The sequence below is a fragment of the Apium graveolens genome, chromosome 8 (assembly GCF_009905375.1).
Source record: "Apium graveolens cultivar Ventura chromosome 8, ASM990537v1, whole genome shotgun sequence".
Classification (NCBI taxonomy): Eukaryota; Viridiplantae; Streptophyta; class Magnoliopsida; order Apiales; family Apiaceae; genus Apium; species Apium graveolens.
In genome coordinates this window covers 123,430,802-123,502,890 of record NC_133654.1, presented here as the reverse complement: position 1 = coordinate 123,502,890, position 72,089 = coordinate 123,430,802, and the positions used below count along the sequence as shown (strand labels likewise).

The following is a 72,089-nucleotide window of genomic DNA, read 5'->3' as shown; positions in this document are numbered from 1 at the left end:
ATGCCATAACAGGAGTTCTTTGAACTCTTTATAAGACCACTGCCTTGCATGCATTGTATCACACATATGCACAAACATAAACTTCACTTCATTTATTCTCTGTGCATTCACTATCCTCTTTCATGGACTCTAGACACTCTCACTTTCACCTTAGGAGAACACCTATGCTTCTCCCTCTCATTGATACCATTGATCGGAGATCATTAATCAACTCTCCTTATCAGTCACATGAATCACTCTTCCCAAACTATAATCATCACTATCCTCACCATAAAAAGCAAAAACACAACAACATCACACACCAAGCACCTCTATACCACAGTACACATGAAAACTCACCAAGAGTTAGAAACCCTAACTCAAATCAAGTCATTAATGCCACTCCTTTAAACCTTGCGCCACCATCACTGCCATACACACACTTAACACCACCCATACCTACATGGTCAAACTGACCAATTCTAGTAAATTCAACAGAATGTTGAAGAACATTCAAACTGGAATGATGATTCAAGTTGAGAAAATGGGTGAACTCTTTAAGATAATCATAGCTGCTAAATGGGACAACTTTGTGTTCTATAGAGGTAGGAACTATCATGTGCATCTCATAAGTGAATTTTATGTGAACATGAAAGTCTGTCAAAGGGAAGATGGTGTTTATTTATATTGAGTCTTATGTGCAATGGATTAATTTGAAAGTTGATAGTAACTCTATCCATAAGGCCATGAGGTTAGAAAGTCATACTTTGCAAAAACCATGCATCAATATCTTTGATAAATTTGTCTTTGATCAAAAGGAGTTTAAGTTGTATGTTGGTCTCTTCTGTGATGATGATGTGCCCTTGGGTCTTTGTGAGTTTAACTGGGGTATACACTTTAAACACTTCACACACACATATCAAAAACTAGTTGTCATACTTAGGGAAAACATTCTCCCTAAACCAAAACAAGATAGAGTTTTTGATTTTGTTGATCTTAAGGTAATGTTTCAACTAGTAACTAATAAGGTTGAGTTTAACTTAAGCTATGTCATAATTTTGAACATGATAAATGGGTTTTATGAAGAATACATGCCATATGCTTTGCTTATGACCTCTCTGTTTGAAATTAATCAAGTTAAACTAATCAAAACCTTTGCTAAGCAAATTGAATACTTTAATGTTGAAACCCTTTACCAAGATAAGGTCCCCTTGAGTGTGTGTAAACCCCAGCCTGTGAATCTGATTAAAATGCCTAAAATAGTTAATCTTGAGAAAACCAACAATGAGATTAAAGTGCTAAAAGTTGAAATTAACAGTCTTAAAGTAATCAATCTTAAGTTGGTCAATAGGATTAATTACCTAGAAGAAAAGATTCTTAGGAAAGAGGCCTTACTTGAGGATTCTGAAGCACCCTCAAGAAGGCATGTGAGTGAGGTGGCAATTGAGCCTATGAGAGTTGGTGAGAAGGCTGATGAAATTGGTTGTGTTGGTAAGGGGAAGGATAAAGTTGCTGGTGTTGGTCAGAAGGATGATGAGTTTGTTGGTTTGGCAGATATTACTGTGCTGCCTAATTTGTGTGAGACTGATGGAAATCTGGGTTTTATTGATGTTAACAAATCTCCTGTCAAGGAGTAATCTGCACTGTGCTTACATAGATGCATCAAAATTTGTCATGTATCTGTGTTATTATATTTTTGCTATTTCAGTTGCTTTGTGTTTATTTTTATTTTTGGTGAAAGAACCCTAGTGATCTGGCCTGTTGATTTACTGCAGTTTGTGTTGTCTTAAAAATTTGGTACTATGCTGATAATGAATGAAAATGCATATGCTTGCCTTATATTGGTGTGTACTAAATAACATTGATCTATACATTGTCATTGGCATATTCACATTCCAGTATTATGTTATCAATATTTTTTTTTCTAACTTGTATCACTGTTTTCATAGACAAACTGAAAATTAAGTTCAACAATAAATTAGGTTGATTGAACAACTCATTATATTCTTTATAAAATCAATTCAGTAATAATTGAGTAAAAAGAATGACCTATAAGTTTCATTTTATGGCTCCATTAGGTAAATCACAAGCTTAGTTACTTGAGTAGTATCTACAGATATGATAAAACTAAGTGTGATACATGATCTTTGCATAAATGGTTAATAACATTGGTTTGACCAAAGATATAACAGCTTTTTAATTTCAAAATCTGAAAATATCTGCTTGCTACAATTATGATAAAACTGATTGCTGTTAAACTATTTTTCAATTAAATTCAGTAAACTCTCACAAGTCTGGCCTATATAACTCTGCTACTCTCCTGCTCTATGTAATTTTTTTTCTCTGTGATTTTTAACTTAAAAAAAATAGAAGAAGATTCTTGGTCTAATACAGAGCATGAGTTCGATTATTTATAGTTACTATATATTTGCAGAATTATGTGAACAGGTTTTGGCATATCATCAATCAGCATCAAGGTTATATTCTTATGGATCATATTTCTGATCTTAGCTAGATTTAGATAGATGATTCCAATATTTTAGGTTCAAATATATTTGTGAAAGTGAAAGTTATGTACACATTGTACAGTTTTATAAAAACTGTTATGAGACTTTGTATACTAACTTACTGACTATTCAAGACTAACCTACTAACTACCAACCCAGATGATGTTAAAATGAAAACATCCAGATTATTAAGATTTCAAATTTGACTAACAATTAGCAAACTTGATGATCAGAAAAGAAATAAGTTTTTTAAACAAAGCTTACTCAAATGACATTTACAACTTTGGTTTAAACCAAAAAGAAAATCAAGAAATCCTTTACAATAAAAAATTCTCGAGTTTGACTAAAATTAGCAAAATTTTACATCAAAATTTATTCATCTAATAAGTTGTTCAATTTTGCAGGAATTAAATTCAAGGGATATACAACAATACTTCCACCTTTAATATATTTATGTGAAAAATATTTTTCAAAAAACATGCACACATTTAGGGGAAGCACACACTTAGAAAATTTTAAATTTTATGTTTTATTTGGTAAATACCAAAAAGGGGAAGATTAAAAGGACATCTTCGATTAATTATTTATTTTGGTATTTGCATAATTTAACATAAAATTTAAAACACGTATATCCTCTCCAAATAGGCATAAATTTAATTGACATAATCAAAAGTAAAAAGCCATATCTAGCAAAATATTTTCAAAAATATTTTTCAAAATATATCTATATTTTAAATATAAATACAAGAGATATTCCAATTTGCTGAAATTCAAAATATTTATTTTTAAAGGAATATACTCCAAAGAAATGAGATCGTAAAAAACTATCGGAAATATGATCTTTCTTAGGCTCTCTTGCAATATTAAAAAGGCAACAAATTTGAAAAAGGAATATCAGAACTTGGATATTCTTTAGAAGGCTCGTGCTAAATTTATTTCAAAAACAGATATTTTTAAAAGGGATTAAATATATATCTTTCATTTCATAAACATTTATAAATCCAAAAATATATTTTTACACCCTTAGAAATTAATATTTGATAAAGGAATATTAATATCTCATTTTATCCCCTTCCTCATAGTTTTCCAAATCATTTTCTCTCGTATCTCAAATATATTATTTATCGGAGAAAATACTTTTAAATACTTAAAAATATTTCCCACACTCTTAAAATATTTTATATTTAAGGAAATATATTCTAAGTATTTATTTTAGCCCAAACTGAGCTAACAATGTCTATATGTTTTTATAAAAGATCGTTCATATTTTATTTGGAACCGAACCCCGATTTAATCATTCTAAATCCAAATAAAATACTTCCACTTACTAGAAAATCTAGAAACTTAAGATTTGTCACTTAAGTGATATTTTCTATTCATGGTTAAAGTTTCCTAATTTTTGAGAGATTTTGTCCGGGTGTGATTTTTCTAGGTGTTGACCAAGACTTTGACCGAGCGTTTGACCAAGCTACCTTTGACTAAAATTGACCAAAATTTGCAGATCATCATTTTATGATATTTAGGTAATTATCATATTTTTGGTTATATTTATTAAAGGGTTTTCATAGTCGTTATATTTAATGGTGCTAATTACTTAATTAGCTAAGTAATTAATGATTAATTGAAAAAGCTAAAAACCATTATTATATAATTAATAGTTTGCTGGGATTTTTCTTGTTTGTCCTATATGCAAGTTGCAAACTAACACACCTTATCCTCCTTGTCATAAATCCACACCACTCTCTTTATCCACCATTCAATTTAACTCAATCTCAACCACTCCCTTCACCTAATCCCTTCTATAAATAAACACCCACCCCCACCATTTTTTACACAAGCTAAGAGCTAATTAATTGCTGGGCATTTCCAAGAATTATTCTCTTTACACACTCTCTAATATCCAAACCCAAATACTTCATCTCAAAAACCTCTCTCTTACAAATATATATCATATATTCAAGGTTTGTGATCTTCAAGCTTAGTTCCACCAACCAAGCTCTATCATCCTAAGCAAAGCTCATCCATACCAATTTCTTGCCTCCCGAAGGGCTGCCCAAGTTCGACCAAAAAGCCAAAATCCGGCCGAACCTCCGGTGAATTTTTTCGGCGAACTTTTCCGTTAATCTCTTAAAAGTGGTAAAACCTCTTAGCTTTCATCCGAGTCTTAACCGACCGCTCTTAAAATTCATATAAGAAGCTTAGTAACACCTTCATCTCTACAAGCTCTTATATATAATATCTTAAAGAGAAATAAATCCGTACAAGGATTGTTTTCTACAAATAATACAATTCTAGCACGAAGTGATAATTTCATACAACGCTTGGTTTATATTCCTAACTAGCACCTTTAGTGTTTCGTGGGAATTAAATTACAAAGCTAGCATTTTATTCTTTAAACTTAAACGCACTTATTTTGGCCATATATTGATATATTCGTTATTATTGTTTAACAAGACTTAAGCGACTTCCCTTACTAACACCTTTAGTGTTCCCTGGGAAAAACTTAAGGCTTATATTATATACATCTATAAATACATATTTATTATATTTAGTTAAAAGATTTGAATGAATTCACTTACCAGCACCTCTAGTGTTTCATGGGAAGATCTCAAAGCTTTTAAGTAAATATAAGTATATATATAATCGTATAAGAATTAAGTGACTTCCCTTACTAGCATCTTCAGTGTTTCGTGGGAAAAACTTAAAGCTTATATTGTATTATATATATACACATATAAACTGTTCTAATATAATTATACTCTGATGTTATATTGTTTTGATATATTGTGTTTAAATTACGCACCTTTTATTCTCTTGGCTAAATATTTTATAAGTGCAAATAGTTAAAGAATAAGTGTAACATTCTCGATTAATAAAAGTCTACACACGACTATATTAAACGAGAAAGTATTTTATCAAAGATCCGAAATCTATAACGCTTCACCAAGGACTTGATATATTTATTACTTCGGAAATAAAATATATTATTCAAAACGAAGTAATACCAAGTGTACTCTAACCTTCACTTAATCTAAAGAAAAGTATACACTAATATTCTTTTAAGAATATTTGTAAGTCATCCGGTCTAGTTAAGTTATTACTAGTCCAAACTCTTTTTATCTATAATGGGTATTGTTTCGTAGATATTGTCTTCTTCATTTTGCAGTGAGGTGAAGTATAGTGAGGTGATTCTCGTTCTAAACCCAAGTCCTAGACGTACGAACGGGAAGTTAGTAATATTCGCACCGTGAGGAAGAGGAAAGACCCAAGTCCAACTATTGAGATCCAAGACTAACAAAAGCTTAGAAGGACAAAGACTACACCAAGGGTTCTACATCAACTTTGAAGAAATAATAGGGTGTTATTGTCTAAGATAGGTTATGTAGGTTGCACATTTATTTTGAGGTGGTAACCCGGAGTTACGCACCAAGACAAGTATTTGTGGGGTTGTAAAGGCTTCTCCGCCTACGTAAGGAGCAAGATTATTTTAAGGGAAAAACTCGGGTCCTGGAGAGGAGCTCGGGGACTGGACATAGGGTGAGCGAATCTATTAGAGGTTGCGCCATCGCGAACCAGGATAAATCTCGATTGTGGTATTTTCTTCCTTGTCTTTTATTTCCGCATATATAATCTGCATCGGTAAAATATTTAAAACATGATAAATATTTTTAAAATGCCATAATAATTTTTAAATTGGTAATTAAGCTATTCAACCCCCCTTCTAGCTTAAGTTATCATTCAGTTATCATTCCAAGAGCACTCTTAGCATATTTTTGCTCAAACTTTTTATCTTTGTAGTACAAAATAATCTCTTCACCTATTTCCTTGTGTCTATAGGGAAAGAATAACCCTTTAGCATCTACTAAGTTGAAGATTGTAACATCACCAGTCTCAGGAGCATCATCAGTAGTCTTGTGCTTAGCTTCATGAGCACCAGTAGACTTTCCTTGTCCTAAGAAACAGATCTTTTAGAATGTTGAGGTTGTTGAGTAGTAGGAACAATTGGAACATTGACAACTGGATTTTTATCACCATCACCATCATTATCTTTATCCTTCATCTGAATAGAATGTGGTGTACATTTTGTAGCAACTATTTTCTCCCCTTTTTGGGCATCAGTATTTGAAAGAAGAGAAAACATAACATCCAGTTTGTCAGCCAGAAGATACTTTATCTTCCAAAGAAGAAAATATAGAATCCATGCTTTGTTGAGATTGAACCACAACTTTAATGGCAGTTTTCACACTTGTGAGTTCAGCTGAAGTATGTGTATTAAGCATGAGTGCATCAATCTTGTCCTTTAAACTAGCATGAGATTTCTTCATATCAGCTAGTTCAGAATGAATCCCTTTCATAGAAATAGTAGAGGCCTTAAGATGCAATTTCAGATCAGGATTTTGAATTTCATCATAGGCCTTGTGAACATGTTACATACTAACAGAAGATGAGATAGAAGTATTTGCATTTCTCCACTAAAAATCCCATTCAGTCTTTCGAAAGTGTTCAACATCAACATTGTAATAAGAAGGATTTTCACTAAAATTTGAAGAAGATCCAACATTAGACTTCTTAGATGTGTCAATAGTAGCTTTAAGCCGAGCTGTTTCAGAATCATCATCATCACTATCATCATCAGAATCAGAACTAGACAGACCCTCAGAAGAGAGGTAGAATTGTTTTGCCTTTAGAGAAATCCTTAGCAATAGGTGTCTATTCCTGATGAGATCCTGAAACATAAACAAGGTAACACCTAAATCTCTCTTTTCTTTTCAAGTGATCTCATCACTTCTCACACATATATTACTATGAGAGTAATATTTTTCTCGCAGAAAAAATTTTACAAGTAAAGAAACACTTATAAAATTCTTTTCTCAAAGCTACCTCTCCTTTTGCCAGTACTGGAGACTGCCACTCAAAATTTTTATTTTCTCTCATAATATTTTCACACAGTCTCAAAGAAAAGCATATTCACACATTTGTCAAAGAAATAAGAGATGTATGAGAGGAGTAGTATGCTTATCATATAAATAGAGGTAACCTCAAACAAGAGACTATTTATAGTCATACAAACATGAGGAACAATGTGTACGAGAAGAAGCAATACCTGAAGGTGAGTCTTGAAGTGGAAGTGATGATATTGGAGGAACAAATAACATATCATGATACTTTAGCAAACTAGAAATCAACAAGGGATCATCAGTAGTAGCTGTTGCAGTTGGGGAATGAACAACATCAAGATTTGATGTAACATTAGGATTTGACTTGTCAGGAGGATGAGATAGGCCAGCATCAGTACTTTGAACTGATGGTTCTTATGGGGCCTGAGGAATATGAGCTGCTTCAATAGGTGTTGGTGAAGGTTCTTGTGTACTCTCCTAAAAAATAGGGTCATTGATAATTGCATCAACTTTTGACAGTTCACCCTGATGAGTCTTCTTTTCCTTCAATAATTGCTCAGAATCAACAAGAAGGTCACATTGAGCAAAATCAACAATGATTTGTGCAGCCTCTTGGTTTGCATCTTCCCTTTGAGAAGATGGTTCTTGTGTAACTGGATGTGTCTCAATTGCTAAATCCCTTTGAGACTTAGGTTCTTGTGGATTGACATCCATAGTAGAGGACTAAGCCTTGTTTTTCTTTTTGATGTACCCAACTACTGCTCCACCTTTTCTTTTCAAGCTGCTCTTTTCAGCTGTCTTGGTCACATCAGTTTCTTTGATCACTGGAATCTTTTTGAGCAGAGCACTAGCATCAGTATTTGGCTCCTTGGTACCAGTAATGTCAACAGATTCATCAGGATTTGCAACTGTTGGTTGCTTGATCTTTAATCTAGACCCAATGGGCATCTGATCATCAGAATTAGAATCATCATGCATGATCAGTCTTCTCATCCTGACAGGGAAACATCCTTCTTTCTTCTCACTCTCACTCCGTAAGGCCTTTAGAGCTTTCTATTCAGATTTAACAAATTTCTTAACTAGCCTTTTCTTTGTTACAACTGATGCCTTTTGGGAGACACCAGAGGAGGCTAATTTAGGGGCCGGATGAGAGTGTTGTTTAGGATAAAAAATGCTTGGGTTAGAAACAAGATGGGCAGTGTCTTGTCCCTCTGCATCAGGAAGTGGTACAGAGGTGCCAACATCAGGATTTGCACACACTTGTGTAGGAATAGGTCTATTTCTTAACAGAAATTTCCTGACCTCCCTAGGAAGGAAAGGAGGTCCTGAAAAGTCATTCTTTTCATCCCTTTTAATGTGATCAGTGATAGTTTTTTCAGAAATTTGAAACACATGGAGCAATTCATCATTATCAAATTTAGTATGACAGCCTCAACCCCGGGGTCAGGAGTTAACGTCATCCACAACACAACAACCAACATAATATAATCCATTTCAATGATAAAACACAACCGCGACCCCTCTTACCAAGATCTTTTCCAGGTTTAAGTATGACTTAGGTTATAATTACTACAACACTAACTCACTACAACCACCTTGACAATACTATCTTAATACAGCAACTCAACAGACCATTTTTGGTCTGCCCTGACTACTACGAAAGAATCTCCTAGGTATCTGCAATACATATATAAAATATTTTACAAGGATGAGCAATCAATTGCTCAACAGTACCACTATATGAATGATAATCAAAAACAGTTCATGATAAACATTTATAGGAACAGAAATCATAACTCGTTTATAGAAAACAAGTAAAACAAGTGAAAATAGATGAAAACTAGATGTCAATAACTAGCATGCTCTATAAAACATCTCATTAGCTGTGTTGTGTAAATATCAGAGTTCAATTTTAGCATGCTACTTTTATTTCCAAATCATTCATTAGGACAGCTCCATCTGCCATCCCATGAAACTTGTTCCGGAACTCAGAGACTAGCTAGGTCCCTGTCACGCTGGACTGGTGGTTAAAATAGGGTGCGCAACCACTTCGCCTCTTACGCTATCGTCCTGGCCGTTACGGGCCCTTGCGCACGCTCATCCAATTATCTAATCAACTTTATCTAGTTTTCCAAACCACTTACCTATCTCTTTTCAAAACAATTTTATCACATCACACTTTCCAAAAACATTTTCATTTTATTCAAAACATAGAGATAGGTATTTTCAGAAGTTACTCTTTCCCCACAACACAAGTTAACAAAACAATTTTACTACAGGGGATACGTAACTTAAAACATTCTGTTCCAGTACGTAATTAAATCAACAATTATTCATGTATTACCGGACCATAAAGATATGGTCAGGGGTACTTACCTTGCAGAGCTTTACAACTATTATTGATTGATTTTGAGCCGACTCGGACACTCAGGCGCCAACCACTAGATCACCCTGGACTCAACTTCAACACTCAGGTCCTTCGATTGGAACCTTACTGAGCTTGTCGACTGACCACCTGGCTATCTTTAGTCCAAAGCCAACTCTCGGGCCTTTCGACTAGAACCCACAGAGTCGAAATAAACTAATTTAGACATTCGATTATGCTTGACATATCCTCGCTAACAATCTACCCGTATGTTAACAAAACCCGACTCGTAACATACGCATTAGTAATACACGTATCAGTTAGGATTCAGTTCTCGAAAGTCGGTTCGGTGTTCATTTTCAAAAAAATACGTATACTCATCATTTTATGAAATTAGGGTTATTAGTTTTCGGCAAAATATTTCACCACAACATACAATCAAGTTTCATACAAAACATATGTATGTATCTATATAAACTCGCTCGACGTCCTGATAATTACTGGACACGCTCCCGTGTTTCCGTAATTTGATTTCCCGGAAATCGGGCATCACTTCCTTTATTTATCGGACTATCCCGTCGAACCAATTCGACGTCAAACCAATTAACAACAACCACAACAACAATCCAATCACAAGTCCCAACCATCGATTCAAACCAACCACAACAATCGCAATCCACAAATTCCCAAACGCTAATTCAAATACAGTTATTAATTATTATTCATATTTTTATATTTTTATTCGTAGGACTTAGATTACATCATCACCGTCCACCATCGGCTCATCGCCGACGGAAGTAAAACCTGGAGGTACCCGTATCGGGTTTCCAATCCCGGCTTCACTGATTAATAAATAATAATTTCCAACTAATTTCAATAATCAGAAATTTTCATATCATCACCATAATCACTCGAATTTCTTTTACAACTTCAACAAATAATTCGGACAAAAACTCAACTTAACCATTCGAGTTAATCTGTTCGAATAGAACGACAACAGGAGGTGAACACACACAAAATAAACACGCCACGCGCCACCGCTTCATCGGAAAAACCCGGAAGGGCAGCGACCGGGCAAGAACTGGCGACCCAGGAGTCACAGATGCATAAACATATTCCCGCAGTTGATACATACACATATAAACACATATTTATATATAAAAATATCAATTACACATGATGGAATCAAGACAAGAGACGGTGGCCGGAGAAATCCCACAAGCGGCCGAAAACTTACCCGCCACAAAGAAGAAAACGAAGAAGGAAAGAAAAGAAGTGGGGGATGAGGAGAAGTAAGAAGGGGAGAGAGAGATCAGAGATGCTAGAGAGAAAGAGACTGGAAAGTAAGCAGGAGAGAGGGAGAGAAGTGTGAGAGAGATGGGGTTGGAGAGATAAGGAGATAAGCCCACTTGCCCTTATCTGATTTATTTACTCCGAAAATTTTGAATTCGCACCGACACATAACAATTTAATGAATAACTTACGAGTAGAAATAACTCGAAAACTCTCGAAAATAATTTTAAAAATCTCTGAATAATTAAGGATTAATAAAATTTCCAGAATTTTTAAATTATTTTTGAAACACAAATCAGACCCGCATTTGACAATTAAACGAAACAATTCGCGGGTCAATTTAATCCCAAAAATTACCAAAATAATTTTAAAATTCTCGGAATATTCCAAACTTAATAAAATATGAATTTCATAATTTTTGAGATGTTTCTGAATTTAATACTGAATTTACACTTAAATGAAAACAGAAAATCATTCTGGGATTAAATAATCAAAAAAATATGGATTTCTAAATTTTATAATTTCCCAATAATAATTATTGTAATTATAAAATCATAAAAATAATTTTAGAGGCCATCCAAATATTTATGAAAATAAATTTACCATAAAACCACTTTTAAAAGTGAAACAAAATAATACGGCTCAATAATTAATTACGCGAACAACCCTGTACACCACAAATCACCCACATACAATAGTAAAACAGCACATAGCTGACGAAAGCTATACAGATGATTTATTTATTTAATAATTTCATAAACACACATTTAAATAATAGGAAAACATACGAGTCGTTATATCTTTCCCCCCTTTAAAAAAATTCTATCCTCGGAATCTGATTTAACTAAACAAGTGAGGATATTTGTCAAGCATTTCTGACTCTAACTCTCAAGTAGACCCTCTACTTAAGGATTCTCTCAAAGTATACTCACTATAAAAATAGACCTATTCTTAAGGTCTCGCTTTACGATCTAGAATCTCGATTGATTCATATACAGTGCCTTGGTTCAAATTAAGGATATATTCCTTTGGCATAAAGTCGTAAAGCACACTATAAGTATGCTGCAACTATGGCAATAGTGCTAACTCATAGGCGTCTCAACCCGTTTTCTCAACTCTAACCAATCATTTTTCAAGGTGACCCTTTCCACAATACCCGCGATCCCGCTTCTAACTCTATATCCTCTCGATGCAAGCCTGTGTTCTTTCTCTATTTATCCCGAGTTGCTTCAAATCTTCTCCGAGTTACTATTATTATATTTTTAGTTTGCTATTTTCCAACACATACACTCAACATATCTACCATCGCTAATTATACATTCATTTCGACCATCCATTTGAGGATGACAGGCGGTATTTATCTTCTACTTAGTTTCCAGATATTCCTTATCACCAAATGTTCTGTTTCAATTCTGGTATATTTTAATGTTTCCCGGGTGGACAAAAACTTTAAATCGTGAGTTTCTCTCCAAAATTTCACTCTTCAACTCAGTCACATTGGAAATCCATGTTTTTGAGGGAATCCTGAACATACCTTTGCTATTCTTTTGAGTACAATTTATTTTCCAGCCAAACTGTCCAACCACTTGATTCACGACCTCTTCTACGCACTTCTTGATTCTTTCCATTATCTTTGGTGGAAAATTTATCTCATACAATGGTTTCTTACTATCTTCTAGCACCCGAACTTCAATTTCTCAATTTTTTTTCTTTCCCAATTCCTTTTTCCAACTCCTCGACAGTCTTAATGATATACAATCTTCCTTTTTGACTCAAAGCATCTGTCACTGAGTGGACCTTGCCTAGGTAGTAATTAATAGAACAATCACAGTCTTTAATCAATTCCGACCATAATTCATACTTTGCAAATTCAGAATACAGTTCCTGCTTTTCAACCCTTCACAGCGCAATCTTCAGGTGTTCGATTTGGTCTTCTTTCGGCTTTGAATGGATGAGGATGTTATCAATAAATATAATTACACTATCTAGGTAATCCTTATACACTATGTTAATTAAAACCTTGTAGGTGACTGGTGCATTTGCTAATCCACATAACATTACAATTTGTTCCTTCTTACAATCGTTCTTTCCCTTATGACGGAACCATCAATTCTAACCCGCATCCTTGCCTCCTATTTGACTTTCCCTAGCTAAAGATGTATCTTAACCTGTTAGAGTCTGTGCAATTTCCACAACTGATTCTTCCACATTTTCCACTCATATACTATCACTATTACTTCTACCATACGTCGAATACACACATTCGCGAGTTTTCTGGTAATTCGGAATAATTTTCATTACATCATCGTTCTATATTGGTATACCTTTAAGTCCTTTAATAAAACATTATTACAAATGATAACATCTTTTTGATCGTCTAACAACATCCAAATCTAGTTACTAATCTCTTCTTTATTCAACCTCCCTTCTTCATTCTCTTCCTTTCTTTTATTTACTCTATCTTGAACCTTTAGTTCTCGAAAACATTCTTCTCACTTGTCTATATAAATAACTTTTTATTTCTCTTATCTATTGAAAAGTGTATATTTATCCAAATAAAGCCTCACACACTCGCAATAACATCACGCTAATTTCACTAAGTTTCTGAATTCTACCGATGCCCTTATTTCATCGAAATTCATCATCCTTTGATTCGGATTTGAAAATCTCATCATAATTTGACTTAATCTAATTGGAACCGACTTCTATCTAACTGACCATTAGTTGGTAAAATTAACCAACTCTCTCTTTTAATTGATCAATTAAAGTATTAACAGAAACATCAATAACACACAAAAGTATGCGTTGTATCTTCAGAAGTAGGGTATTTTCTGAAAATTTGGGGAGCATCTCCTCTGTATTATTGACTACCAGTCAGACTCAAGCCGACACCAACAATCAACCAAACAACCAACAAGTATACTAACCAACTGCCACCACTCAACTCCGCGATTCACAATACTGTGATACATAACATACTAATAACAATATGTATCATTAACCAACATAACAAAACGGGGTTGGCTATATCAGCCACAACTACCAAAAACAAACTCGCAAACCAGGTTAAACTTAAGGAACTCTGAACCCTGTTGGGCATACTAGTCCAAGCTTCAACCAACCATTCTTCTAAAGGCGGTTTCCTATCATTTGCAATTGTCTCGTCCACTACTGAATTAACTTTTCTAAGACGACAACCTTCTCCAATAGATCCTGAATCCTTTCTGATGCCATTATTCTGAAATAGCCACCGGATATAGAACTTTATTCCTCCTTACAGTCAACTCTTCGTTTACTTTCCATAACTAGGACTGTCTAACTACAGAGGTTACCGAAAAAATTCATTATCATAGAATGCCAAATAAAATTTTGAAATCAAGGTAATTCATTATGAAAGAAAAGTTAAGAAGATGTGGATATGACTGAGAGCAACCATACACGAATATAAGAGGGCCAGTCTTAGTACCGCATAACTCATAACAGATAATTCGGTGGCGTCCCATCCAACCCTTTTGTCACACAGATAAATAGTCAAATCATATGCATTGTTTGCCCCAATCAACCGATAGAACCTCCGAGGAAAGAAATATAAGGGTTCAAGATATAAACCACGGTACTGATCCACATTCACTACGAGACTCGGCTTTCATAGCAGCCGCTGAATATTATCATTCCATCTAAACTCACCGAGGTCACATACTCATCCAGAAACATCTAGGGTCCGCTCAGAAACTGAACTTTCACGGTTAGACTCGCTTCCTCGAGAAAGGAAACTAGATACCTCTACCGGACATTGCCAATAATACCTATATACAAGAGAGACTTACTAAAAGCTAGGGCAGTTCCAGCCAATCCTTAATAGATGTCAGGGTTACGCCCTCGAAACCCTCGACTGAACTCTTGGACTTGCTCCTCTGATTGAGTTGCTGACTCTCAACTTTACATAAACTCTCCTACACTCTTTTAACTTTACCCATAACCTAAATCAGGGACTCAAACCTATAGCTCTGATACCAACTGTGACGGCCTCAATCCCGGGGTCAGGAGTTGACATCATCCACAACAACCAACATAATATAATCCATTTCAATGATAAAACATAACCGCGACCCCTCTTGCCTAGATCTTTTTCAGGTTTAGGTATGACTTAGGTTATAATTACTACAAAACTAACTCATTACAACCACCTTGACAATACTATCTTAATACAACAACTCAATAGACCATTTTTGGTCTGACACAACTACCTCAGAGAAGCCTGACACAAAAGGAACTGGAGCTCTGCCCTGACTACCACGGAAGAATCTCCTAGGTATCTGCAATACATATATAAAACATTTTACAAGGATGAGCAATCAATTACTCAGTAGTACCACTATATGAATAATAATCAAAAATAGTTTATGATAAACATTCATAGGAACAGAAATCATAACTCGTTTATAGAAAATAAGTAAAACAAGTGAAAACTGGATGTCAATAACTAGCATGCTCTATAAAACATCTTATTAGATGTGCCGTGTAAATATCAGAGTTCAATTTTAGCTTGCTACTTTCATTTCCAAATTTTTCATTCCATTACAGGAACCATAAAACCATTTGTCCCGTTACGGGGACCCAAAATCATCAGTTCCGTTACGAGAACCACAAAATCTCGCACAGATACAGAAGTATTGGATGATTCCTGGTGAGACAGCTGATCAAGCTATCTCCATAGGATGGCTCCATCTGCCATCCCATGAAACTTGTTCCGAAACTCAGAGACTAGCTAGGTCCCTGTCACGCTTGGCTGGTGGTTAAAATAGGGTACGCAACCACTTCACCTCTTACGCTATCTTCCTGGCCGGTACGGGCCCTTGCGCACGCTCATCCAATTATCCGATCAACTTTATCCAGTTTTCCAAACCACTCACCTATCTTTTTTCAAAACAATTATATCACAGCACACTTTCCAAAAACATTTTCATTTTATTCAAAACTTAGAGATAGGTATTTTCAGGAGTTACTCTTTCCCCAAAACACAAGTTAACAAAACAATTTTCCCACAGGGGATACATAACTTAAAATATTCTGTTCCAATACGTAATTAAATCAACAATTATTTATATATTACTGAATTATAAAGATATGGTCAGGGGTACTTGCCTTACAGAGCTTTACAACTATTATTGATTGACTTTGAGCCGACTCGGACGCTCAGGTGCCAACCAGTAGATCACCCTGAGCTCGACTTCAACACTCAGGTCCTTCGATTGGAACCTTATTGAGCTTGTCGACTGATAACTAGGCTATCTTTAGTCCAATGCCAACTCTCGGGCCTTTCGACTAGAACCTACATAGTCGAAATACCCTAATTTAGACATTCGATTATGTTGGACATATCCTCGATAACAATCTACCCGAACGTTAACAAAATCCGACTCGTAACATACGCATTAGTAATACACGTATTAGTTAGGGTTCAGTTCTCGAAAGTCGGTGCGGTGTTCATTTTCAAAAAATTACGTATACTCGTCATTTTACGAAATTAGGGTTATTAGTTTTCGGCAAAATATTTCACCACAACATACAATCAAGTTTCATACAAAATATATGTATGTATCTATATATACTCGCTCGACGTCCCGATAATTACTGGATACACTCCCTTGTTTCCGTAATTTGATTTCCCGGAAATCGGGCAACACTTCCTTTATTTATCGGACTATCCTTTCGAACAAATTCGACGTCAAACCAATTGACAACAACCACAACAACAATCCAATCACAAGTCCCAACCATCCATTCAAACCAACCACAGCAATCGCAATCCATAAATTCCCAAACACCAATTCAAATACAATTATTAATTATTATTCGTATTTTTATATTTTTATTCGTAGGACTCATATTACATCATCACCGTCCACCGTCGGCTCGCCGAGGCTCATCTCCGACGGCGGTTAAACCCGGAGGTACCCGTATCGAGTTTCCAATCCCGGCTTCACCGATTAATAAATAATAATTTCCAGCTAATTTCAATAATCAGAATTTTTCATATAATCACCATAATCACTCGATTTTTTACAGCTTCAACAAATAATTCGGACAAAACTCAACTTAACCATTCGAGTTAAGCTGTTCGAACAAAACAACAACAGGAGGCGAACAAATGTAAAATAAACACGCCACACGCCACCGCTTCAACGGAAAAACCTGGAAGGGCGACGACCCGGCAAGAACCGGCGACCCAGGAGTCACAGGTGCATAATCATATTCCCGCAGTTAATATATACACATATAAACACATATTTATATATACAAATATCAATTATACAGCATGGAATCAAGACAAAAGACAGTGGCCGGAGAAATCCCAGCAGCGGTCGAAAACTTACCTGCCACATAGAAGAAAACGAAGAAGAAAAGAAAAGAAGCGGGGGATGAGGAGAAGTAAGCAGGGGAGAGAGAGATCAGAGATGTAACTCCTCAAAAATAATATATAATTATTCTTATCAATAAATAATTATTATGTGATCTTATATGAATTTTGGTGAATTATTAAATAACTGATATTAATATTTGATGTTTATTTCTGATAAAAATTTAGATATTTTAATTTCTAATTATCCAGAATAAAATCTAGATAATTTTGGTATTTTTCTGGTAATTTTTGGATTATCATATGATTTTTATAAGGATCTATAGATTTAATAATGATTATTTCATGTAATTATAAAAATTACTTTTTATAACCAAAAATCATCCCACTTCAACCGTTTTTGTGTTTTTACAACCCGAAACTCTTCCGAAAACTCCTTCCTAACCTAATCAGATAATTCTGAACACTTTCCGTGTTTTGACTTTTTCAATTCGGGGTACGGTTTGACCTGTACGAGTCCCGGTGTGAAATTTTCGATACGCAAATCATTTTATAGTCCGATAAAAATTCGAATCGTTAGAAGGCGAGACATTATTACCTTATTTTTGTATAAAGTATTTTATAGGAAGCTCTATTTTGATAATTATCCAAATCGGGTATTAGAATTGTATCGTTATATAGTTACTTAACTGCTAAGTAACCTATTTTCGGATCCAATATGTAAATGTAATTATGAAATTATTAAGTAAATAAAATATGTAATGGTTCTGTCAGCTATGTGTTGCTGTATTATTAATTGGTTGTGATTTGTTGAACGCGGAGATTACTTTTATAATTAATTATCGAGCTGTATGAATTTAATTCATTTTAAAATGATTTTATTGAATATTTATCCTTATAAATGCTAAAATTATCTCTAAAATTATTTTGTTTCTTTATAATTTCACTTATTATTTTTAGAGCTTATAAAATTTAGAAATCAATATTTCATTGATTATTTATCTTTAAATAATTTTCTGATTTCATTTAATGGTAAAATCAATATTTAATTCCAGACTGCTTCAAAAATCATGAAAAATTTATTTTATTAAGTTTGGAATATTTCAAGAATTTTAAAATTATTTCGGAAATTTTCTGACTTTCATTTAACCGCACGTGTATTCGTTAAAATCGTAAAATACGTGTAGGATGCGCGTTTCAGAAATGATTTTAAAATTATAAATTTTTTATGATAATTTGTTTTAATTATCTCGGGAATTTTAAAATTTGTTTTGATAAATTTTGGATGGATGTTACCCATAAATTATTTGTTGAAGTCGATAATTACGGTACAAATCAGGATATTAACGAAAAAAAAGCGAGAAATAAAAACCCCCAAAATCAACCCTGCATCCCCCCACCGCCTTTCCCTCGACCTCATCCTCAATCTCTCATCTCTCCCGACTCTTTCTCTCAATCCGTCTCTCTCTCAATTGTCTCTCCCATCTATGTTTAATCTCTCTTCATATCTCTCTTCCTCTTCTCCTTCTTTTCTCTTTGGTTCCGTCTGTTCTGTTTCTTCCCGGAGTTCCGCCGTGCGTGGCTTTTTCCGGTGAGCTTCATTCCGTTATGGTGACTTTGTTGGTTGTTTCAGGATTATATATATACAGATATATGCGTACTTGTGTGTGTAGGGGCTGGTATGGCCGAATTGTGCCGTACCACCTGTGTTTTGCTCCGATCTTGCTTCATTTCCGGCCAATCGCGCGCGTGAGGCGCCTGTGGTGGTGCTCTGTTTCCTGTGTTCTATTTTTGGGTTATACGCGCGTATGCCCGTGTGGCTTGCTTAATCTCAGAATTTTTATTATGTGAATTTGTTTTCTGCAGGAAAGTAATTGAATAATATTCATGAAATAAATAAAAATCGTGTAGGAAAAATTATTAATTGTAAATCGGTGGAATTCGTATGGAAACCCGAATCTAACGGGTACTGACGAATTTTATCGCAGTCGGCGATGAGCCTCGGTGAGCCGACGGTGGACGATGATGATTAATTCTGAGTCCTAAATTATAAATAAATAAAATTAGTTGAGAAATTAGTTTCGAAACGAAATAAAAAATAAGATAAGAATAACAGTAAATAATAATTGAATTCATATCGGTGGTTGGGATTGGTAATTGGATTTTGGATTGGATTATGTTGTGGTTGTTGTTGTGATTTGACGTCGATTTGATTTTGACGGGTAGGCCGATAAACAAAGGAGACGCTGCCCGATTTTCGGGAAATTAATTCCGAAATTACGGGAACATAACCTATAATTATCGGAGACATCGAATAACCATATATAGTTATATTATATGAACTTAAGTGCGAGTGAGACAAAATAATTTACAAATAATCGATTGCCCTGTTTTTCAAAATGACGAATATATGTATTTTCGGAAAATAAATACCTAACCGAGTTTCGAAGATGTGAACCATAATTTCTATGTGTATTTTAATAACACATATAAATAGGAGTTCGGTTATGAAATCGTATGGGTAGAATAGGATAGCGATTTGATGTTAAGCTTAAGCGGTTAACTGAATTAGGGTATTTCAACCCTGTAGGTCCTAGACGGAAAACCCGAGTATCGACATCGGACTAGGGACAATCTAGTGATTAGACGTTGAGATCAACGAAGTTCCAATTGAAGGGCCTGAATGTTGGGATCGTATCCAGAATGGGATAGTAGTTTGATGATAAAGCTGAATGTCCAAGTCGAACCAAAGTCAACTTGTAATAGCGACTAAAGCTTATTGAGGAAAGTATTCCTGATTTTTCTTTTAAAATACTGCAATTATTTCTTCGTTCCTATTCTAAGTTCAGAATAGTTAAATGTTTTACATTTCGCTGCAATTACTCTGATTATGCATGTTCTTTTCATTATTGTTCCTATAATTCGATTGCTCTCTTGAGCAAATACCCATTCATTCGGGTTATTTGCGAACCCTGAGCTGGGATGGTATTGTGAGGGTGGGCCGGGGATGGACCGGACCCTTGGGCAATAGAGCCTAGGTACCTGAATGGATCTATACGGCTGGGTATAGATCTACACTGTATCCTGACCGATCAGCAGGATATAAGTGTGAACTAGTGTCTAGTATAATTTGTTGTTGATCGCCATTAACGACATTCTTTCTCGTAAGGTTTTATGATTCCAAAACCGGACAAAACCCTGATTCAGGAGATGAATCTGGGAATCGCTTGGCACTTTTGGATTTATAATCAAAGGTTGGTGACAACCAACGTTTATTCGCTCAACTCACTCAAATAGATAGAATTTTTTAAAATTGTTTTAAGATTTTGTCCGGAAGTTTTTCCTTGGGTTTTAAAGCTTGAAACTCAAATTATATACTTGCTGGGCATTTTTGGCTCACTCTTGCTTTGTAAATTCTTATTTCTACCAGAAACAGATAAGGATAAAAGTGAATAGCTTTGATAGATAGCAGAAGTTAGAGAAATCTCCGATGTGAGAGGTTGAAGAAGTTAGAAGAATATGACAAGAGCATTAGTACAAAGGTATTTCAACTTGTATTTTAGTTGTGGTAAGTTGTAGAAGATTAGATTCTTGTTTCATACCATAACCTGTAAACGATCCGGATTAAAGGGGTTATTTGTTTATTGTTTTATTTTATGTAAAGATTGTTTAGTGACACCAAATCTTGACCCCATATTTGGGTTGTTACAAGTTGGCATCAGAGCTGCAGGTTATTGGTCACTGAAATAAGAATAGGTGAGAGTAAGATTGGAATGATAGGTCGTATAAGATAGGAAAGACCCTAGGCATACTTAGGTTAAATTGAGTTGAGTGCGAACTAGGGTTAGTAGATCCGAGATGGAGTTGGTAAGATAGGATCGTTGAGAAAGTGTAAGGAGAATATCACAACATTATATGTATATTGAGTTCTCAGATCCTACAATAATGAGGAATCGACGGATCGACGGAGACTGGGTATGTTACCCTACTTTCATGCGATTTTGAGGAAAACGCGATTGATTCTTGTGAGAAATTATGAAAGAGATGCTAGGTGAGCTTTAGTACGATTTAACTTAGGTATTAGGATGAGTTCCACGCCGGAGGCAACCAGTGATGGAAGCCGATGAAGAACCAATGTTGCACGTTTCGAAGGCATCACCGTTGCGAGAAGATTCTTATCACTTATCGGGAGCTACGCAAGAAATGATATCTACCTTCCTAGATTAGGTAAGATTAGCAAGAAGAGGTGACCCTATCTACAGACAGAACATCGAATTGCATGCGTGGTTGTAAGCATAATGTCAAGGACGACGACAAGAATATGAAAGACAATGGTAGACGTCAGCATTGGGTTCGAGTTAGGAATAAAATGGTATACAACGGTAAGTGAAGTTTCGTCGACTAATAAGTACGAGCAGAATCCAAGGAAAAGTAGAAGAGGTACCAAAGTGGAGAGACCCTTATATGGGCATTCTTTTAATTAGACATTTCATTGGTAATAGTAAGTAACTTATATAGTAATGACGACCAAATATTTGATTTCCAAAACTTTAAAATGAGATTTCGGAAGAGATTTTCTTAATCAACTTTCAGAAGATTTTTGGCATGAAATGAGTTTTATAAATTGGTTGTCGAATTACTATTTATGTTCTTGTTATTATGAGCAGGAAATGACCTAAAAAGATAATGGATTTAGACTCAGTGTTGTTATTTCGGAGGACCAAGTAGACCCATTGGCAGGAAGAAAGTTTAAAGTTTTCCGTGAAAAATGAAAGTAAACTTGTTTAATAAAATCAATAATTGAAGCAACATGTTAAAATATTAATTACCCAAATTATAAAATTATTAAAATTTAACAAGATTCGTGATTCAAAGGGACGGAGGATGATTGAAGGAAATGAAAGAATCTTCCAGATGATTGGAGAAGAATCATATTCTTATCAACGAAATTGAGGCATGGTGTAATCGATGGTTATTCTACGCGGCATAGATAAAATCGAAAGAAATTATTATAAATTTTGTGGGAGCGCAATTATGATTGAATTGTTAAAGCATGTAGCATGAAGACATTTTCAGATGTTATTCCGAAGTTATAAAGGGACCGGAACGATTAATCTCTCATTCGAATGATTTCTGAAGACATACGTAAGTGAAGCGTGGAAGGTGATTAGCACTGACATTCTTTCTTCTAATTCGATAGCGGATGTTCTTTTGATTCCTGAATACGTATGAGCTTCTTCTGTGGATAAATCATATGAGGTAAAAATGAAAGAAAATTTCTTGTATTCCTTCTGAATTATTTCTCTTCTCAAATTCGTGATTCCTGATTGAGACAACAGTGTTGTGATATGACGCTTTGTCGAAATGACGAAGAGTCGGGTAGGACGCCACCTAATCATGTGTTGTATGCCATATAGTATGAAAGACTAGCCATCTTGAGTACGAATATGGTTGTCTCATTCACATCTAAATCTTCACTCATTCTTCTTCCTTCAATTTATTGATTTACAAATTCTGCCAACTGTTTGTTACATTGTTATTCCTTATCCAGCTTTTCAATCAAAATCATATTCATAAACTCTCCTCTTGCGTAGAGTCTGTTCTTTGACAATTACAGAAGAAATGGAATAGTCCCGTGTGACAGGTAGAATTACGTGTTAAAGAAGGATATGATTGCAAATCGATATATGGTGGACATTTGCGAGCAAGGGAAAAATGGATACACCGACAAATGTGGATATGGCAAAGATATCAAGTCAGACAGTTGTTCTTGGTACAAGAATCTCATCAGTACGGCAGATTATGTTAACGGATGCACTTCGAATTGGAAGATTTTGATGAGAAATGAATCGTTAGTGAACCGTAATAATTAGATTAATTACAAAATAAGGAAGTAAAAGTTGTGTGCGTCAGACGGAGCAAACAAGTATTTGGACGATGATCAAAGATCAAGGAAATTCTGAAAAATGATTCAGACATGCAATTACTACGTGAAACATCCCTTCGTCATGGGAATATATTTGTCGTTAAAGTTTAAGATAGAAGAAACCTTAATTGCAACCAAATTTCGAACGTGTTCTTTAAGAAACTGTGAGGTTCTCCAATTTGAGTAAATAAGTTACGGTGAGTTTGATATCCATTCCTGGACCAGAGACGAAAGTTGATGCAGAACCATAATTGAAGATGAAGAAATAGTGACTCGACTGTGAAACATTTTAAAAAACAATGATATAATGATTAAGTTTCCACCAAATTGCGACATCATTCTTAAACATAACTATATGCACTTAGTAATGACAAGAAATAAGCTAAGATACTCGCGAAATAAAATTTGAGAAACAAAAAGATAAATTTTAAGTTCACCAATAATATTTTCTGAAAGAACTGAGAAATGTTTGATTATATTAACCATTGTTGGTGTAAGACCCAATTCCAATTAAAGGGATACTGATCAAAATGATAAAAATGTGAATTATGGAAAATTGATTATTTTGGTTGATGGAAGTGGGTGGATATGATTGTTGATGATTTGGTTGATTGATGGGGTCGGCTTGAGTCTGACGGGTAGTCAATGGTGTAGGGGAAGTGCTGCCCAAATTTTCAGAAATTACCCTCCATTCAAGAATAAAGAAGTATATTGTCGTTTTCATCATTGTTCCAAATGATTGCGATCTCGGTTCTTGAGAAAGAATGTTATGATCAAACCAACTTTATATAATTGGTCTTTGATTCCAGTTAGCTAGTCAACACTTGGTTTAAGTGATCATTTAAGGGAGATAATTGATCAACATTACCACTCATGGTTAGTTTGATGGAGATCGATTCCAATTAGATTGAGTTAAGCTCTAACATGATTTTCAGATCCAAAATCAAAGCATTTAGCAATTTGGAGGAAGTAATGGCATCAGCAGAAGTGCAAATTTAGTAAAAATAGTGTGATGTTGCTGCAAGCCTGTGCGAGATTTTATCTAGATGAATATGCCTTTTCAATAGACAAAAGGAACATAAAGTTATTGGTTCATGCTAGTGAGAAGAATATTTTCAAGAACTGAAGGTACGAGATAAAACAAAGAGATTCTATTATCTGTAATAGCGTTCCAAGAAGGACTTGGATGTTTACCCATATCGAATGAAGAGTTAATGAAAGCTACTGTAAATTAATGGAGAGAACGTTTACAAGAACTGAAGATCCAAAATAAGGCAAAGAAATATTAACTTCTATAATAATACTCCATGAAGGACGTAAATGTACATCTTTATCGAATTACGATTGAATAGAAGTTGCTGTGAAGTACTGGGAAACTCCCAAATACAAGTATCCGGTGTAAGACAGAGACTGACGAAGTCTGCATGTGAACTCGAGAAAAAGAAATGTTGATCAGTTGGAGAAAGCCAAATATGCGATCAGTGATGATTTAAAACAAGGTTAAGAAAATTCCTATCGATGAATTGTAATAATTTTATTAATAAGAATTTAAATATTATAAATAAAAGCCTGCATTCTAGCGTTAACTCTAGAAATGACCTATCCAATGATAAGTAGATTAATATTATTAAGAAAAAGAAATTCATTATTTGAAAGAGATAATGAGTAATGAGAATGGAGAAATAATAAAGAAAAGAAGTGGAATTAAAAGGATGATAAATAAATTTTACAAAATAATCCAAGATATATGCAAGTTGTGAACGTCAGTTGTGTCAGAACTGATTGGAGAATGAAGTGAAATGCCGATAATTGAATAGGAATGCGTGTAAACAGGAATGATTAAACAAAGGTATTAATGGCGAACCGCTAGAGAAGAACGTTACAATGAATCTCATGTCGGAATTCTTTAAAATTAAAGTGAAGTTCCGGAGGTTCGAACGAATGCTTTACCAAGATTATCTCAGGGAATGCGATAGGAATTTCTCGTTGGATTTTGCATAGAGTCAAGCTGGTGTCAAAAACCATGTACTGTATAAGTCAATAGGAATGAAATAATAAGTGAAGGAAAACTTCAGAAGTGTGGAATGAAAGAATAATAAAATAAAGAGTGTTTGGCGCTGTGCACAAAAGTGATCATGAGAAAAAGAAGAATGGAGGTATGAAGTTACGCATCGATTATCAAAAATTGTAAGTATGAAGATTAAATGAACATAATGTACCAGGAGTATTTGGATAGTGTAATTGTATTTATTGATAACATCCTCGCTAATTCAAGGACTAAGAAAGACCAAGATGAACACCTGAAGATATGCCTGTGTAGAGTTGAAAAAAAATAAAAATTAGCAACTGCATTCTCAACTTTAAAGGTATGAATTCTGGTTATAATTGATTATGAGCTACAATTGCTTGGTTAACTACCAACCAAGAAAGGTCCATTTAGGAACAGATGTTTTACATAGAAAGAAAAGAGTGAATACCATTAAGATTGTTGGAAAATGGTTAAAATAATTGAAAAGTTGGAAATTGAAGAATAGGTTTTGATCCATCTTCTTGGTTATGCTGATACTTACTTTGTTGTTGGATATCAAAGGTGGTATTACAGATGATTGATGTTGACTTCAGTATGGGACGTTGTGAACATCAAAGTTCGTATTGATATCTAATTTGATAGGACAACAAAATGAGTATTAGTACCAAGAGACCGGGTTTTGAATAAAATTCTGATTCATTCCATTCCAAATTAATATATTTCTTTTTAGATAGTAAAAGATTCTCGCTTGATGAATAAACTTGATAGTGATTGAGAAGAAATTGAGATATACTACAAAGTGGTGAGTTAAATGCAACTGCCGAGAGTTTCTTTTTAGTTTTTGAGTAGATTTTGAACATTCTGGAGCATCAGACTCCATGAGCTCAAGATATCGGGCGCAGACGGATGGAATGTACAAGAAACCGATTAAAGATTCTCGAATTTGATTAGAAAAATGATCATAGGCCAGACTAACCGAACAGAAGGAGACATTAAAAGTAAGTAGAACAGTCAAGGAAAATAGAAATTTCATGAACACGAGCTATTAGAATTGGAAAGAAAAGAAGGTTAGTGTAAATTAAGTTGGTCCTTTGAAACAGTAAGATAGATAGAAAGATTGTGAATGAGTTGATCTTGTTTTCACAGATATAACAAGTTCATAAAACATTCACGTGTGGATGACTATGAAGAATTATTTAGCTCCAAATGTATGAAGTAAAGATTGAGTTAGGGGTTGCACGAGCAACTGATAGATTTGAGGTCGGTAAGAGACCGTTGAGTTGTGATTAAAGTGATAAGTTTCGAGAAATTTAAGTAAGCTACTTGAAAAACATTATGGTCTATTCCTTAGCATAATTCTGAGGATAGAATCCTTTTAAGGGGGGAAGGATGTAACGCCTGAGAAATATTATGTAATTATTCTTATCAATAAATAATTATTATGTGATTTTATGTGAATTTTGGTGAATTATCAAATAACTGATATTAATATTTGATGAAAATTTAGATATTTTAATTTCTAATTATCCAGAATTAAATCTAGATAATTTTGGTATTTTTTGGTAATTTTTGGATTATCATATGATTTTTATAAGGATCTATAAATTTAATAATGAATATTTCACGTAATTATAAAAATTACTTTTTATAACAAAAAATCGTCTCACTTCAACCGTTTTTGCGTTTTTACAACCCGAAACTCTTCCGAAAACTCCTTCCTAACTAATCTGATAATTCTGAACACTTTCCGTGTTTTGACTTTTTCAATACGGGGTACGGTTTGACCTGTACGAGTCCCGGTGTGAAATTTTCGATACGCAAATTATTTTATAGTCCGATAAAAATTCGAATCCTTAGAAGGCGAGACATTATTACCTTATTTTTATATAAAGTATTTTATAGGAAGCTCTGTTTTGATAATTATTCAAATCTGGTATTAAAATTGTATCGTTATATAGTTACTTAGCGGCTAAGTAACCTATTTTCGGATCCAATATGTAAATGTAATTATGGAATTATTAAGTAAATAAAATATGTAATGGTTCTGTCAGCTAGGTGTTGCTGTATTATTAATTGGTTGTGATTTGTTGAATGCGAAGATTACTTTTATAATTAATTATCGAGCTGTATGAATTTAATTCATTTTAAAATGATTTTATTGAATATTTATCCTTATAAATGCTAAAATTATCTCTAAAATTATTTTGTTTCTTTATAATTTCACTTATTATTTTTAGGAGCTTATAAAATTTAGAAATCAATATTTCATTGATTATTTATCTTTAAATAATTTTCTGATTTCATTTAATGGTAAAATCAATATTTAATTCCAAACTTCTTCAAAAATTATGAAAATTTTATTTTATTAAGTTTGAAATATTTCAAGAATTTTAATATAATTTCGGAAATTTTCTGGCTTTCATTTAACCGCACGTGTATTCGTTAAAATCGTAAAATACGGGTCGGATGCGCGTTTCAGAAATGATTTTAAAATTATAAAATTTTTATGATAATTAGTTTTAATTATCTCGGGAATTTTAAATTTGTTCTGATAAATTTTGGATGGATGTTACCCATAAATTATTTGTTGAAGTCGATAATTACGGTGCAAATCAGGATATTATCGAAAAAAAAGAAAGAAATAAAAACCCCCGAAATATCCCTGCACCCCCCCACCGCCTTTCCCTCGACCTCATCCTTAATCTCTCATCTCTCCTGACTCTTTCTCTCAATCCCTCTCTCTCTCAATTGTCTCTCCCATCTCTGTTCAGTCTCTCCCCATATCTCTCTTCCTCTTCTCCTTCTTTTCTCTTTGGTTCCGTCTGTTCAGTTTCTTCCCGGAGTTCCGCCGTGCGTGGCTTTTTCCGGTGAGCTTCGTTCCGGTATGGTGACTTTGTTGGTTGTTTTAGGATTATATATATACAGATATATGCATACTTGTGTGTGTAGGGGCTGGTGTGGCCGAACTGTGCCGTACCGCCTGTATTTTGCTCCGATCTTGCTTCTTTTCCGGCCACTCGCGCGCGTGAGGCGCGTGTGGTGTTGCTCTATTTCCTGTGTTCTATTTTTGGGTTATACGCGTGTGGCGTGCTTAATTTCAGAATTTTTATTATGTGAATTTGTTTTCTGCAGGAAAGTAATTGAATAATATTTGTGAAATAAATAAAAATCATGCGGGAAAAATTATTGATTGTAAATTGGTGGAATTCGTATGGAAACCTGAACCTAACGGGTACCGACGAATTTTATCGCCGTCGGCGATGAGCCTCGGTGAGCCGACGGTGGACGATGATAATTAATTCTGAGTCCTAAATTATAAATAAATAAAATTAATTGAGAAATTAATTTCGAAATGAAATAAAAAGTAAAAACGAATAACAGTAAATAATAATTGAATTCATATCGGTGGTTGGGATTGGTAATTGGATTGTGGATTGGATTATGTTGCGGTTGTTGTGATTTGACGTCGATTTGATTTCGACGGGTAGGCCGATAAACAAAGAAGACGCTGCCCGATTTTCGGGAAATTAATTCTGAAATTACGGAAACGTAACCTATAATTATCGGAGACGTTGAATAACCATATATAGTTATATTATATGAACTTAAGTGCGAGTGAGATAAAATAATTTACAAATAATCGATTGCCCTGTTTTTCAAAACGACGAATATATGTATTTTCCAAAAATAAATACTTAACCGAGTTTCAAAGATCTGAACCATAATTGCTATGTGTATTTCAATAACACATATAAATAGGAGTTCAGTTATGAAATCGTATGGGTAGAATAGGATAGTGATTTGATGTTAAGCTTAAGCGATTATCTGAATTAGGGTATTTCAACCCTGTAGGTCCTAGACGGAAAACCCGAGTATCGATATCGGACTAGGGACAATCTAGTGATTAGACGTTGAGATCAACGAAGTTTCAATTGAAGGGCCTAAATGTTGGGATCGTATCCAGAATGGGATAGTAGTTTGACGATAAAGCCGAATGTCCAAGTCGAACCAAAGTCAACTTGTAATAGCGATTAAAGCTTATTGAGGCAAGTATTCCTATTTTTTCTTTTAAAATACTGCAATTATTTCTTCGTTCCTATTCTAAGTTCAGAATAGTTAAATGTTTTACATTTTGCTGTAATTACTCTGATTATGCATGTTATTTTCATTTTTTTTCCTATAATTCGATTGCTCTCTTGAGCAAATACCCATTCTTTCCGGTTATTTGCGAACCCTGAGCTGAGATGTTTTGAATTCAAAATGATTTGATATCAAAATACTCTACGGGCTGGATGGTATTGTGAGGGCCAGCAATGAGCTGTACCCTATGGGCCGGGGATGGACCGGACTCTTGGGTAATAGAGCCTAGGTACCTGAATGGATCTATACGGTTGGGTATAGATCTATACTGTATCCTGACTGATCAGCAGGATATAAGTGTGAACTAGTGTCCAGTCTAATTTGTTGTTGATCGCCATTAACGACATTCTTTCGTGAAAGGTTTTATGATTCCAAAACTGGATAAAACCCTGATTCAGGAGATGAATCTGGGAATCGCTTGGCACTTTTGGATTTATAATCAAAGGCTAGCGACAACCAATGTTTATTCACTCAACTCACTCAAATAAATAGAATTGTTTAAAATTGTTTTAAGATTTTATCCGGAAATTTTTCCTTGGGTATTAAAGCTTGAAACTCAAATTATATACTTGCTGGGCATTTTTGGCTCACTCTTGCTTTGTAAATTCTTATTTCTGCCAGAAACAGATAAGGATAAAAGTGAATAGTTTTGATAGACAGCAGAAGTTAGAGAAATCTCCGCTGTGAGAGGTTGAAGAAGTTAGAAGAATATGACAAGAGCATTAGTACAAATGTATTTCAACTTGTATTTTAGTTGTGGTAAGTTGTAGAAGATTAGATTCTTGTTTCATACAATAACCTGTAAACGATCCGGATTAAAGGGGTTATTTGTTTATTGTTTTATTTTAGGTAAGATTGTTTAGTGACACCAAATCTCGACCCCAGATTTGGGTTGTTACAAGAGATGCTAGAGAGAGAGACTGGAGAGTAAGCAGGAGAGAGGGAGAAAAGTGTGAGAGAGATGGAGTTGGAGAGATAAGGAGACAAGCCCACTTGCCCTTATCTGATTTATTTACTCCGAAAATTCTGAATTCGCACCGACACATAACAATTTAACGAATAACTTACGAGTGGAAATAACTCGAAAACCCTCAAAAATAATTTTAAAAATCTCTGAATAATTAGGGATTAATAAAATTTCCAGAATTTTTAAATTATTTTTGAAACAAAAATCAGACCCGCATTTGACATTTAAACGAAATAATGCGTAGGTAAATTTAATCCCAAAAATTACCAAAATAATTTTAAAATTCTCGGAATATTCTAAACTTAATAAAATATGAATTTCGTAATTTTTGAGATGTTTTTGAATTTAATATTGAATTTACACTTAAATGAAATCAGAAAATCATTCAGGAATAAATAATCAATAAATTATGGATTTCTAAATTTTATAATTTCCCAAAAATAATTATTGTAATTATAAAATCATAAAAATAATTTTAGAGACCAGCCAAATATTTATGAAAATAAATCCGTCATAAAACCACTTTTAAAAGTAAAATAAAATAATAGGGCTCAATAATTAATTACGCGAACAACCCTGTACACCACAAATCACCCACATACAATAGTAAAATAACACATAGCTAAAAGAAGCTATACAGATGATTTATTTATTTAATAATTTCATAAACACACATTTAAATAATAAGAAAATATACGAGTCGTTATATTTAGCATTAGGGCATAAAAAATTAAAAATTAATTGAACGAATCTAGTATACCCTATAACTCCTGATGTATCTGCTCTCCTAGCAATTATAAATTGAAGTATATTATTACCAAAAGTCAAAATTTCCAGACTAAAGGAGAGAGTACCCAATTTTTAGAGAAGTAGTTGAAAGAGCATCAATATTTGATGTTTTATTCAAGAAACACCTGTTGATTCAGTCAAAGAAGAAATTCCACTATCTCTTCAATTTTGTCCCTGTCAGCTTGCCAATGGTTGTGATTTCACCTTTATAGCTTAGTGTCCTTAGTATATCAAACAGTTGCTCAGTTGCATAGTTATCAAGAGTACCATCACATGCAGGAAGTCTTAAGGCTTGAACCAAGACATCAGGATCAACTTCTATTAGGACGAAAACACGCGCTAATATTTGTGGTGCCCCAATATCCGGGGTCAAGGATCTAGGAGGCCACGCCATCTTGAATGCTATATAACTCTCATCTCGTATCACAATATATAAATACTCACACTTTTACAACCCTACACTTATCACACACACACTTATAGGTTATTGTCTTGGAAATGAACCATTCATTACTAGAGTAAATCAATCCACAAAGTGATAGTTATTACAACCCAAAAGTAATTAAGTCTTACCGCGGAAATAACCTTTAACTAAGGTGAGTCCGTCGGCCAAATATTCGTTTCTTATTCATTATCTTATATAAGTCATACTTATAAATAAGCCGGACTAAAAACAACTGAAAACCAATCTAGCTTATTCGATCTACCTAAGGTACAACACTAAACATCCTACGGAACAACTGGTCGTTTCCTACCCGTTTCCTGGCTATGAGTTTCATGATAGGCATCTTCATTCAATGTTGTGTTGTGTCAATTTAAGAAAACATGTGTGAGCTATAATGCCCAGCATAATAATGTATATTATGAAATGACTATATGATAAACTCAAGTATAATGCTATATATGATAAATGCGTTTTATTAAAAATAGTTTTCCTTGGTGATACACACCTTCTTTTGAAAACAATTCTTTATTGATTTATTATCCCACGAGTACCTTAATGGTAAACCGAACACCTAGGCTTGGGTTACGGTATTGCATCACAATTCCAATTGAAAAAATTTAGGACATTCACTGGAGCCACTGCATACGATGATCAGTCATACTACGGAAATAGTAACCTTTTCTACATGTAGAGGGACGACTTCCTTACTCCCGGTTGTCACCCTAGCCGCATTCGGGCTTTATATGCTTCCCCATTCCACCCGGGTATGTTTTGCATACTTCGTATATCCCTCAGTACACATGGTACCTTCTCATACGGAAAATTTATATGGCAGTCTCCCTAGTCCACGAAGTACTGGATCTCTACCCCTCCTTTGTCCTTTTAAGAATCCTATTATATACTTGGAATCATCGAACTATATCGAAGTTCCCCAAGCGTTTTGCTTGTTGATAGGCACAACTCATCTCATATATATATATATGTACTTCTGAAAGTTTTCGGAGGAAGTACTAAGGATGTGAGTTGACCGTTGTCAACAAATAAATAAATAAGGGGGAGAGTTTCCTTTGAAACTATATTCAAAATATTTAAAATTAGTCGAGATAATACTCTCCGACGATCTGAAATTATTCGAATGATTTTCCGAAAATCAGAAAGTATTTTAAATCAGGGTTTATGATTTTTAAATCATATTAAATCATTTGATAAATAATTATTAATTAAATAATAATCCTTAAATAATTAATCCTTGAATAATTATACTTTAAAAGAATATTTGAAATAATATTCCTCAACTAGTTTAGGTTTAGATAATTAAAGAAATCTTTAATAATTAATCGAGTTTGAAATAAATAATTATTAGAGAATAATTCTCCTATTTTAGATGAATAAATGAATTAATATCCATCATTCGGGTATTTAAATATAGTTGAGGGAATATGATTTTTGAAAATCGTTTTAATAAAAGTTTGAGTTATTTAATATTTTGCAAGTGGACGTCGAGTCCCTTGGAACACAACTACTACGGACTTTAATCATCCTAAAATATCACCGGAATGATTCCCGAGTTTTTATTTTAAAATCCCGACCGACTCTCGGTCTTATAATTATATATCACGCTTATGGTGGCGTTAACATTCTACGACATATTCATATCGTACAACATCGCTACCTTATGCGAAAACTCAATTACTCAGTATCATGGCAAGCATGATATTTATGCCAATGATAATAAAACAATTTTTTCACAATACAACAGTATATGGAGTTGAATTCGTAAACTTGCATGGGCATTTCGACTTGGAGGATGCTCTAGGGTCCGCTCGAAAATCTATAACCATAAACATAAACCGTTTCGTTAGATCCCGTTCTAATTTACGGTGACTCGTAATCATATGCTACTTATTATTCATTCTCTCACTTATTTTACCCTATTATTCCTTTAAGTACTTATTCATGTCACGGTCGCTTCCTTTTCGAAGTACCTTATGTCCGTTTATATTTTTATCGTCGGCTCCGCTTATGAATTCTAACGACTTTCTAATTGCGCGGTCTTGCTTTCAATATTTTTATAAAATTGAAATATCATTATTTTCACTTGAAATTTTTATAGAAGTTAAGGAACTCTATTTAATACTCTCTGTAAAAATTTCATGATTTATGAACATTTTAAGTCGATCATTTCTATTTCCAAAATTCATAATTCGTAGCAGTTTTTGTAGCGTAAATCCCTTTTAGTAAAACGGTCATAACTTTGGATCCGTAAATCGGAATCAAGCGATTCAAGCGCCTAAACGATCCTTATAATATTGTCTATCATAATCAAGTGTTATTTTTCAAGAAACTATAGTTTACGTCTCCGGTACTTTCTACAGAAACTTAATGTTTGTGTTTTGTTCGGTTTAGCGAGATTGCGATTATGATTCGAGTTTCGTTTACGCCTTAAATCTCTATACTACCACCAACAATCATCAAATCATCATAACCAAACTAGCTACTATCAAGAACATCATGTTATTGAGGCAACAATAATCAACCTTAGAACTAATTAATCTAAACATCAAGATTACAACAAACTATTCATCAAAACTAAGTTTACAATTATGTTCCAAAAGATTCTTAAACTTAAACCTTAAATAAAGACGGGTCAAGGATTTATACCTTTATTGAAAGCTTGAGATGTGTTCTTGATGATGGTGAAGTCTTGGGAGTGCTTGGTAGGGTTTTGGAACCTAAATCAACCATTAAAACAAGAAACCAAAGAAAAGTTACTATTCATACTATTCATTATCATCTTTCTTGAATTTTTTTCACCCATCAAAACTTGATAAAATGAGCTTAAAAATTTATCTTACCTTAGTTTAGTATGTATGAATCTTGAGAATTAATGGAGGATTTTTTCCATGAATAGAACTTGGAGTTTTGAAATTGATTTCTTGTTTGTTTTTGTGTTTGGCCGAATGGGAGGGTTTGCGAGAGAGAGAGATTTTGTGTTGTTGCTTGGATGCTTCTTGGAGAAGTGATGAGTTTGTGTGTATATCTCATCCTAATTATGCATATCTAACACATATCTTTGCTAGCTTGCACAAATTCAAAGCTAGGATATTAGCTAAGTACCCCCTTGTACTATTCATGGTTACTATTTGCTAGCTTAGGTGATCATCCCTACCTAGATTAGGTTACTATATGTTAACCTAGCCATAATTATACCTTTGCATCATAGCAGTGAACTTGCGATTGTAGAAATGCGATCCCTCATCACTGATTATGACTCTTGGAGTTCTAAATCTTGTGAATATCTGCTTATGAAGAAAATTAAGCACTACCTTCGCATCATTTGTCGGCAAAGCCTTGACTTCAACCCATTTCGAAACATAATCAACCACCAACAAGATATACTGATTATTATAGGATGAGACAAATGGCCCCATGAAGTCAATTCCCCAAATATTGAAGACTTCAACCTCGAGAAGCACATTAAGAGGCATCTCATCCCTCTTGGACATATTACCCACACGCTGGCATCGATCACACTTCAAAACAAATTGATGTGCATCCTTAAATAATATAAGTCAGAACAATCCCGCTTGAAGGATACGAACTGTTGTCTTTTCTCCACCATAGTGGCCTCCATACGCAGTCAATGTCAATCTCGCAAGATCCCCCCATTTTGCGGTATAGAATACATCTCCTGATGATTTGGTCAGCTCCTTGCCGAAACAAGAATGGCTCATCCCACATGTACCACTTCACCTCATAAAGAAACTTCATACTTTGTGCAGAAGACAAGTCTGGAGGCATGATATTACTCACAAGGTAGTTCACAGTGTCTGCAAACCACGGTTTTTCGTCTTGCACCCCAAACAACTGCTCATCGGGAAAAGACTTATTTATCAATATCTTATCCTGTGAAGTTACACTTGGATCTTCTAAACGAGAGAGATGATCAGCGACTTGGTTCTCAGTGCCCTTTCTGTCCTTGATCTTCAACTCAAATTCTTGAAATAAAAGAACCCAACGAATCAATCTAGGCTTCGATTCCTTCTTAGAGACGAGATAGCGAATTGCAGCGTGATCAGTGAAAACTGTCACCTTTATCCCAAGCAAATAAGATTGAAACTTCTCAAAACCGTAGACAATGGCTAAGAGTTCTTTCTCAGTAGTAGTATAGTTCAGTTGAGCACCATTGAGGGTTTTACTAGCATAGTAGACCACATGAAATATGTTGTTCTTTCTCTGTCCAAGCACTACTCCAACTGCATAGTCACTTGCATCGCACATCATCTTAAAAGGCTCATCCCAATTAGGTGCAGTTATGACCGGTGCCGTGATTAAACTCTTCTTTAAAATCTCAAAAGTAGCAAGAAACTAATCATCAAACTTGAAAGAAACATCTTTCTCTAGGAGATTGCACAAGGGTTTAGAGATTTTTGAAAAGTACTTGATGAATCGCCGATAGAAACCCGCATGACCAAGAAAGCTGCGAACTCCCTTAACATAAATTGATGGAGGAAGGTTTTTGATAACTCTCACCTTGGCTTTGTCCATCTCAAGACCTTTACTAGAGACCTTGTGCCCAAGAATAATGCCGTGTCGCACCATAAAATGACATTTTTCCCAGTTGAGAACTAGATTGGTCTCCACACACCTTTTAAGAACGGCGCCAAGATTTTGCAAGCATTCATCAAAAGAATCCCCAAACACAGAGAAATCGTCCATGAACACCTCCACATTATGACCAATCATATCAGAGAAGATAGCCATCATGCATCTCTGAAATATGGCAGGTGCTCCACACAACCCAAAAGAAACTCTTTTAAACGAAAAAGTACCAAACGAACAAGTGAAGGTAGTCTTTTCCTGATCTTCTTGAGCAATGCAAATTTGATTATAACCCAAATAGCCATCCAAAAGACAGTAGTACTTATGCCCAAACATCTGATTAATAAACAGAAGAGGGAAGTGATCCTTCCTCGTGGCCTTGTTCAGCTTCCTGTAATCCATGCAAACTCTCCACCCCATGACTGTTCGAGTAGGAATGAGCTCATTCTTCTCACTAGCAACAATTGTGATGCCTCTTTTCTTCGGCACACACTGAACTGGGCTCACCCAAGAACTGTCAGAAATGGGATAGATGATCCCTGCATCTAGCCATTTGAGAATTTCCTTCTTCACAAGCTCTTTCATGATCAGATTAAGCATCTCTGTTGCTCAACCATCGGCTTACTTCCTTCCTCTAGCAAAATCTTATGCATATAATAAGAAGGGCTAATTCCCTTGATATCTGCTATAGTCCATCCAATTGCCGATTTGAACTCTCTCAGAATTCTTAAGAGCTTTTCCTCAGCACTACCTAAATGGTCAGATGCAATAATAATAGGAAAAGTAGATGCATCACCTAGAAAAGCATACCTTGAGTGTTCAGGAAATGGTTTAAGCTCAAGTGTAGGAGCTTCCTGAATAGAAGGCTTGAGGCGCTTTGGAGATTTGTTCAACTCCTCCAGTCCAAGAGATTCAAAGGGCATATCCAGCCTTCATTTCCAGGGAGAAGCATTCAGATATTGTAACTGCTCATCACCTTCATCATCTTCACTATCTGAATTCCCCAACAAGGCCTTCTCTAAGGCATCAGACCTTAGTATTTGATCAAGTTCTGAAGTAATCACAGAATCGACCAACTCCACTTTTAAGAACTCCTCATTTTTAGTTGGGAATTTCATTGCATTAAAAACATTGAACGTCACATCCTGATTCAACACTCGCATAGTAAGTTTACCCTTCTGCACATCAATCAAGGTTCGACCAGTAGCTAAGAATTATCTTCCCAAGATTATGGGAATCTTATTATCCTCCTCGAAATCAAGAATTACAAAATCAGCAGGGAAGATGAGTGTAACCACCTTGACCAAGACATCCTCCACAATGCCTCGTGGATATGTAATAGAACGATTGGCCAACTGCAAGGTCATATAAGTAGGCTTTGGATCAGGTAAGTCCAACTTCTTGAAGATTGACAAGGGCATCAGATTGATGCTCGCTCCCAAGTCACATAAGCATTTATCAAATGACACTTTTCCAATGGTGCAAAGAATAGTGAAGCTTCCAGGATCTTTAAGCTTCGGAGGCAACTTCTATTGCAGCACAACACTACATTCTTCCATGAGAGCAACTGTCTCTAAGTCATCAAGCTTCACTTTCCGAGAGAGAATACATTTCAAAAAATTTGCATAACTAGGCATCTGTTCAAGAGCTTCAGTGAAAGGTATATTGATATTGAGTTTCTTGAACACCTCCAGAAACTTCTCAAACTGCTTATCCAGCTTTTTTCTTCTACAGCCTCTTAGGAAAAGGAGGTGGAGGATAGATTTCCCCCCCCGTATTACCCTCAGGAGGAGTGTGAACAATAGTCTTCCTTGGTTCCACTTCTGTTTCCTTCTGCACTACTTCCTCAGCCACATCTTCATCTTCCAAAACTTGAGATTTTTCGAGATTTGCAACCTTCCCATACCTCAATGTAATTGCCTTAACCTACTCCTTAGCTTCCCTCTTTCCTGGTACTTCAGTGTCAGTAGGGAGTGCACCAGGTTGACGATTTAGCAAGGCATTGACAATTTGCCCAATTTGATTTTCTAAGGTCTTGATAGAAACCGCTTGGCTCTTGCAATTGAGCCTAAAGTACTCCAATTCAGATTTCTCATTAGACTGTTGCAGCTGGAGTTGTTGTCTTGGTGCATATTGTGGTTGCTGAAAACCAGGAGGGTTGTATTGTTTTGCTGCATACTGCTGATAATCCTACTGAACCGCATTCTGAGTATTGCTCCAGCTGAAGTTAGGATGATTGCGGTTGTTGGGATGATAGGTGGCTGGGACAGGCTGCTGCGATCTCTAAAAGTTGCTCACGAACTGAGCTGATTCACTAGAAATGGCACACGATCAATCTCATGGGCACCAACACAAAGCTCATAGACCCTAGTGATCTGATTAACTCCATAATTAGACATAGAATCCACCTTCATCGTCAAAGCCTTAAGCTGGGTAGCTATAGCAGTAGCTGTATCCAACTCCATAATTCCTGCTACCTTACCCTGAGATAGTCTCTGAGTAGGATTCTGGTATTCATTAGCAGCCATCAGTTCAATTAATTCATAAGCTTCATCGTAGCTTTTAGCCCACAAGGCTCCTCCTGATGCTACATCAAGCATGGGTCTAGAAATAGCACCCAAACCATTATAGAAACAGTTAATGATCATCCAGTAGGCATCCAATAATGAGGACACTTCCTAAGCATTTCCTTATATCGATCCCAAGTCTCACATAAAGATTCTCCAGATTGCTGAGCAAATTGAGTAAGTGCATTTCTGATTGCAGTTGTCTTCACCATAGGAAAGAATTTAGTTAAAAACTTTTGAGCAAGATCCTCCCATTTGGTGATAGACCCTGGTGGTAGAGAATGTAACCAGCACTTAGCTTTATCCCGCAGAGAGAATGGAAAAAGCCTCAACTTAATAGCATTTTCAGAAACTCCATTGAACTTGAAAGTGTCGCAGATCTCGATGAAATCTCTGATGTGCATATTGGGGTCTTCTGTCGGAGAACCCCCAAACTGAACTGAGTTCTGTATCATCTGAATCATGCTCGACTTGATCTCAAAGGTATTAGCCGAGATGGCTGGTCGAACAATGTTAGACTGAATATCATTGATCTTCGGTTGAGAGTATTCCATCAAAGCCTTTGGGTTTGCATCTGGTTCTCCCATTGTAATAAGAACTTCTTCTTCTTTCTCAACTAATATTTCTTTTTCAACTTTCTCCTCGACTATAACTTCTTCCTCAGCTTGATCCAGTGTTCTCTTACGAGACCGAGAACGCGTTTGCATACATGTTCGCTAGAGTACCTGGAACAAGACAAGGAATAAGTAAGTAACAATGTCCGAGTCACTGAACTTTAAAGACCAATGATGACAAACACATGAACTAAAAATTAACACCGATATCCCCCGCAGCGGCGCCAAAAACTTGTTAGGGCTAAAACACGCGCTAATATTCACGCAAGTATATGCGATCGCAAGTAATATAGAATAAATTCTAGTTTGATCCCATAGGAATAGGTTTAGGTTAATTTCAATGAATGGAATTATGCAACACTAGTATGGTTATTATCCAATGCTAAGACGAATAACAAATTGAGATTGTTTAACTATGATTAACTAAGAGATTATACTAAAGAACATTAACTAAGAGATTAAAAAGGATTGATTACTATATGCACAAATATAGGATTCTAACTTCATTACTACTTTATTCAATAGCCTCTTTGTTCTTAACCTTAGCATACAATGGTGATGACACTAATCCGATAACACGAAACTAGTAACCGCCAACTTTCGTTGTACGTATACCCTACTACCAGACATCCATAAAAGAGATAGAAGCTGAATAGACACCAATTATATTGAGACCCTATATGTCTATAGAATTTGACAACATAACGGTTTAGTGCGCAAGTTATCTATCGTGATTACATAGGGCAAGTAAGATGGTTAAAATTACCTATGAATCATGCATAACAATACATGAACCTATGCTAGCATGACAAGTTCTAAACCCCTAAATTCACTTTCGCTTCATTAGAGATTAACACACTATCTTATAAGTTCGCGACGCTCATAAGAAGAATAAGCACAACCAATACTAGGTTATCATACAATCACCACACACTAAGGTATAGAAACAAGTTAACTAAAGAAATCCATAAGTAAATCCATTAGAACCCCACAATAATGATTAGCCCATAATCGGAATCATCATCAACGCGGGTTCCGATGAAAGCATGGTATAATAAACGTAGTCTTTATACTGAATAAATAACAAACCAAGTACGTAACAAGAAGGTTCACAAATAAGAAAACTAGCATCCAAGATTACAACTTAGAACAAAGAATCACAAGAATAAACTAGATCCTCTTCGCCTTGGTTGAATTATGCTCTACGGTCTTTTTACACCTTCTCCTTAAGCTCTGGAACGTCTTGTAATGGAAAAACAATCATAAATTAACATTATATAGCAACCCAATCAATCTAGGACTCCAGGAATCATAATTATAGTAGAATCAAGATTTTATTATCCCGACACGGCGCGGCCGCGTGCTTCATCAGCGCGGGCACGCTGTCCTTCTGACTTTCAGCATGGCCGCGCGCTACTACAGTACGGACGCGCTGACCTTCTGGAGAAACTGATTTTGCCTTCTTTATTTTTCTGGTTTGAGATGGTCTTTACACGAGCAATCTTCTGGACACATTCCTTACACCATTTTAGCATCAAAACAATGCTAAATCTCCTGATTCTTTTATTTATGCCTGAAATGCAAAAATACTACAAAAACACATCAAATACACAAATAACTTGAGTAAAAACACCAATTCAAGCCTTTATAGAGCATTCTAAGTGGACATATGTAATATCCCGGATATATCATGTAATTATTTTTGCTATTAAATAATTAGTATCTGTGTTCAGTATATATTCTGTAAATTAATTGTTAAGTGTTATCTGTGTTTGGATATTTAAAAATAATATTAATTGAGTATTTTAATTTTTATATGTCCAAAATAAAATATAGATAATTGTCATATCTTTTTCTGAGTATTTAAAATCTATTTTATAAAAACGGGAACCAACCAACGTCATCCGTTGTTACATTTTTGGAACCCGAAACTCTTCCGAGAACTCCTTCCTAACCTAATTGTAATATTCCGAGCATATTCCATGTTTCAATTTTTCGATCCGGCGTACGGTTTGTTCTGCACGGGTCCCGTCACAACATTTTCGATATAATATTCATTTCGGTAAATCAATAAAAACTCGTATTTTTGATAAACGGGAGCTTTTTATTAAACTATCCCAATTATCACTTCGTAGTACGTGTAACCAGGCGCTGAGACCAAGACCGCAGTACAAATTGTACTGGTTTGGATAATTATCCCGAAAACCGATACCGTTTGGATCAGTTTTTATAAATAAACATACCGTTTTATATTCGGAATGATCCAACGGGATACTAATTTTCCGTAATTATAAATAGCCTTTTCCCGTATTTTATTTCGTATCAAAATTATTTGCAGATAGTTAATTTTATAATTTTCAGAGAAAAACCCTAATTTCATAAACTATTCTAAGAATCAAAAAGCAAAATGAAGGCGTTACCGATCTCTGTTTTCAAAGCTCGAGTACTCAATCCAAAGGATTTGAAGTGTTCTATCAGATTCTGAGCTTCGTTTTACTGCAGAAATCAAGGTTTATTTTCTATATTTTTATTTATTTTCAAATTAATTTTATTAAACATATGAATTTTTGCTCGGATGATTGTTTGTATGATTTGATGATTGCATGTTGTAGAGCTTGTTTTCCTGATGATTTTGGTATATTATACGTTTGATTTGGAGTTCAATAACATGTTCAAACTTGAGTTTGATTTTCGAATTTTAAAATTAGGGTTTATAACCCGTATGAATGTTTTTAATTGAAATTTGGGGGTTTCTTATTCTGGAATAGATAGATGTTGTGGTATAGTGGATTGTGTTCTCTGTGAAATTTGCAATCCAGTCGTATAAGTTTCATGAATCAACGAGGACTGTAGAGAAGGGAGTTGTGTTTTGAATATTTTCGAAGTTCGCCGGAAACTGGCAAACTTCACGGCAAAATTCCGGCCAACTCAGGGATTGTTAGGTTGTTTTGATTGCATGATTGTGTTCCTGGTAGTTTGTAGATGTGATCTGGAGCTTGTGGTATGGTGAGGAGGCCGGAATCGTGTTCTCCGGCAACCCCTGCATTTTCCGGCGACGGGGGTGTAAAATTGCAGTTTGATACCTGAACTTTGGGGGACGATACATTTTGGTCCCTGAAGTTTCCAGACTTTGCAAATTTAGGATTCCTGTTTTAAAATTGTTTAAAAATCATATTTCCTATTTATTTTTATTATAAAAATTCGTTTTTAATTTCTGAAAATTCTAAAAATTATTATTTTAATTCCGAAAATTATTTTTAATTCAAAAATAAATCTGAATTAATTAGTTAAATAATTTCAGTTAATTTTTAATTGAATAATTGATCAATTAATTCGAAAATTAATTGATTAATTGATTTAATTAATTATTATTTGATTTTAATTAATTCTTTAATTAGATTTAATTATTTAAAAATGATTTAAAAATTTCGAAAAATAGTTTCGAGCTTTAAAATATTACTCTAAATTATTTTCAAGGCTCGATGATCATTATAAAATTGTTTCGGAGCCAGAATTGGCCAACCGAACCCTGTTTATTACTTCAAAATTGATCCAACGACCCGTTTTAATTCCGAAAAATGTTTTAAAAATCATTTTAATTACCAGAAAGCCTATTTATGACCCGAAACTTCTTTATAAATGATATGTCATCGATTATGTGATGTATTATGTGTTATACGTGACTTGTTGGTTGACTGTGGGTCTGTATATTCGATGTGTACTTGCGTAACTTTTAATCCGTTAATCGAATTTGGGTAAACGAAGGGTAGATAGAAGTATGTGTTGAATAGAATCATATAAGTTGAATAATGATAGATGCTTATGATATGTGAGCAGAAGAGGCAAGACGTAGAAAAGGGAAACAGGTAGTTGAGGAGTAAGATGGTTGAGACTGGAAGCAAGTGCAGTTTAGTAAGCTAATACCAGGCAAGTGTTCTGAACTTTCTCGAGATATTGTAGTACTTGGTAGTCCTGTTGATATTGCATGTGCTTTGAAGCACTGAAACCCAAACCCTGATTCCAGTTATTGCTCTTGAGCCGTAAACCCTATTGTTTCTAAGCCATTGATTATTGCATACCCAAATACGAACCTCAAAGTATACGATACTACTTCACAAATACATACAAACTAAATACCGAACACTGAATCAAATTACCCACACACTCCAACCATTGTATCCTATGCTTTGAAAGGCAAAATCATTGAAACCTTGAAACACTGATTCCTTTGTTATCCAATTCTTTTCATTACCCAACAGCTAAGCTTTGAAAATGCCATATTGATACTTATGAACTCTGAAACCATTTCATTATGAAATATCCAATGTTGTTAATGATTCTGTTTATTGTTTATTATTGCTTATTATGTTCTTATGCTAGAATTGGATTGTTTTTTTATAAAATTGTGGACCAGATTCGTGGTCAGACCATATAATGGTCAAGTTAGGCCAATGTGTGCCTTGGATCCAGTAGTTAGAGCAATGTTGTGTGCTTTGCTCGGGGTTAGTGCGTGACTGATCAGCAGCCTAACCTTGGTTTTTAAAATAAAAGTATAATATCCAATTCTAAATCATAATCCGTTGTTCACTTGATATCATAACCATATTTACCTGATGATCATTATTCTCAGTTTTGTCATGGTGACTTGCTGAGCTAGTTAGCTTATTTGTGCGATATTGTTTATATTCTTTCCAGTTAAAAAGGAACAAGTTGGTAGCGAAGATCCCCAGTCCAGCGCTAGAGCTAGGGGTTCAGGTTGATCGAGTTAAGCTAGCAGGCTTCTTTTGGAATAATTTAAGTTTGTAAAAATTTGTAATAATGTTTAATACTCAGTTTTGAGTTTGGAATAGTTGGGATTTAAACGTTTGTAATATAATAGTGTGTTTGGCTTGTGTGCATACTTTAACCTGTTGCAATTCGTGGTGGTTGGTAAGTAGGGTCACTGCATATTATCATTATCCTTATTATTGTTATTAGCAGGTTATAAGTCACTGACACAAGCCTAGGTTGACGGGAATGGGTAGAGGGTTATGATTAGAAGTAAGGAATACAAAGATAGAACGTCGAGAGGTTGAGTGCTTCGGTATAACCGGTATTAGTATAATTCACGTCGTGGTTCGAGATTCTTATATTGCGATATGATTTCAGATAGCAGCGATGGCCGACTCTTTTATTCCCATATCAGCTGATCACTCAGAGCCTTCAGTTGGAGTGCCGTCTTCGGATCCATGTCCTGTTGTTCCACCAGTATTGGCTATTCAACCTCCACCTGTGTTGCAGTCCGTACCACTGCAGGCTATTCCACCCCCAGGCGTGAGGGCACCTGTCAGAGGACCCCCACCAGCTGATTCAGATTCAACTGGACATTCAGTTGCGAGTGCCCCATTCCAGTCTATATTGCCCCCAGTTCCTTACTACCGGTATGAGGCTCTTCTATTGGAGCGTGATTCCTTGTTGGCCCAGATCAGAGAGCTACAACATATCATTAGGACTACTGATATTGATCGTGGTGTGAGGGAGCTTCGAGAGGAGATCCATGTGACACGGAGGGTTCTCGAGGCTAGGCTACATGGAGCTACACTACCTAGAAGAGGCCCTGATGCACTGATGGGCTGGGCTACTGAGGTGATGGAGGACTTTGAGAGGCTGGCAGGACCAGAGTTTCCTTGGAGTTGAGTCAGAGATTCAGAAATGGAGATGCTGAGCAGTATTGTGATGGTTATGTAGTATGTACAGTAGTGTGTAGTGTGTATCAGTAGACTTTTGAGTTGTATTTATAGACTAGCTATGCTGACTAGTGAGTAGGTTGTTGTACCCTTTTGCTTTTACTTTCGAAGCGTCTTTACGCTTGTACTATTCAAAACTTTTGATCTATATATATATATATATATCAGTACCTTTTCCTTTTCCAGCACTATCATTTACCTTACTGCACCAGTTATACCCTGTGATACCATGTACCCTATTTTCCATAACTGTTTATATTCTGTAAAGAAGCATGCAATTTACTTAGTTACAACTGTTTTCAAAAAGAGATATTTTAGTTTTACAAAACTTTTCTTTTATGCAAAAGATTTGATTTAAAAGCTAAATAAGTTGTTTGATTCTTTACAGAAAATGCCTCCCAGAAGAAATACCCGCACCAACACCCAGAATGAAGAAACCAACAACAATAACAACCAAGATGATACAAACCCGAATGTGAACTCAGGACCTATAGACCCAACAATAGCCCAGATTCTTCAAATATTGGCCCAATAAACAGTTCACCTGGCACAACAACAACAAAGGCAGACCAATCCCCAGGTAACCTTCAAAACTTTTCAGGCAATAAACCCACCAGAATTCAAGGGTTCCTTAGAGCCGATTGAAGTAAATGTTTGGTTAAAGGAAATAGAGAAGGCGTTTGCCTTAGTGAAAGTGAAAGAAGAGCAGAAAGTTGAGTTTGCAAGTTACTATCTGAAGAATGAGGCCACCTATTGGTGGGAGATGGTGAAGACATTGGAAGGTACAGATGCTATTACTTGGGAGAGGTTTAAAGAATTGTTTCTAGAAAAGTATTTTCCTCAGTTTGTCCAAGATCAGATGGAGCTGAAGTTTTTAGAATTGAAGCAAGGGAATATGTCGGTGGCAGATTATGAAAGTAAGTTTGAAGAATTGTCAAGGTATGTGTCGTCGCATGTGGATACTGACAGGAAGAAACCTAAGAGATTCCAGCAAGGCTTGAAGCCATGGATCAGAGGGAAGGTAGCTATTTTTGAGTTGAAAACCTATGCAGGAGTGATACAGAAGGCCATGATCGCGGAGACAGAAAGTGAGATGTCACAGAAGGAGAAGGAAAGTAAGAAAAGGAGATTTGAAGGGAATGAAGGTCAGTCACAACCGGGGAAGTTTCCAAATTTTAAGAAGGGCAAGTTTCAGCCAGGAAGAAATTTTAATTTCAAGAGACAAAATGCAGGCGATGGATGCCAGGGCAATCGTCCTGTTAATGCGAATCAGCCAAATCCGTTGAGACTAACCTTTCCAGATTGTCAAGTATGTGGAAAGAAGCATGGAGGAGTTTGTAATAAGTTGAATGTGGTATGTTTTAAATGCAACCAGAAAGGGCACTATTCGAGGGAGTGCCGAAATCAGCCAGCAAGAGAGCCAGTAAATAAGGATCAACCTATCCGGAATCCAGCAATAAAGGTTCCAGCCATTGGATTTACGTGCTTCAAATGTGGAAAGCCAGGACATATAGCCAGGGATTGCAAGTCACCAGCCCCAGTCAGTAATGCATTAAGGATTATGGGATCTACCCCAACAGTGAATGAGACTCCAAGGGCTAGAGTTTTTGACATGTCTGTGAAGGATGCTATCCAGGATACGGATGTTATGGCAGGTACGCTTAATGTGAATTCTTTATGTGCTAAAGTGTTAATAGATTCGGGAGCCACTCGATCGTTTGTTTCACAAGATTTTATTAGTAAGTTAAATTGTCCAGCTGAGTATTTAAATGAAATAATGACGGTGGAATTAGCAAATCAAGAACGTATATCTGTTAATCAAGTTTGTGGGAATTGTGAAATTGAGATCTCTGGTAGTAAGTTTTGTGTAGATTTGATACCATTTAAGTTAGGAGAATTTGACGTTATATTAGGGATGGACTGGTTATCTAAGCATGATGCCCAGATAGATTGTCGAAATAAGAAGGTAATGGTGAAAACGCCAGACGAAAGGTAACGTTCAAGGGCCAGAAGCAAGTAAAGAAGTTCTTAACAATGATTCAAGCCAAGAAGTTATTACGGCAAGGATGCGAGCATTTCGTAGCATATGTGATTGACAAAAGTCAGGAGCCAGCAAAAATTGAAGATATTCCAGTAGTGAATGAATTTCCAGACGTGTTTCCCGACGAATTGCCAGGACTTCCTCCAGATAGAGAAATTGAATTTGCAATCGACTTAGCACCTGGAACAGAACCAGTATCCAATGCCCCGTATAGAATGGCGCCCGTTGAGATGAAAGAGTTAGCAAAGCAATTACAAGAGCTGTTAGAGAATGGAGTAATCAGACCCAGTGTGTCCCCGTGGGGAGCACCGGTATTATTTGTCAAGAAGAAAGATGGAAGCATGAGACTGTGCATTGACTATAGGGAGCTCAATAAGCTTACAATCAAGAACAAGTATCCGTTACCTATAACTTTTTCAAGAATATACTGTGTGAAATTATTCATCAGATATTCCACTATTAATCAATGATTGAATAATATATTCAATTGCAGCACTAAATAACTCAGAAATTATTTAACAATAATATTCTAAATTAGAATATACTGACGTTAGTATTTGGAACCGCTTATCTGTCAGGATTTGATAATCTCAGGATTTGTCTATTGAAATTCATCAGTATTTGTCAAAAATGCAAAATCATTAGAATACCACAATTTTAATCTCAATAACCATCAAAATATACATGATAAGTGTATGATTTAGAGATTAACAGGCTACAACAAGAACAATCACATGCACACACAATTAAAGAACATAGATTAAATCTTGTAAACAAAAATTTCATTAATATATTAAAAGATTACATTTCATGAAATTTTGATTACATGCATGAGAAATTACAAGAGGATCCTAGTCTAGTAGATAAGAACTTCAGCAGCCTTAGTCCAAGAAGTCTGACAAAGCTGACTGTGAAGAGAAACAGGCAGAGGATGTTTGTCAGGAGGACTAAGGTGGTGGATGATCAGGACTTCTTCCTGCTTTCAACAAAGAGAAGTACATGAAAGAATGATCCTTTCTTGCTGACGAAGGTTGGAGAGATAAAGTGCTCTCTGAAAGCCCAAAAAGTCAGTTTTTGTGACTTCTGAGAGTTGAATCCAAATGTCATTTGGAATAGCGGTGATGTGCCATGAACTTGGCACCCCACCACAAAAGAGTGTCACCATATACGTGCCATGGTTGTAAAACCAACCGAAGTTCTTCATTGTTTGAGAGTAAATGAGATGAAAAGTGATGGTGATTTGAGAGTTTTGTGTTTGGGAGGATATGGACTGGATAATGAATGGTGGTTTAAATAACCAAGAGAGGAAATATGAAAAGACTAGGGGTTTGGTTAATAATTAACTAGGGAGTTAACTGAATGATTTGACCAAAAAAATATCTAAGTGATACGCGTCTCCCTAGACTGATTTGTAATGATGACAAAGATATATGTATACATGCACATTTAGCAAATAAATTACTTAACTGAACATGCATATAGAGAAATACATCATTAATTCCCCAAATAATATCTCTAAAATATTTAGGACAACATCAGGATTTGATAAATTTATATCAGGATTTGATCAAAATAAAAAAATGATCAGTCCTAACTAACCATACCAAGTTCATTGATAAGCTTTGTAAATGTTGCTTCGGGTAATGGCTTTGTGAAGATATCAGCCAGCTGCTAATCAGTAGGAACAAAACGAAGCTCAATTATCCCTTTCATGACATGTTCTCTTATAAAGTGATATCTGATACTGATATATTTAGTAAGAAAGTGTTGCACTGGATTTCCTGTCATGGAAATAGCACTTTGATTATCATAATAAATAGGAATTTTAGAAAATGATAATCCATAGTCCATGAGCTGGTTCCTCATCCATAGTAACTGTGCACAGCAGCTTTCAGCTGCAATATATTCAGCCTCGGCAGTTGAAGTAGAAATGGATTTCTGCTTCTTACTGAACCATGAAACCAATCTTCCTCCAAAAAACTGACAACTTCTAGAGGTACTCTTCCTGTCTATTTTGCATCCATGAAAATCAACATCTGAATATCCATACAATCTAAAATTAGCTACCCTTGCATACCATAAACCAAGTGATGCAGTACATTTAAGATATCTAAAGATTCTCTTAACTGCAATAAGATGTGGCTCCCTAGGATTTGCCTAAAATCTTGCACACAAACAGGTGGCAAACATAATGTCTGGCCTACTAGCCGTTAGGTACAAGAGAGAACCAATCATACCTCTGTAGTTTATGACATCAACTATTATACCTTCATGAGGATCAAGCTTTGTAGCAGTTGCCAAAGGAGTAGTTGCAGTTGCACTTTCTTGCATAATATACCTTTTCAACAGATTGTTTGTGTACTTGGATTGATTAATGTATATGCCATTACTATTCTGTTAATTTGTAATCCCAAGAAGTAGCTCATCTCTCCCATCATACTCATTTAATATCTTGATTGCATCAACTTTGAGAACTTATCACACAGTTTATGATTAGTTGATCCAAAAATGATATCATCCACATAAATTTGAACTAAAAGCAAATATTTACCTTTATACAGATAAAATAATGTTTTATCGATTGTACCTCTTTCGAATTCACTTTCAAGTAGAAACTGAGCAAGGGTCTCATACCATGCTCTAGGTGCTTGCTTTAGTCCATAGAGTGCTTTATCAAGTCTATAAACATAGTCAGGATGTTTAGGATCCACAAAACCTGATGGCTGTTCAACAAAGACTTCTTCTTCAAGTTCTCCATTGAGAAATGCACTCTTGACATCCATCTGAAAGACTTTGAATTTCTTGTGTGCAGCATATGCCAAGAAAATTATGATTGCTTCCAGCCTAACAATAGGAGCAAATGTTTCATCATAGTCAATGCCTTCATGTTGGGAATATCCTTTAGCCACTAAGCTTGCCTTGTTTCTGACTATGGTTCCATCGAAATCAGTTTTATTTCTAAAGACCCACTTTGTACCTACAATTGACCTATTCTTAGGTCTAGGAAACATCCTCCATACTTCATTCATTTCAAACTCATTCAACTCTTCTTGCATAGCTATAACCCAATCTGCATCTTTAAGTGCATCTTCTATTTTCTTTGGCTCTTCCTTTGAAAGTAGGTTGTGATACAGACATTCATTTTGAGTTGCACTTCTTGTCTTTATGTCTTCATCAGGGTTTCCAATGATCAGATCAGGAGTACGATCTTTGGTCCATTTTCTGGCATGAGGAAATGCCCTTCTTGAGCTAGATGCTCCCCCTGAATCATGTGCCTCATCAAATACATTTGAGGGTCCCCCTGAATCAGTGCTGTTACCTCTTGATGAAGTATTAGGACTTGAATCATGTTCTTCTGATATTGAATCAGCATTAGATTCTGAGTGATCAGATTGAGAAGAACCTTGAGTTGACTCTTTAGTGTTAGTACTATCAGTTGAACCTTGTTGTTGCTCCCCCTCAACATATGCAAGTTCATTAAAACAATGATCATCTTTAGGATCTAAAGGAGTATCAGGATTTGGATCATCAGTAATTGATAAACCATTAGAGTTTGATGCAGATTCTAACAGTGCGTTTTCATTTGCAAAGATCAAACTTTCATGAGAGTCTTCTTCAAAACCTGGAATCTTCTTATCATCAAAAGATACATTAATAGAGATAATTACAACATTTGTTCTTAGATTAAAAACTTTGTATATTCTTGATGGTGAGTAACCAACAAAGATTCCTTCATTAGTTTTTGATTCAAATTTTCCTAGCTGATCAGTATGAGTTCTTAGAACAAAGCACTTACATCCAAATAAATAGAGATGTTTGAGACTAGGCTTCTTTTCTTTTAGCATCTGATAAGGAGCAATGCCATGTCTGTTTATCAATGTGATATTCTAAGTGTAACAGGATGTGTTTACTGCTTCAGCCCAGAAGTAAGTGGGTAGTTTGGCTTCTCCCAGCAAAGTCCTGCCAGCTCCAATCAAGGTTCTGTTCTTCCTCTCAACAACACCATTTTGTTGAGGTGTTCCAAGAGCTGAGAATTGTTGTTGTATGCCTTTGTACTTACAGACTTCCTCCATCTTTGAGTTCTTGAACTCAGTGCCATTATCACTTCTTAATATTTTCACTTTGAAGTTGGATCCATTTTCAACTTGCTTTACATGATCCAGAAGAATTTCTGGAGTTTCATCCTTCCTGTGTAGAAAATAAACCCAAGTATATCCAGTGAAATCATCAATAATTACAAGTGTGTACCTTTTCTTGTTGATCGACATTATGTTCACCGGTCCAAAGAGATCTAAGTGTAGCATATGATATGGTTCAGCGATAGAGAGTTCTGTTTTACTTTGGAAAGATACTCTTTTTTGTTTGGACTTTTGGCGCATCACAAAGACCATCAGATGAGTATAGCATATTTGGTAATCCTCTTACTAGCTCCTTCTTGGCAAGTTCATTGATAGAATTGAAGTTGAGATGTGAGAGTTTCTTGTGCCAATTCCAGCTCTCATCTACTGATGCCTTAGAAATAAGGCAAGTAGCTTCTTGCCCAAACTTTCAAGAAGCCTTGCTTCATACATGTTACCATGTTTGTATCCTATTAAGACAACTTTTATTGTCTTGTTATGAACAACTTCACAGTGAGAGTCATAGAATACCACATGATAACCTCTTTCAGTGATTTGACTGATGCTCCGTAGGTTGTGCTTCAGTCCTTCCACCAGAGCTACATTCTCTATTATCACCTTTCCAATCACCAAGTTGCCATAGTTCTTTTTCCTTGTAGCTTCAACTGACCTGTCTTTTGAAGCTTTAGCATTCACTTTCAAAGAAACTGATTTTCCCTTATTGCTTTTCATCTCTTTCCTTTGCTGAATTTCCAAATCACGAGTTCTCAGCATGCCACAGATTTCATCCATAGTGATATTTTCCAAATCATACGGATGTTGTATGATTGAAGTCTGAGTCTCCCATTCCTCATTCAAAGCTCTCAGAAACTTGGTGTTTGAATCTTCCAGATCGTACACCTTTCCCACCAAAGATAGATTGTTAAGCAGAGTGAAAAACCTGTCATAGATGTCAGTGAGACTTTCATCAGACTTGGCCTCAAAATGTTCATATTCTTGAATTAGAACAGCCCTTCTGTTCTTCTTGATGGCCGTGGTTCCTTGACATTAAGTATCAAGAGTATCCCAGATCTCTTTGGCAATCTTGCAAGCTATAACTCTATTTGAAATTACAGAGTCAAGACTGTTATGCAGAATGTTTCTTACCTTTGCATCCTTCAGCATATTGGCTTTCTCTTCTGGTGTCCACTCCCTCTTCTCCTTCAACTGAAGGTGTTCATCAACAATAGGAGTTGCAGGTATCAATTTTGTTGGCTTGTAAGGTCCATCATTGATTACGTCGAGGTAGTTTTGGATCTCTAGCTTCCAAGTGCATGATCATCTTCATCTTCCATGTAGGGTATTCAGTCTTTTTCAGAATGAGAATTTTGATACTTTCATACTTGTTCAGAGACATGTTTACATCGTTTCTGATAGTAAATTATCAGCCTGCTCTGATACCAATTGTTGGCCAGTAATAATACAATTGTTTGAGGGGGGGTTGGATAAAATTGTATAAATATTTCGAACATGTATGAAAAATATAACAGTTCTTTAGATTTCTGATAAAAAACTGTTACAAACTCTCTCAAGAAATACTGACATTCTTGAGAGCTGTTAGGTCGTACAATGCTCGAGTTAATCACTATGTGATGACCTAAACTGTATTTATATATCATACAGTTGCTACAAATCAATCTAAGATATGCATTATCAATTACTAACAAAAATGATACATATCTTTAACTGAATGTATAAAGTCCTATAACTCAGAATGTAATCGGTATCCATTCCTCAAACTAAGGAAAATAATCAATATTCACAGCTGACCACCTCTAGATGTTGATGACATGCAAATACTGATGATGCATCAAATCCTGACGACACACCAAATACTGATGACATCTAAAACGCAGTCAGATCCTGAGCTTCTTCTGATCATTGAGAATCAGCACGTAACACCTACTGTGAAGCATCTGCATGTGTTTGGAAGCAAGTGTTATGATCTAAAAGACAACTCTGAATATGTGGGAAAATTTGACTCTTAAGTTTCTGAAATAATTTTTATGGGATATTCATTGGAAAGAACTGTCTATGGAGTCTATGTGCTTGAATAAAAAAATTATAAAAAGCAAAGATGTAACTTTTGATGATGACAAGTGTCCAGGCTTGGAATGTCTTGATGAAAATGAAGTGAAGCCCTTAAGTTTAAAAATTTGAACATTGACAGTGATTCTGAAGATGAAGCTGAAATCAACATAAGCAACAGAATGAATGAAGCGTCAACTAAGCAAGTGAACAATGAGAATGAAAACTTATCTCAAACACCTAAATTTGATAGCACAAACTCAGGGGGAGAAAGAGAGGAAAGTTTTTCAAGTCATGCCAATGGTGAGGAAAATACAGAAAATTTAAGTCTACAAACTCATACCAGAAAGTGTGATAGGAGTCACACAAGAGAAGTAATTATTGGTGATCCAAATGCTGGAGTGAGGACCAGAAGTGCAACTGCTAATGAATGTCTACATGCATGATTTCTTTCACAAATTGAGCATAAGAAAACTGAGGAAGCTCTACTTGATTCTGACTGCATATCTGTTATGCAAGAAGAGCTAAATCAGTTTGAAAGAAAAAAAGTTTGGAAGTTGGTTCCTGCACCAAAACACATAAGAATAATTGGAACACAATGGGTGTACAAGAACTAAATGGATGAAAATGGAATTATAACAAGAAACAAAGCAATGTTGGTTTCAAAAGGTTACTCATAAGAAGAAGGAATTGATTATGATGAAACTTTTGCTCTAGTTGCAAGACTTGAAGCAATAAGGATCTTTCTTGCATTTGCTGCACATTCAAACTTTAAAGTATATCAAATGGATCTAAAAAATGCAATCCTAAATGGTGAGTTGGAAAAAGAGGTTTATATGCAACAACCACTTGGCTTTGAAGATCCAGAATTTCCAGATTTTGTCTACCAACTTCTCAAGGCTCTCTATGGATTAAATCAAGCACCTAGAGCTTGGTATGACACATTGTCAGAATTCTTGCTTAAACATGGATTCACAAGAGGAACAATTGACAAGACTCTTTTTTACAAGCAGCATGGTGATGATATGATCCTAGTTCAAATCTATGTGGATGATATCATTTTCGGCTCTACTAATGAAAAATCATGTCAAAGATTTTTAAGACTCGTGCAGAGTGAATATGAGATGAGCATGATGGGAGAATTAAGTTACTTTCTTGGACTTCAAGTCAGTCAAAGAAGTGATGAATTTCATTAGCCAAACCAAGTATGTTAAAGATTTATTAAAGTAATGTGGAATGGTTGATTACTCACCTGCATCAACACCTATGTCTACAGCTACAAAGTTGGAGGAAGATAAGAAAGGGAAAGTGTAGACATTTCAGGTTATAGAGGAATGATTACCAGACACTATGTTTGAAATATGTCTGTGTGCAAGATTTCAAGCCAATCCAAGGGAATCATATTTGATGGTTGTGAAGAGAATTTTCAGATACTTGAAGGGTACACAAAACTTGGGATAATGGTATCCTAAGGGAACCAGATTTGAAGCTTTTGGATACACAGATTCAGGTTTTGCTGGATGTAGTATGATGCCCTCCAAACTCGGGTCAGAAGTTTGGGGTTCACAACACACACACAATATATAAACCTGTATATAAAATATTATATTCATTGACCCTTCTTTAAACAACCACGGATCACAACAGGTTAAAGTATGAAAACAAGCCATAACCTTAACTTTTATTACATTGTACCAAATCCCAACTAGTTCAACTTACAACTGATAATGATATCACTCTTACAATCTTGCATAACACATTTACTATATAAAGCTCCTGCTAGCTCGATCCAACTTAACCTGGAATCATAGCTCGCACACTGGATTGGGAATCCTCGTTACCAACAATTTACTTTTCAACTGTAGAATAACATAAACAGATTTGCAAGAGTGAGCTAACTAGCTCAGCATGTCATAATAGCAATAACTCGGGTTAAACAATTATCAATTGAAATGATTCATAGGAATCAAGTTTTTTTATAAGAAATGATTAGAATTGGATATTCACTTTCATTTTAAAAACCAAGGTTAGGCTGCTGATCAGTTACGCACTAACCTCGAGCAAGGTACACAGCTCTACTCTCTATACTGGATCCAAGGCACACATTGGCCTAATATGACCACAAATCTGGTCTGACCACGAATCTCGTCCACATTTATAAAACCATCCAATTTTAAAATTATTCAATATGATAAATATTGTACTTCAATAAAACATAATCATAATTAACATTAATAAAACATTTATCTCAGGGCATAAAACATTTCATAGGTATCACCAGGGTATATCAAGGTGTAAATATGAAGAACGGCTTCAAGCCTGTTGAAGAATCAGGTATCTGATGAACAATGGTTCAGTGATAATACATGGTATAGATCTTTGATGTTATAGGGTATTCTAGGATATATAATTTTCTGTATGCTCAAGTAATTTTGTTTCAGTATTTGGTATATGGTGTAAATGTATTTGTGTAGTAGTATTGTATTTGTATGGTTTAATATCTGGAAATACAACAATCGGTGGTTTACAAAGAATAAGGCTTACAGCTCAAGTTCAATGATATGATTAGGGTTCAAGGTTGAATAGTTTAAAGCGCCTGCAATATAAAACATGACTTATTTTGAATACTAGCGGCATGTTATGAGAAAGTTCAGAAATATGTGCAATATATCTCAAGAAAGGTTCAAAAGTACTTGCCTTATCAGAGATGATCTCCAACTTTACTTATACTCATCTAACAGTTCTACTCATCAATCACTTTCCTTCTTTTTCTATAATTCTTTTCTACTCACTAATCACTTGCTTTCTTTTTCTACGCCTTGATTCTATTCAATGATCACCTGCTCTTCTTTCTTATGCCTTGATTTCCTCTGTTTGGTATCATGAGTATCTATTAATACTCAATCTCATATTATTTTAATCGTCACATAGACATTACAAGCTCGTATCTATCATTCGATTCACCCAAATCTGACTTACGGATTGAAAGTTATGACTAAAATAGTCAAACAATAAACACATGGGCATGTATCACATCAACCAGATAACACACAACACATAGCACGCAAGGTATTCGATAAAAATGACTTTTCAAAGAAGATTCGGGGTTAAAATGATCTTTCAAGTATTTAATGTGAATTTTTAAACATTTTTCAGAATTAAAACGGGTCTCTGAATCATTTTATAATTAAATAATAGGGTGTGAACACCCGAATATGACTTTAAAATCATTTAATAATAATTATCGAGCCTTGAAAATAATTTAAAATAATATTTTAAAGCTCAAAACTAATATTTCGAATTTATAAATCCAAATAAACAATTAAATCTAATTAAATAATCAATTAAAATTAAATAAAAACTAATTAAATTAATTAATCAATTAATATTTAAATTAATTGACTAATTAAATAATTAATTATCAACTAAAATTAATTAATTAATTAAGATTTATTTTAGAATTAAAAAGAATCTTCAGAATAATTAAATAATGAATTTTGGAATTTCAAAATATTTAAAAACAATTTCTGAAAATAATTATAAAAAGAAAATATAATTTTTGAAAATAATTCAAACATAAATCTTATTTTTATGAATTTCCAAAACTATAGGGACTGAAATATTGATTTTTGTCGGCCAGTCGCCATTAACGGCGGCTGAAGCTTTTCCGGCCACTGCAAAACCTGTCCAGAAACGTGCCAAACTTTCAGAAATTAAAGTTCTCGTTCCCAGGAACCCATCTGCAGTAGCAAAATAAACAAACGACCAACGAATCGAATGGAAAATCAGTCGAAAAATCTCGTCGCCGCTAGCTTCGATTTTCCGATCATCCCCTTCCGGTTATCGTTTATTCACCATATATATATCAATAGATTCATTTTTCAATGATCTATTTAGCGGTACATTCAAATTTAATCAATAACCCCTAACAAAGAAACGCCTAAATCCAACTGAAAATATTCAAACACATATAAACCCTAATTTTAGTATTTCGAAAATTAAACCCACTTTTCTACATGATATTGAACTCCAAATTCGTCATACAATATACCAAAATGACTAGGATAAAATTATCTCCAAGATTCAGCTATGAAATCACACAAACAACATCAAAATTTCCTATTTTAATCATAAATTAATTTGAAATAAAATAATTAAATAGAAAAATAACCTTGATTTCTAGACTGAAAGTGATGATTGATTCTGAAAGAGCTTTTCGAGGGCTTCGATTCGGTATATTGCACGCTTGATTTCGAGTTCAGTAACGCCTTTGTTTTTAGGTTCGATTCTCAAGAACGCGACGAATGTTTGGGTTTTACTCTGTAATTTATCTGTTTTAACTATTTTTTATGATTATACGAATAAAATAAAATAAGAAAAAGGCTATTTATACTTATGGAATATTAATACCCGTAGGATCGTATTGGATCCGGAAATAGGTTACTTAGCCGCTAAGTAACTGCAAAAATGATCCAATTTGATACCTGTATTGGATAATTATGAAAATCGGGCTTCTTATAAAATACTTTATACGAAGATAATGCAATAATATCCCATCTTTTGAGAATACGGGTTTTATTGATCTATCAAAATGGTTATCGTATCGAAAATTTTGCGTCGGGACTCGTACGGGTCAAACCGTACTTAAGATTGAAAAAGCCAAAACACGGAAAATGTTCTGAATAATCAGATTAGGTTAGGAAGGAGATTTCCGAAGAGTTTCGGGTTGTAAAAACGCAAAAATGGTTGAAGTTGGACGATTCCCAATTTTATAAAATAGTTTTATAATTACTCAAAAAATAATTATTAATCCATAAATCTTTATAAATTATATAATAACCTAAAAATTACCAGAAAAATACCAAAATTATCTATACTTTATTGTGGACTTATAAAAAATGAAAATACTCAAATTTTATCACATATAAACATCTAAATATCAATACTAATCATTAGATAATTCACCAAAAATCACATAATAATCATGTAATAATTGTTTATTGATAAAAATAAGTACACGATATATCCAGGATATTACATGTAGGGTTGACAGAAAGAGTACTAGTGGAAGCTGTCAATTTCTTGGACAAAGACTTGTATTCTGATATAGTAAGAAACAACAATCTGTGTCAACTTCCACAGCTGAGGCTGATGTTAGGGCGAAAACACGCGCTAAATTTCATCCAAGTATACGCGTTCGCAAGTAGTATAAGATATAGATCAGATTCGTTCCCACAGAGACTGGTTTAGGTTAAGTTCAATTTATACACTTATGCAACAATGGTATGGTTATCATTCAATGCTAAGACAAATAACAAATTGGGTTTTGATTAAACTAAGAGATTATACTAAATAGCATTAACTAAGAGAATTGGGGTTGAATTACTTATATGAGACAAACATAGGATTCTAACTTTATTAAATACTTCATTCAAAGTCATTGTTCTTAACCTTAGCATGCAATGGTGATGACAACTAATAAGATAACACGAAACTAGTAAACGCCAACTTTCGTTGTACGAATACCCTACTATAAGACATCCACAAAAGAGATAGAAGCTGAATAGACACCAATTATGTTGAGACCCTATATGTCTATGGAATTTGACAATATAAAGGTTTAATGCACAAGTTATCTATTATGATTACATAGGGAAAGTAAGAAGGTTAACATTACCTACAAATCATGCATAACAAATACATGAACCTATGCTAGCATGGCAAGTTCTAAATCTCTATATTCACTTTCGCTTCAATAGAGATTAACACGCTATCTTATATGTTAGCTACACACATAAGACGAATAAGCACAACCAATACTAGGATATCAATCAATCACCACATACCAAGATATTGAAATGAATTAACTATAGAAATCCTTAAGTAAATTCGTTAGAACTCCACGATAACGATTAGTTCATAATCGAACTCATCGTCACCATGGTTTCCAATGAAAACATGATAATAAATAATATAAGAGTACTAGGTTTCAAAGACAAATCGAAAACAAGCATCTAAGTATCAACTATACTAAAGAAAACAAAAGTCTTCTTCTCCGTAGCCGTCTTGTGCTCTCTAGGTCTTCGTATTGCACTCCCAGGTCTCCTTGGCGTTAAAAAAGTCTTTTTATTGGTATATATAGGCTCCAAGATGACCAGGACTCTCAAAATCTTCAATTTCGACTAAAATTAGGATTCTGGGGCAGAAACCGGGCGCGGGCGCGCTGCTACAGGGCGCGGCCGCGCTGGAATAGTGTTTTCAGCGGCACAGGCGCGCTGGTTCTGGCGCGGCCGCGCTGACATTCTGGAAAAATTCTGACAATTCTTCTTTTGGCCGTATCTTGAGTTCTGCTCGTCAGAATTAGGCGATTCAACTACCCACGCAAAGCTAACGAGATTCTCTACAACTTGGGAATGGCCTAAGATTCCAATTCTAATCTTTTTTCAGCATATTTCTTTGAAAAGCTCCTTTCTTCATTTAACTGATGTCTGAAATGCAATAACACAAAAATACATCAAAAATACCAATAACTTGAATCCAAAACACCAACTTAAGCCTGTAATGAAGCATTCCAAGTAGATATAAAATCCACTTATCAGCTGAATACATAGCTGCTGGAAGTTGATGTGCTCAAATACTTTGGATTAGAAATCAACTAATGTATTATGACCCTGTGTTACATTAAATTTCAATTATGTGTGACAATACTAGTTCTATCTCTATTATTTCCAATCCAGTTAATCATTCTAGAACAAAGCATATTGATGTAAGGTACCATTTTATTAGAGAAAATGTTGCAAATAATACTATTGAGCTCATTTTTGTTCCAACACAAAAATAATTAGCTGAAATTTTCACTAAACCTTTGGATGAAGCAATCTTTACTAGACTTGTTGGTAAAATTGGTATGTTAAATTCTTCATCCTAAAGGCAAGAACTTAGCTAATATGTTGCAACAAATTAATTTCTATTAAATCAAAATTAATTTGATTTAATTGGAAATTAACTGAAATATGATTTATAAATATTTCAGAATTCTCTGTATATTTATTTTTCAAAATTCAAAATTCAGCTTGTAATTTTTCAAATTCAAAGAAAACTGTTTAATTTAAATTTACATTTTCAATATATAAAATTAGCATAAGACATAATCAAAGACAACAAAAGTATATAGAAAACTGAGTTCTCAATAAGTCTAATTGACTTCTCAATAAGTTATTTTGAGACTTCTCGATAGAGTTCTCGATAAGTCATTTTCTTCACTTCTCGAATGACTTCTCGATAAGTCTCATTATGACTTCTCGATAAGTCTTGTAGAGATATCGATATATGTTAATTCATAGAGTTCTCTACAAGTATAGTTTTTAGACTTCTCGATAACTCAGATTGAAATAATTTAATTTAATAAATTATTTTAGTAAAATACTTTTGATATAAAATCATTAAATTTTAGTTTGATTTATTCAAATAAAAATTGGAAAAAATCAGTCCTTTAAGGACAAATTGGGTGTTTATTTGACATCTCAATAAATCACTATCGAGTTCTCGATAAGAGTCAGGAAAGTGACATATCGATATGTATCTATTCTTACATGTGACTTCTCGATAAGCAAATCCCAACCGTCTATTTCTACTTCTCGATAAGTCACTTATCTTTTTCTATAAATACCCAGATATCTCGACAAACCCCTCTTTACGCTTTCGAGATCTAAAGTGACCTAATTTTTGCAAATCTTAACCGTTTTCTCTCATTTCGAACTCTTCCTTCCTCAAATCTCTTACCCACTCAAATTCAAACACTTGAAATGACATCAAGCACTGTTAGAGCTTTTATCCCAAAAGAGGGCACCAACTATCTTACATGCACAGATGCCAACCAAGCTTCTGATAGCTTCAAAAGTTTTGCCAAGTTCCTATCTGAGACATACTTTGCAGGTACTCTAACTGCAAATCCTATTATGTATCTGGATGTTCTCAATGATTCTGGAACTCAGATGTGGTTAGGACAGTTGTGCATGAGAACCATGATGTATCTATGGTGGTTAACTACTCAATCCAAGGACAACATGTGAAATTTACTGAGAATGATATCAACATGTCTTTGGGAATTCCTACTAACAACTTTGTGGAGGTACCTACTCAACAATACCTAGCTGAATTCATGGAATTAATCAACTATAGTGAAAGGATCAACCTTGCCAGCTTGAACAAGAAGCATTTGAGGAGGGAATTGTCATTCATGTTTGATTCAATTATGAGGGCTTTCACCTGCGGAAAGACAGGCTATGACAACATCTCAAGTGTGGTCCAGAAGCTGGTGTTTTCAATGACTCACAACAAACATCTAAATATGGGGCTCTTGATTATGGAGGAACTCAGCACAAGGCTAACAATGCCTTTGGCCACAAGAGGTAAGGAAATTTTCTTTCCTAGGTTTATAATTTCTACTTTAAATCATAAAGTTCAAGAAATTCATTTACTTAATGGTATAGATAGAACAAAGATAGGAAATTGTAAACAAGTGTCCAAAATACTATTTGGTTCACTTAATACAAAAAATAAGGTACATGTAAGTCTTATAATCACTCCATTTATGTTGGAGAGATTTAGGACTTACCCTTACCATATGCCTGACAAGAGGTCTATAGTCATATCTAGTACAATTATGGCTCCTGCACCTGTGGAAGAACAAATACAGGAACACCAACAGGGGCCTTCCCAAACTGAGACTCTTCCTTCTCTACCAATAGAAGCTAGAAAACCAACCACTTGACCCTCTCAATAAGGTGGAGTGAGTATAAAGAAGAGAAAGAATGCACCCCTAACAATTATTACTGAGAGTAGTGAGGAAGAAACATAACCCGAGTCTCACCTGGTCCAAAAGACAAAGAAGACCAAGAACACTAGGTTGACCACTCAATTGGCCACCTCTGCATCTTCCCAAAAAGATGTGGTAAAAGAGGGATTAAAACAGACTCTAGAGGAATCCTCTCAACAAGGTGTCTCTATTGAACAAATCATTCTCCCTAGTGCATCTTGTAAAAAGTCTACACCATAACTTGAATACATTCAAGTTTATGAAAGAAGGAATAAGGATGACACACAAACTGAGAGCACATCATTTGAAGCTCCCTCATCTATTCAGGGGGAGCTGCCAAAACTCAATTCTCAAATCACTACTCTTATCTCTCAAATTTCTTCTTCAAATAATGAAACACTTGAATCCAATTCTCAAGTATTGTCAAAATCAAGTGACACAGTTTAAGAGACTGTGCTCACCACCCAAGAACCACATTTATTTGGTGAGAGGATACAAGCTGGGGTAGACCTTGATGACACCAAAAAAAATACATGGGTTTCATCAGTTTTTACTGAAGACCCCGTGGTAATATCAAATGCACCTTCATGTGCAAATCAATCTTCATAGACTAAAAGGTTTGAGGGTAGTACTCCTGAGAGGGAGCTATCTAAATCCTCTCCAATTCAATTGGAGGTTCCTCATGTAGGAATAACTCCCCTAAAAATCCTGGCTGAAATTGCTTTAGCAGTTGCATCTAGGAGTCCAATTGCCAATGATCCTATTATTGGGGAGACAAGTCAAGCACATTCAGGTTCTAGTTCTTTATAAGAAGAACAAGGGTTTGAGGCCATGGTACATGACAGTAACCTGGTCAAATCCCCACCAATTCAAATGGAGGTTCCCACTCTTGGTGAATAACATATAGTCACAACCACAGTTTCCACTGTGATTCCAATCACAGGGTTACCTATCACCTCTCAACTCTCCACCTCAAACCAAACAGACACCCCCTCCACATCCAGTCTTAGACAACAACCTTCACACCTCATTTCACAATGGCTGCAGGATGCTCAAACTTAGCCAATAACCATGAATGATCTTCTCGTGGATCAACTCTCTGGCCTTGCCAACATTACCCAACAATTGCTCACAACTAATATGTCCAATCAAGATTTATCAGGCTATCTTGCTTTCTTATAAAACAGATGTTGAAGAACAGCAGCAAAATATTGTTAATGAAGCTGAACAAGATGGAAATGTGGATGCTTGGCTAGATAAGGATTTCAACTTGGAAATGGATGAGTTTTGGCTAGATTTGGAGAAGAGTATGTCACAATCTTAGGAAGTAATGCCAAAACTCTCAGCCCACGGGAAGTTTATGATGCTCTTACAGAAGTCTACAAGGCACAACTCAAAACTTTTCACCTCATTGGTAAAGAACTACAACAAACTCTGAATAGTAATCAAGACAGAATTAAGAGATTGGTGAAAGACAAATTGGATGACCTTGTGCCAACTCAAGTAGAAATAAAAAACAAGTTCAAAAAATTTGCTGACCAAATGGCAAGGTTTGATGTGACCAGCATGGAGAAGAGCATCAAGAATATAAAGCAATCATTTCTGGCCTTGCATGAAGTTGTCCAAAATCAAATGACAAATAACAATGATACATGGATCAAATTGGATCAACTCCATCAAGCCATATATGAACCCTCAGCTCTTTTGATGGAGGGAATCAAGGAATCTGTTGAAGCCACATTTGGTGCTCCTCTCTCAACAAGCTCACAAAAACCAATCTCCACATCCACAAACCTCCACATACAGTCTCTTCAATAGCAAGTCTCCAATCTGCAAGCCTCAAATGTCTCACTCATAGCTCAGGTCACAGCTCTCACTACTCTAGTGCAGAGTCAACAAAATGACATAAGGACCCTAATAGACTCTCACAAACATCTCCAAATGCAGAATTCTATCTCATTGGGAGCTATTATGGGTGCCTTGAATGTTCCATTACCTGTTCTACCTGAAGTTGTGAGGCCAGAAATTCCAACTCCACTACTCCTGCCTGCTAACAAGACTAAGGGGGAGATAGAAGCTAGAATTCAACAATCAAAAGAAGCTGGAAAATCTACATCTCACTCTGGTCAAAGCTCTACACAGGTAAAAATTTCTCAAGATGTTGGAAAAGACAGACTTCAAAAAGCTGCGGTAGGACCTTGTCAAGATAAGGAGTTCAATGAGATACTAGTTGTGCTAAGAGTCTTTCTTCACAACAACTACATCACATACAAGAGAGCTTTGACCAACAACATCAACTTTCTGAGAGTGGTGATTGTAAAAGTTGACAACTTTTTGGAGAAAATGATAGTGGCCAATGTCAATGATTATGGTTTGGACAGATTTCTACAGGTCTCTCTCTCAAATCTTCAATCCATGAGAGCATCTAAGCTGGATGTAATAATTGACAGAGTTAATCCAGTCATTCCAGAGGATACCCAATTGCTAAATGAACTCAAGAAAGCCCAAATAGCTGCTTTTCCTGAAGCTTATCTCCATCCAAGCAAGGGGTGGCCTACATCTGTTCAAAAACCAGGAAATGCAACCATCTCACAATCCCCAAGAACTGTGCGAGGGGAAATCTGAGAATCATCATGACATTGGAAACTGACCTAAAGAGAAAGAGGAACAAGACTGCTGAAGATGAGGAAGTGATCAGAACTTTAGGAAGATATCTTCAAAATGCAGAAACCATGTTTCCAACTGCCCAATTCAACACAAGAGATGACAAGGATGATGACGAGCAGAAGAATGATGAGCAAAAAACTTCTGGCTCAAATTAAAGTCAATCTACCAAGGCAACTGGCAGCAAAGTAGAAGATAAGAAGAAGGATGATAGAAAGAAGGGAAGTGAAAGTAGAAGGAAGAGAATGGAAGATGGTGAAGGTACCAAGAAACATGTCCAACAAATCCAAATCTCACAAACTCAAACCACAAAGCGTAGCCAAACACTATCTCAATCAAATCTACCTTAAAAGCCAAAATCCTTGTATAAACAAACTGCAAACACCCTACTCAAGATACCAATCAGATCAAGCCATGTCACACTAAAAAAAATCACAAACCTACCTTCATTCAAGCCTCCAACTATAATTCACTACAAGACTGTAATATACCGTATTTTTAGAATTATTATAATTATTATTTGAATATATATATGTGCTTTTATAATTTTAGAAGAAATAAAATGGTGGATAATTTATTCCTGTTTGACGAGTTGGTGTTATTAAATGGTAATGTGCTAATTGTTAAGTATTATATCGTTCTTTGTTCATATATAAAAATATTTACTTAAATGTATTATTTTTAAAATTATTTAAAAGACGATCTAATTGATATTGGTAAATTGAAATTGTCTTGTAATATCCGGGAAATATTGTGCAATTACTTTTATCAATAAATAATTATTATGTGATTATTATGAAAATTTTGGTGAATTATCTGATGATTAATATTTATATTGGGGTGTGTATATGTGATAAAGTGTAAGTATTTTGATTTTTAATATATCCGGAATAAAGTATAGATAATTATGGTATTTTCTGGTAATTTTTGGATTGTTATATAATTTTATAAGGATTTATAGATTTAACAATTATTTTCTGAGTAATTATAAAACTATTTTGTAAAGCTGGGAATCGTCCAACTTCAACCGTTTTTGCATTTTTACAACCCGAAACTCTTCGGAAACTCCTTCCTAACCTAATCTGATAATTCCGGACATTTTTCGTATTTTGAATTTTTTGATCCGGATTACGGTTTGACCCGTGCGCGTCCCGGCGCAAAATTTTCGATACGATAATTATTTCGGTAGATCAATAAAACCAGTATTCTTGAGAGACGGGATATTTTTACATTATTTTCTCATAGGGTGTTTTATAAGAAGTTCGGTTTTGATAATTATCCAAATCTGGTATGAAATTGTATCGTTTTTATAGTTACTTAGTGGCTAAGTAATCTATTTTTGGATCTGATATATAAGCGTAAATTCAGTATTAAATTCCGGAATGTTTCAATAATCATGAAACTTATATTTTATTAGTATTTGAATATGTCGAGAATTTTAAAATTATTTTGGAAATTTTTCGAGTTATATTTACACGTACGTTTGTTCGTTAAATCATAAAATGCGGATATGACGCGCGATTTATAAATGTTTTAAAAATTATGAAAATTTTATTTTTATTAGTTTTTAAATATTTCGAGAATTTTAGAAATATTTCCGTTTCATAAGAATTATCGGACCGGGCCCCTATCGGGACGTTAATCCCCACACAAATTGTATTTTCATTTTTATAAAATCGTGGGACTTTCAAATATCTTATATTTTCATATTTTTGAAATATTCATAATTCTGAGGAAATTTTGGTATAAATTTTATATTTATTTGATTAAATATTATTTTCCGCTAGTTATTAATTTTGGGCTAATTATTTAAATGTTGTATTGATTTTTAGTTAAAAGAAAAAGAAAACAAAAACAAAAGAAAAAGGAAGAAAGAAATCCTATAAACTACCCGCAACCCCCCCCCCCATTTTAGTATACCCACCGCCACCCCCAACTCTCTGTCTCTTTTCTCTCCTCCCTGTTTATATACTTTTAATTTTCAAAAATTCATATCTTACAAACCATTCATCCAAATTTCAATGTTACATATATACGCGATCAACGCTTCGATACCTACGCATAGGTATATATATTGCGAGGTTTTGAGAAGAAAATTTACGGAGCATATTTTCCGTTTTAATTTATTTTCGGGGCATAGAAAAAAAGTTTGACGGTGTTAGATTACTCCACATGTCATCTCAGCGTGTATATGTCTATGGCTATTAATTTCGAATTTTTCTGGAGATATTTTTCTGACATCAGATATTCTCCTCGGGGTGATCAGAATTTATTTTGGGTAACGATTTCGAAATTCCGCTTTCGTACTTGCGTATATTATAGCATGTTAGTGTTTATATATTTATTTCATAATTTCCAGAAGTTGTTGTAGAAGTCGCTTTTGGCTGTATTTTTCGTTTCTGGGATATTTATACGTGCAAATATAAATTATTGTGTGTTTTAAATTTATTGATTTTATAAGAGTATAGTTGGATTGTGTTGTTTGGGATTGATTTTGAGGGGTATGACCCTGGGAAAAGTCCATTTTACAAAGACGTTATTTCGAAAGTTTTCTAAAACATTAATTTCAATTTCAAATTATTATCTTTTATTATTTTCGAATATCATAATTTGATTCAATTATTTATAATTTATTTTGAGGTATTCTTATTTTATTCGTAATAAATAAACCGTTCGTCCGTTTAATACGAAACGAACGCGTATAGACTCATAAAAATATTCCGCTTTCATTAAAAATACTTTCGAGACCTAAATTCTTTTGTTTTGAAAGGTCGCTTATTTTCGAGACCCAAATTCTTTTGAGCGATAAATCATATTTTTGACCCGATTTCAGTTTTAAGCGTACCGAGTCGAACCTTTTGGCGAACCAAGTCATGTGTTATATGAATTATGTGATACGTGAGTTATGTGTTTACATGCTATGTTCATTACGTGCGTACGTGGCTCAAGAGTCTTGTATTTGACTGTCTTCTTTATGTGCGGGCTATCGTATGGGTACACGATAGGATTTTGACGCGGAGTTCGTCGAGTAATTATCGTTTAGGCGATTAAAATTGTATCTTTTAATTATAGATGCGGATCGCTCGAGTTGATCGGGACTAGACATTGGGAAGAATGAGATGGAATGGTATTGGATAACTGGCTTCTAGCAATCGCAGGAGCAGCATATCAGTAAAGTGTTGAAAAGAAGGACGGTGATATTTTGAGACAGAATGTCAGAATAGATGTTTCATTGCGAGTGTGACTAACTGCTAAAAACCCAAAGGCAAGTATCCCTATCATCACTTATTGTTCAAGTGATATATATTTTGAATCCTATTATGCAAGTATTGCTTTCCCTATTCTTAGTTCTCAATAGATAAATGTTTTACATATCGCTGAATTAAATGCTTGTTATACAAATACTTTTCTGCTATTCTATGTTCAGAATAGCTAAGTGATTTTACTTATCAAATGAATGGATTTATAAATATTTTGGGTTTTGAGAAAAATGATTTGGTTGCAAGTATTACTGCCCAAGTGAATGGGGGAATAAAATTATTTTGGGTGTCGAGTATTACAACCCCTTTTCAATAAAAAGTTTTAAGATTGGATGGTTACTAATTGCGTAAGAGGCCGAGGCGAAGGTCCAGTGGAGAGCCATGTATTATACAGGATATAATACCTCGCTAGGCCAATATGTGCCTTTGGTGCCCCGTTTGTTTAGTTGGATATGCTTTGGCATACCAATGTTGCTCCGCGGCTGATCACCGATGGCAACACACCGTCGTTTGAGGATTCCAATATAAATTATTATATTGCTTTTGATAATCTTAAAAGGAATGATTTATCAACTATTTCTGTTTTGGATTAAAGGTAAAATACAGTTTTGATTTAGTTTCTGATTGAGGTGGATACTTACTTTGTTGTTAAATATCAAAGGTGGTATTAGTATAGATGATTGATGTTGACTTCAGTATGGGATGTTGTGAGCATCAAACTTCATATTGATATCTAATTTGATATGACAACAAAATGAGTATTAATATCAAGAGTTCAGTTTTAAATAAAGTTTATGATTGATTCCATAATCATTGTTTCATGTTGATGTTGTTTACGATATTTCAGTAGACACTGTTTTACGAGTTTTATTCTCGTCAAGATTCAAAGTATTGCTGAAGCATTTCGCTTGAAAATATCAAAAAGAGTTTTGAATACAGTGAGAAACAATTATCCGATTCTTTAACAAATTTTCTGTTTCAGCAATTATGAATTTAAAATGATCTGCACTATTGAAGATGTCGTTTTTATATCAAAACGACCATATATATTACAATGATCTTGCTGAGCATTTCTTTCGCTCATACTTTCCTATTTTCAAATTTAACCTCCAGTGAGGATTAACTTGTGCTGTTTAGTCGCGTAATTCGAGGAAGCAAAGAAGAAGCTTTTGGAAGGTGGTTGGTCCAGGGTTTGCGGACTAGTGTTAGTTTTATTGTGTAAAATTGTTTATATTATATTATAGTTGTGTATTTTATAGTTGGGCCTAGTATACTTATTTTCGAAGTTATACTAGGGGGTTGAGTTGAGTTTGGAAATTATTGAAAAGAATTTGAAAAGAAAGTGAAAAATTTATTTGTGGAATTTGGATATCTTTTTTCTAGAACTGTAACCTTAAAAGATCTTGGATTAGTTTGGGGTCATAGATGTTAAATATCTTCCGCGGGCATTTGCATTTTGATTTAACCGGTTAATTTGGATTGAGGTTTCATCGTGACGACCAAATCTTCTGACCCCGGATTACGGGGCGTTACAGGTTGGTATCAGAGCTGAGATTATAGTAAACTAGAAACGAGAGTGTGTAGGATTTTGTATAGTTATGTCAGGACGCTTGAGCTCATATCGAGTTCGTGTTGGACTATTGGATATAGTACGAACAAATAATCTAAGATAGGCGCATTCATTTGAGATGGTTGTGTTGAGCTGGACAAAACTCCTGGCAGTTGCAAACTTCTATTGTGGAATCTTCCGAGGCTACTACGATTCGACGAAGATGAAGATTATCGATATCCTTGGAACATGAAGAAGTGTCTATAATTGAATGGCGAGTCAACAGAAGATTTCAAATAGAAGATAAGTATCAAGACCTTGGCAATACTTTCTCTTTCTATAACTTCTTTTGACATTTCTCAAAAAGAGGTATCTGTTAGAGGATATATTACCTAACACTCATTTAGTCATTTTATGCCAGAATCTTGTTTTCTGGATTCTATTTTCTCCAGAAATATCAGCTTTGAACCTTTTCAGTTTTGATCCGGGAATTTCCCTAACAAGTCATTTATTAGAAACCCTTGATTATTCATTTGATTTTGAATTCCTTTTACTCCGACTGAGATGAACAACCCTAACTATAGGGGACACAAGGTATACCTTTCTGTGTGATAAGAGTTGGATGGGACGCCATCACTTGTGTGTGTTGTGACTACAAGGAGGTTAACAACCTTTAGTAGTGTTCTAGTTTGGGCACGCAATACCAAGTTAATTTGATCATATTGATCTCTCAGTTATTATTTTATTTCAATAATACTTTTTCTCAAATTCAGATTTTTTGTCCCGTTAGGATATAAAAATTCTTTTCTTTTTGGAATTCTATGATTTTATTATCTCAAATATTCGAAGGTATGACAATTAAGTTGGGCTGAGTTATCTTGGTCAAGTCAAAGTAAGGCTATGTGATGGGATTACCAACATCAACAGTGGATTGTAATGTGATTAAAATATCAGTGGCGTATAACAAAGTCAATTTGTTTCTTTACTTCTTTCTCTATTTATCTCTATCTCTCTTTCTTTTTCTTTCTCTCTATCTTTCTCTCTATTATTCTTTCTCGCAATCAGTAAAAGTAATTATATTGAGGAATTGGTCAAAGGATGTGGATGGACCAATGGTGCAGAATGAAACTCCCGTGATAACTGTGTGGCATAAGGAATTTCAGTGTTATTTGAAATTTTGAGAAAAGTTACGAATGCAAGATTGGAAAGTTGTTAAGAAAATCCCTAATGTTCTCTTCTGCTGATTCCGAGGACGGAATCCTTATAAGGGGGATAGATTGTAATATCCCGTATTTTTAGAATTATTATAATTATTATTTAAATATATATATGTGCTTTTATGATTTTAGAAGGAATAAAATGGGGAATATTTTATTCCTGTTTTACGAGTTGGTGTTATTAAATGGTAATGTGCTAATTGTTAAGTGTTATATCGTTCCTTGTTAATATCTGAAAATATTTACTTAAATGTATTATTTTTAAAATTATTTGAAAGCAGATCTTATTGATATCGGTAAATTGAAATTGTCTTGTAATATCCGGGAAATATTGTGCAATTACTTTTATCAATAAATAATTATTATATTATTATTATGAGAATTTTGGTGAATTATCTGATGATTGATATTTATATTTGGGTGTGTATATGTGATAAAGTGTAAGTATTTTGATTTTTAATATGTCCAGAATAAAGTATAGATAATTATGGTATTTTTCTGGTAATTTTCGAATTGTTATATAATTTTATAAGGATTTATATATTTAATAATTATTTTCCGAGTAATTATAAAACTATTTTCGGGTTATATTTACCCGTACGTTTGTTTGTTAAATCGTAAAATGCGGATATAACGCGCGATTTATAAATATTTTAAAAATTATGAAAATTTTATTTTATTTGTTTTCAAATATTCCGAGAATTTTAGAAATATTTCGGTTTCATAAAAATTATCTAACCGAGCCCCTATCTGGATGTCAATCCCCAGAAAAATTATATTTTCATTTTTATAAAATCGTTGGACTTTCAAATATATTATATTTTCATATTTTTGAAATATTCATAATTTTGAGGAAATTTTAGTATAAATTTTATATTTATTTTATTAAATATTATTTCCCGCTAATTATTAATTTTGGGCTAATTGTTTAAATGTTGTATTCAATTTTTAGTTAAAAGAAAAAGAAAACAAAAACAAAAGAAAAACAAAAGAAAAAAAGAAGAAAGAAATCCTATAAACTACCCGCACCCCCCCCCATTTTAGTAAACCCACCGCGACCCCCAACTCTCTGTCTCTTTTCTCTCTCCCTTGCTTATATACTTTCAATTTTCAAAAATTCATATCTTACAAATCGTTCATCCAAATT

At 34.8% G+C, this 72,089-nt stretch overlaps 1 non-coding gene across 1 annotated transcript; it reads left to right on the top strand.

Moving 5' to 3' along the window:
- Positions 1-38,958: 38,958 nt before the first annotated feature.
- On the top strand, positions 38,959-39,063 carry LOC141681434 (small nucleolar RNA R71). Its single transcript, XR_012558868.1, has one exon. It is a non-coding gene; the product is annotated as a small nucleolar RNA R71 (small nucleolar RNA).
- The last annotated feature ends 33,026 nt before the right edge of the window (positions 39,064-72,089 follow it).